The 72089-nt window shown below is 43.0% G+C and overlaps 1 protein-coding gene across 1 annotated transcript; it reads right to left on the bottom strand.

Annotated features, from left to right (window-relative positions):
* Positions 1–7893: 7893 nt before the first annotated feature.
* On the bottom strand, positions 7894–46241 carry VSTM2A (V-set and transmembrane domain containing 2A). Its single transcript, XM_038766416.1, has 5 exons — positions 45947–46241; positions 43034–43185; positions 41548–41598; positions 37181–37517; positions 7894–9264 (listed from the first exon to the last, which is right to left on the bottom strand). Exons 1-5 carry the CDS (start codon positions 46020–46022, stop codon positions 9176–9178), a joined length of 705 nt encoding a protein of 234 aa, XP_038622344.1. The 5' UTR covers positions 46023–46241; the 3' UTR covers positions 7894–9175.
* Positions 46242–72089: the final 25848 nt, after the last annotated feature.

The raw sequence follows: 72089 nt of genomic DNA on the forward strand, positions 1-72089 counted from the left end.
CTCTGCCTCCCAAGCCTGGGCTCTTTCCACTAAGTCATGCTGCTTCTCTATCATGCTCCGTTTAGTCTCCATACCCAAACTACCTTCTCTTGATGACCAAATTGACTCCCTCAACTTCACCCTCTCTACAAAACTCTACTTACTCATTCCCCTATCCCTTCATCGAACTCACACCACTAACCCACACCCCTGGATCACCTCCATAGTCTGCTTCATTCGCTCCTGGTCATGAGCTGCAGAGCACTGCTGGCGGAAATACAGCTATCAGCCCGACCCAATCCACCACATGTTCATCCTTGCATGCTTTAGCTCTGTCCTTTCTCTGCCCGGAAAAATTATTTCTCCACCCTGATTGACACCTCTATACCCATTGTCTTCTCCTCCCTGTCCTCCCCACTTACCCCATTTCTTGCCTTTCATGTCCTGGCCATTTACTTTATTGAGAAAATTGAAACCATCAGATATTATCCCCTAAAATCTCCCTGGATCCTCTCCAGTCCCTCCCTACTCCTGCCCCTTCTTCAACTCTCCCATCTTTCCCAGCAGTATCTCATGAGGAGATTTTCTGCCTTCTCTCAAAATCCATCTCCTCCATCTGAGCCTCCAACCCCATCTCTTTGCACATTATCAAAGCACTTGCCCCCTCCCTTCTTCCCTTCCTGATCACCAGTCTTCAACTGTTTGCTCTCCAATAGCTTCTTCTCCACTGCTTTCAAATATGCCTATGTCTCCCCTATCCTAAAAAAATCCTCCCTTAACCCCACAGCTTCATCCAGTTATTGTGCCATATCCCTCCTACCATCCCTCTCCAAACTCTTTGAGCGAATTGTCTATACACTCTGTCCCAGTTCCTTTCTTTCAATTCTCTCCTTGACCCCCTCCAATCTGGCGTCTGTCCCCTTCACTCCACAGAAACAGTCCTCTCAAAGATCATAAATGAATTCCTTCTTGCCAAATCCAATGGCCTCTACTCCATCCTAATCCTCCTTGACACTGTCGACCACCCCCTTCTCCTGGAAACATCATCTAACTTTGGCTTCACTGACACTGTCCTCTTCTGGTTCTCCGCCTATCTCCCTGGCCCCTCGTTATCATTCTTTTTCAAGGGCTCCTCCTTTGCCTCCCACCCCCTAACTGTGAGAATCCCTCAATGTTCAGCTCTGGTTCTCCTTCTGTTTTCCACCTATAATCACTTCCTTGGAGACCTCATTTGCTCCCAGAGCTTCAACTACCATCTCTATGCAGATGATTTCCAAATCTATGAATCCAGCCCTGATCTCTCTCCTTCTCTGCAGTTTCATATTTCCTCCTGCCTTCAAGATATCTCTACTTGGATGTCCCGACACCTCAAAACTAAGCATGCCCAAAACAGAACCTCTTATCTTCTCACCCATCCTCCCCTCTACTTTCCCATCACTGTAGACAGCATCATTATCCTTCCTGTCTCACACGCCCATAACCTTCGAGTTATCCTTTGCTCATTTCTCTCATTCAACCCACATTTGCAATCCATCACAAAATCCTGTTGGTTTAACCTTCATAACATCACTAAAAGCTTCCCCTTCCTCTCCATCCAAACTGCTACCATGTTAATCTAACCAATTATCCTATCCTGCCTTGATTGCTGTATCAGCCTCCTTGTTGACCTCATTGCCTACTGTCTCCTCCTACTCGAGTTGCCTATCCACCTCTGCATCAAACAGAAACTCCTTACCCTAGGCTTTAAAGGACTCAGTCACCTTGCCCTCTCCTACGTTGCCCCCTGATTTCTCACTACAACTCAGCCTACACACTTTGCCCCTCTAATGCCAATTTATTCACTATACCTCGATCTCACCTATCTCACTGTAAACCTCTCACCCATATCCTGCCTCTGGCCTGGAACACCCTCCCTCTCCATATCCTACAGAAAATTACTCTCCCTACTTTCAAAGCCTTAATGAAGGCACATCTCCTCCAAGACAACTTCCCTGACTAAGTCCTCATTTTCTCTTTTCCCACTCTCTTATAGGCAGCCCTTGCATTTGGATTTGCGCCCTTTATCATCCCTCCCTCAGCCCCACAGCACTTATGTACACACCTATCATTTATTTAATTCATATTAATGTCTGTCTTCCCTCTAAACTGTAAGCCAGGGAACATGTCTACCAACTCCGTTATACTGTACTCTCCCAATTGTTTAGTGTTGCAGTGCTCTGAACACAGTAAGCACTCAATAAGTTTGATTAATTGACTGACTGATGTTTGTTTTTCAGCAATTTCCCAATACATTATATCTCATTATTGGTAGTGGTTACTAGTGAATGATCAAAGGGAAATGTTGCCAAGCAAGATTACCCCAGTCCCAGGACATTCTTGATGAACCAGTTACTCCAAGAAGACCTGCCTCTTCCACTCTTCAGCTTCAGGCTCTCTCAAGGGATGGAATTGTAATATTCACCCTGTAACACTCACCTATGGCAAGCTCTGACTTTCTTTAGCCCCCTCCTTATGAGAGTCTATCAGTCACAGGATTCCTGCAACTGTTCTTTAACCACTCGATGATCTTTCCACTTGTCTTCAAGAAATCTTCTCCAGAGAGCTAGAGTTAATCCTTCTTCAAAGGGGAACCACTTTCTCCCACCCCTAAATCTGAACTTAGTCTCAGGACTTCTGTGTAGGATCAGTCATGGGTCTGAATGCTATCCACTCTCTCATCATCTCTAAACTAAGCTTAAATTATCAATTTCCCCCCAGAAGAACTAAACAATCCTTGGAGTGTTCTATATCCTTTACAATCCTAGGATTAAGAGGAATTGCTGATATTTTGTTGGATTAAACCTACTCACAGGTGATCCTCCTTGTCCCAGACAAATCTGCCTCTTCCCTGAACAATCAACCAGTCAGATTTATAGAGTTCTTACTCTGTCCAGAGAACTGTACTAAGTACTTGGGAAAGTACAGTAGAGTTAGTAGACATGATCCCTGACCTCAAGGAGCTAACAGTTTAGCAAGCAGCTGAAGAGAAGGCCTATGGGGTCTCAGATGAAGATTCAAGGTCCACTCCATGCAGGAGAATGTAGACGTTAGAAGGTCACCACTCAGGTTCTGCTCCTTCCCCTGTAACTAGCTGGTTAGGAGCTAGAATGCTCAAAGGAAAGGCACAATCAATTATGTATTACCGATAGAAATGACAAACTGCAAGCACATCCATAGCAATGATGCTCAATTTGTTGATGAGATCTTTGACCTCTATTGGGTTCTATATTGTTTTACTATGTACTGAAATGATCTCTGAATTCTGACATCATATTGATTTTTCCTCTTTTTAGCTTCTTTCCTACATTGTCGTCATAAGATATAATAATAATATGTTCATTCTGTGAGAATTTCACTGAAAATTTGTAGATAATTTTTCACTGTTTATATTATGCAAAAGCTGTCTTTTCGAGTATACTTGCCAAGAGTCAGTCATACTGTCTCCTCTTTATGGTACCTTTTCACTGGGTTCATCTGAGGCTATTTCTTAGGGGATCTCTGTCATTAGTTTTAGTGAGTTTCGATTTCAAATTTCAAATTATAATTTTCCTGTTTTACCCTAACGATCTCTGAAAGATCTGAGAAAGCTACGTGGCTGGACTCCAAAAACCAGACGGGTTTCAGTGTGAGCAAGTGCAAAGTTATGTACCTTGGAAGTCAGCAATTCCCAGAATGGCAGTAGCCAAAAAGGCCAACCAAAATTTGGGCATCATCAGGAAATGGATGCAATAAAAGAGAAAATCCATAATAATAATAATGATGGTATTTGTTAAATGCTTACCATGTGCAAAGCACTGATCTAAGCACTTGGGGGAAACAAGGTGATCAGGTTGTCCCACATGGGGCTCACAGTCTTAATCCGCATTTTACAGATGAGGTAACAGGCACAGAGAAGTTAAGTGACTTGCTCAAAGTCACCCAGCTGACAAGTGGTGGAGTCGGGATTCATTCATTCATTCAATCATATTTATTGAGTGCTTACTGTGTGCAGAGCACTGTACTAAGAGCTTAGGAAGTACAAGTTGGTAACATATAGAGACGGGATTAGCACCCGTGACCTCTGACTCCCAAACCCGTGCTCTTTCCACTGAGCCACACTGCTTCTCCTAATCACCACTAATCTAAATCACAGTGCCCTTATACTTGGTAAACTGCAATTCTGGTCACCCCATCTTAGAAAGAGCTGACTAGTATTGAGAAGGGCAACGGAATTATTAGGGAGCTAATTAGATTTTCATCTGGCAGGGCTAGGGCTGGTGGGAGGCATGGATCTCTGACTTTCAAACATTTTATATTAACCTCACCCTCAATCCTGCAGCACTTGCATACACACCTATAAATTCTATATTGCAAAATAGTTATTTGTATTTGTATTAAGAGAGAACCAGCATGGCCCAGTGGTAGAGCATAAGGCTGGGAGTAAGGAGGACCTAGGTTCTAATCTCAGCTCTGCCACTTGCCTGTTGTGTGTCCTTGGGCAAATCACTTAACTTCTCTGTACAATGGGGATTAAGACTCTAAGCCACATGTGGGACATTGACTGTGTCCAATTTGATTACCTTGTATCTATCCCAGCCCTTAGGAAAGTGCCTGACACATAGTAAGTGATTAACAAATGCCATAAAAGAAAGTCTGTCTCTCCCTCTTGAGTAGGGGCTCACTGTGGTTAGGAAACATGTCCACTACCTCTGTTGTACTGTCCCAGTATGTTAGTACAGTGTTCTGCACATACTAAGTACTCAATAAATGCGATTGATTGATTGATGATTGAAGTCAGCAAAATCATGATGGGTGTGGACACAGGAATATTAACCACCAAATTCCATACCACCAGCATGAGAGGATATCATTGAAACTCAAAGAGTTTGAAAATGAGCACAAGTTCATACCTTAACTAAGTGGGGGTTGGGTGTATAGAATTTGTTACCAGAAAAAGTGGTCAGGCAAAAAATTTCAACATGTTTCAGAGGTATTTGGATAGGACCCCCAACAAGCTCTGCATGCTGTGGTACTGGAAAGAAAAGAATGCTGGGTGGATAGAAAACAGAGGTTCTATACCAAATGACACCCAGGAAATCCTTTAAACTAGGATTTTTCATAGTCAACACAGAACCTAATGCGGTCCCTGGATTCTGCCAACTAGGCAGGGCATTATCTAATCATGCACTGAGTATCAAGAAGACCTTGACAACAATGGAGTACCAGGCAGATTAGAGGAAACCTAAAAGTGGTGAATGTAGTAGAAAAGGAAACAAGATACACAAATGTATAGTGTGAATGGTACTGTTGGTCATAAATGAATAACTTTTCAGTCAGACTTGTTCACATCAGTAGGATCTCCCTCTCAGAGATCCTAATGTTATCTTTATATTGGAAGGACAGCTCTAGGCACATGGAGCTCTCTGTTTTAATCCAAGTGGAACATTGAAAAGTTTTATTTTTGCCCTACTCATTGCTAGAGCTATCCTAAATCCACAGTTAATGCAAATGTTTCATCACAGTTTAACATTTCATATTTTGCTTCTTATCCATGCAATGTATCTCATCCACAAGTATGTTTTATGATGTTTTATCATCCATTTGAATAGTTAAAAGCATAGGCATTTCTTAAGCTCTCACTATGTGTCAAATACTGTTCTAAACTCTGGGGTAGGTACAAGTTAATTAGGTTAGAGTCTTCCCTGTGCCACCTGGGGCTCACAGTCTAAGTAGGAGGGAGAACAGGCTTCTCTATACTTGACAGAATACAATTTGGCAAGGCTGTATCAGATTTGACTTAGATGCATTGGGAGAAATGGTAGATTTGGGCATGTCTGAAAATAAATGATGCGATGCCCATTAGGGGTTCTCTTCAGAATCCTTGTTCTAAGGCAAACCCAGAACAGAGACATGAATTTACAAGGGGTCTGGTGGGTAAAAATTGTGTGGTTTGTGATAATGAACTACAGGTCTGATTTTTCCTATAACAAATATTGCCACTGACTGTTCAGGGCGCTGGTCTTTCATTCTTTTATACTGGAAAAAATAAACATTTTATTCAATATTAAAGTAAGATTCAGAGTCTCCAAAATTAAGTAAAATATTAATTGCTTTAAGGGCTTGGTGTTTGTAGTAACAGCAGTCAAGAAAACTTCTGCATTAAGGAGTTGGTTTAAAAACAGTTCTGGTTTCCAGGTTTATGAATCCAGACCAAGCTAATCATTCATCCAGTAGAGAATTCAAATCAATATAGATGCATTTAGGTTTGGTCTATGCAGTTGGTATGTATATATTGGGGATTCAACGACTGTTCTCCTTTGTAGACTGGGAGCTCCATGTAGGACAGAGACTGTGTCCAACCTAATTTACCCGTACCTACTCCAGTACTTAAAAAAGTGCTTGACATGTAGTAAGTGCTTAACAAATTCCATTTTTAAAAGTTGTAAAAGTCTCTGGATTTGGAGTCCCTCTTAGCTCAAAAGAAAAACAAGTTTGTTGGTCTATATTCCAGTCACTTAATCCGTCCAAGAGGAGAAGCTGGGTACATGGTATCTCTGCCATCTTTCCTAGTCACCTCAGTGAACAGTGACTGGACATATGACAGCTCCAGAGAGTTAGTGCATTTCAAACCATTCACTTTTCACTGTAAGGTTGGACAACAGTTGGCACTGGCCCATGGCTGAGAATGTCATTCTGTGCAGTCTTTAGTGACATTGCCACAAAGAGTTCAGAGTTCCCTGCCCAGCTTTAGACCCAGAGGGAAATATGATTGAGTGAAGGACTGAATCAAAATGATAGACTTCCTGAAGGCTTCCCTAATCCAGTACTAAGCAAAGATCCTTCTGGGGAAGAATTGGGTCACCTAACCATTGGGAAAGAACTTTTCAACATCCTGGGTGATCCCTACTCAAGATATTTAGCTACTTTCAGGAAACCTTTGCCAGTGACCCAATAATGTTTGTTGGGGCCTTCTCCTGACTAGGATCTTCTCTGGAATGAGCCTTTTAGAAGTAATTCATTGATTTAATCATATTTATTGAGCACTTACTGTGTGTGAAGCACTGTACTAAGGGCTTAGTACTGTACTAAGTAATGAAAGCAGTGGCATGCCAGGTTTTCCTGAGTTTGCCAGTCTGCAGTGTGTTGGCTCAAGGGGCCCAGGTTTCATGAATTTTCCAATCTCAGATAATTTCTGCCTATGTTTCTGTCCCGTCTTGGTGGCACGCTTTCTGGTTTCAGTGGGAGCACTGGGACCATATTCTACACAAACATGAATCACAGAAGAGCTTGATTTTAAGCCTGTTTCTCATAGAGCAGTCAAATAGACTATTCACTAGAAACTGCTTATGTCTGAAAAGCCATCATGGAAATATCCCTGCTTGCCTTATTAGGGTCATCCCAACAATTTTTTCCTATTCTTTTTTTAAAATTTTATAGGACTCCACAGCATGAAGTGATGAAGCAGTTCAAAGTAAATGGACTAAAGTAAGGTGTATGTATCAGGAGATGAATCCATGAAAAGGTTTGCTTCATAGACAAGAAATATCGGGGAGTTTGTCATTTTGCACAGAGACAGAGAAAGGGATGGGAGTGATTACACAATGTTGAGTAAATAGCATGGATTCATCACCTTGGGGGGAAGGTTCAAACACTCCAACTCTCCATCCCATTTTTGGTACCAAATTTACCTGAGTACCTTTTCTCCCTACCTTCTCCTGTCTACCCTTAAATTCTACCCTCCCTTCCATATGCAAGGGATACCCCTACCTTCAGGGGAGGCACTGGATTTTTAAAAGATGAAAGGGTTTGAGTGATCCCAAGGAGTCCCCAGTCCATTGACATAAACAAATGCAAAATCTATTTCTCTGTTTTTAACAGTAATTTGGATTCATCGTATAGGGATCACTTCCAGCCAACAACAAAACTTTAATTGTCACTTCAGAGACATAAAGAAAATTAATTAACAACATGACAGAACAATGCATTATGGAAAACCACCTACAGAAAGGGCAAATAAAGCAACATTTTCAGCCACAGCAGGAAGGGTTCTTGAATGATTTCAGGGAGTAAATACGATAAAATACCTTCCCCAAACTGGGAATTTAAAGCAAACTCTTCTAGCAGCAAATACTTATTTTTGCCCTGCAGAAGCACAGAGCAACAGATTACATTTTTTCAGAATAAAAATCTCATTGATAAACACCATAAAGAGGAGGGCACAGAGCAAACAATCCCCAATACAGCATACGCGAAACTAAAATCATTCATCAAAGATCATTGCAAACTTTAGTGTGCATTTTACGCAAAGAAGCAGAGAGTGATGAACACTATCTGTCTGATCAACCAGGTGAAGCAAAGGTATGATTTACTAAACTATACAATAAAGTATTACAAATTAATCAGGATTATCACATCCAAAAGGAAACAAAAGACCTCTGTGGGTAACACGACATATACATCCAGCTAGAGATAATATTAAAAACTGACTTGCGTAAGGGCCTATTAGGAAGTAATATCACATGGACTGGAAGCAATTTACAGAATTTATGTCAGTTTGCATATGCAGGAGTTGCAAAAATAGATCAAACACATTGAAGTATAGAACACATGACAAAATTTATCTCTATAAATGTCCAGGTAACTAACAGAGACCAGCCTGTGCCAGCACTTGCCATGATTGAACAAGAAATGAAACCAGATAGGAAGAAAATCCCAAGAGGAAAAATAAACCCTAAGTGCTCCGTTCTCGTTGTCTCTCCTTGAAACAGTGTGTCACGGGCTTCCTGCAGAGCCAATATTTGTGTTCCCAAAGTGGATTTTTGCTTGAAGTTTGTGGCTTGTTTCTTTTAGCCTCTATTTACCTCCAGTTGTGAATGGTCTCTCCAGGAAGGGAACCAACATTATCCACAGTGAATATTGATTATCCTGATGCTTTGCAGATCGATCCCCAAGACGCCGACAAATGAGTTTTCATTGTGCCCCAAAAAACAAAAACAAAAAAACAAAAGCGAAAACCAAAACAAAAAAACAGAAACTGATCCTGCGTGTGTGGAGGCATCACTGCAGACTGCAGCTCTTTGAAATAAAAGATCAGTGATTCATCAATGAAAACATTATCAATAAAATGGGTTTTCCTGTCCTTGTGTTCTTCCTGAAGAAGGTACTCCTGCGTGAAGTGTTAGAGTACATTGGGTGCAGAGTGGCGGTTGGAGTTTAGGGCCAATTTTGCTGTCCGCTCCGTAGATTTTACAGGCGATTTGCTCTTTGCTTTAAGAAGAGAAAGTGATATTGGAAAAAGTCAGCACTTTATATTAAAGCAAAGCACCCTTCACAAAGCCACAAACAAGAAGCAGGACAGAAAGTCCATGGCTTGTAGCTATCCTCGCACCTGCGGAAGAAGTTATAAGATATTCGCTCATCTTGCAGATTTCCAAGGCTCCTTATTAGGCTGTTTCAAACACACATACACTCATTTATCTACAAAGCTCGCCAGCTTGGCTTTGGTGCTCATGAGTGTCTTGGCATGCACTGCAAATAATGACATACAAAGGGTTTCAGTCTTGGGAAGGTTTTCATGGCTTCTTTGGTCTTTTTTCAAACATTAATCCAATACATTGACACATATAGGCGAACCCTCCCCCAGAACATTCCATCTGAGTGAGTTCTACCATTCTGAGGTCCTAATATCATTCTGGAAGGACAGTTTCAGCAAGAACCCATAAACCAACAAATGCCACGTGGACTGATGTTAATTTTCAAAAGGTTTGTGATGAAATCAGGTATATAAGAATTGAGCTAATTCAGTGATTAGACTTTTTTTGTTGAGTCAGATACTCTAACAAAATAAACTTGAAATCTAAGATCGTAACACCATATATTCTCTACTCCCTAAAAGAGGAATGCTCTTCCTACTGAAATGATGTGGATTGAACTTTTGCTGATAATATTATGTATGCCTAAACTTCTCAACTGTGCTTTAAATAATTAATTCCAAAAAGGGCATTCCAACCTTAATAAAAGGAAAGAGGTATCTAAATGCAGGCTAAAAGTAATGGTTCAGCACCCTTGTATGGAGAAATTTCAAAAGTGTTTTGGTCTATTATCACTTTAATCTGTACAGGCAATGTTTTGAACCAGATAACTGATACCAGGCAAGAATATTTCTTTTGAGCCATAAATATTTAGTCACCACATATTATTCCTCCAAATGTCCTGTTTCCACTGCATGATTATGAACACTTAGCTGGATTAGGCCACTGGCAGGGCCCATATAGACTTTTCATATCGACTCTGTATAGATTTTTATTTTCACTTGTCTCAATTCTCAATCTTTCTCTGTGTCCAGTGATTTGACTTTTGTGTCGCTTTTAACTGGAGAGTCTGCTATTTGGGTTGCCATAGTTCCCATTCTTGTTTCAGTACATTAACAGAATGCTCTCTGAGGTGCAGGATCGGGGTGTTCTTAGCAGTTTCACTGTATGGGCATGAACGAAGCAGGGCACCAAGTTCCTCTTTGGGAAAATAGTGTGTGGTTGGTCCTCTGAAACCCACAGGAGGCACGGGGTTCTTTTCAAACATCTGAGAGGAAACGTGCCATGGAACCATTCAGAAATGTACAGAAAAGCATCCATTTCTTCTCTCAGCTCTATGGATAGCTAATGGCATCACAATTGAACAATCAAAAACTTGTGTTTCTGTTGCACTGTGTTAAAAATGGCCCATTAAAATGTGAAGGTAGAATGCTACTTATTGTTTTTGCGAAGCAAACACTTTCCTGCCAGGGGCAGGAACTAGAAAGGGGTACAACCACACACCTTACAGTATCCTTTTAACTCATTCATTTTATGAAACAAATTCACATTATTAAGTCTGTTCTCCCATGGTTCAGACTACCTAACATGATTATCTTGCACCCACTCCAGTGTTGAGCACAGTTTTTAGCCTATAGCAACTGCTTTATGCATTATAACTAACTACTCATGGAATATTGGGGGGTTTGCTTATTTTCTGTCATGATATCAAGATGTGCAAGTTAAAGCAGAATCAGAGGAAATAATAACAACAATTTAAAAAAATGCTCAAATGAGCTCCTCTTTAATATGATAGATTGTATTTAGTTATTCTGAATACTTAGAATTCATTTCCACACATATGCAGGAATAATAACAATAACATGCAGTTTTAAGCTCCCAAGGTATGGACAAATAACAAAAAGATGATCCATCTTATTTTATAAGATGTCTAGGCTACAACACAGATTTCTGACTGAAATCAGTGTTGCCACAGAATCACAAGAAAGTCTTTCATATTAGATCCACTTTCTACTGCTTCCATGTGTTACCACAGTGGATGCAGGATGCTGAAAAGAAAAAAATGATGCTACTCAAGTTGCCTTTGAATGCAAACATATTTCAATTTCCTCACTAATTTACTTACCTTTAGATGCAGGGGAGACCTTATTCTATTATGTGCTAAATATGTGCCTGGGAAGGTTTATTGAATCATTAATCTGTAGTCTATAATTAGCACCACTATGGGCAAAAAGATCTGCTAAGGACTTGAGAACTTAGAGATAGGAGACATGATTTCTGCCCTCACAGAACTTACTACTGTGCATCAGGGCATTCACAACCCCACGTAGCACTTTGGTAAGTTTTGACAAACATACCCTATTACTTAAGCATTCACCATTTTCCTACTTCCTCCTTTCTGTAAATTACTTTGTGACTGCCCTGCTAAATGGTAAGATCCTTGAGAATGGGGATAATGTTTCCTATCTGTACTGTACTCTTCCAAGCACTTAGTGCAATATTCCCCAACAGTCTGTGGTAACAGACTAATGGGAGGTGAAAAAGAGAGAGGAGGCAAGAATAGTGCCCAAGTTTGTGGACTTCAGAATTGGGAAGGATGATGGTGTTCTTCCCTGTAACGGGCGAAGAAAAGGATTTGGGAGGGAAGATAGCAATTCCTGAGTACAGCCAGCTTCAGTGATGTTACCGAATACCATGATTCATTTTACCTAGAAAAGTGACTTAGAAGAGTAGACACTGATCAGTAATCATAACACTAATAAAATGTGTGATTTTTTTATTAATATTTAGAATTTTCTCATGCATTTGACCAAAAATACTTGAGAAATTTATGTTTTTATTGTGGGAAGAGTAGAAAACTTTTCATTGGTAAAACTCACTTATGGAATGCATTTTGTAATGAACATTTAAGAAGAAAACCACAGAATAAAGAGAAAATGTTTCAATTGTTTTCAGTTCATTCAACTATAATCCAAGTGTACTAAAATCATTAAATTTGGGGGGCTATAAGCAGTTAGCAATCATGGTGCAAGAAAGCTATTTTCCTTCTAATTGGCTTCAGGAATCCTTCTTGTCTTAAGCCCTGTTTTATAGGCCTGGACTTTCAGGGACCTGCACTTCTTCAGAAAACATGAACGTAAATGAAAAATAAATGCATTTTGGTAGCAGTGGAGAACAACTAGACATCCTAACACAGACTGATCTCAATACAAAGGAAGGACATGGTAAGAAAGACAATCTCACTATTGTTTCCGTAATTTTCCAATAACCTTCCTCCGTGCCACAGTCTGAATTGTTTGCTCTCTTCCAAAAACAAATGCCAGTTTCTCTTGGATTTATTTCCAAACTTTCTTCTGCATGCCTCCCTTTCCTCCCCAGAACATTTCCCAGATAATGTGTTTAGAAATTTATTCCACTGAAGCATAAGATTTTAAGCACCCAGGGGTGGCGGGGATTGTGCATTTTTCTTCTAGTAGGCTGTCAATTAATCAATGGTATTTATTGAGCACTCACTTTGTGCAAGGTATTGTACCAAGCACTTGGGAAAGTACAGTGCAACAGAGTTGGTAGATATGATCCCTGCCCACAAGGAACTCATAATCTATAAGATTTATTTCAGTGCTCCAGACATAGTTTACAGCGTACACATAGTTTAGAGCCTGTATATACCTTACAATTTGCTGCTTAATACAGTGCTCAGCACATAGATGATGCCCATAAATATAGTTGATTATGATGATGGGGATGATAATGGTGGGTGGCGGTAGGAGTGAAGATGACAGTAATTATGATGATGATGAAATTAAAAAAGAAGACGTGCTGGGTGTATTATTTTCTTAAGTGAAGTCTTAGGGCCACTCTTTAGGGTTATACACTTTGGTCTGTTCATTCCAGCTAAACACGTTCAAGGGGAGAACTGACTAAGAAGTGAGAGCAGACCACTGAGCTTGGGCTGTGGCTCTGGACATTTCTTTTATGTTCCTGAGAAATCTGGAATCTGTGGGAAGCAGCATGGCTTGGTGCAAAAAGCACAGCCCTGAGAATCAGAAGACCTGGGCTCTAATCTCAGCTCCACCATTTTTCTGCCATGTGACCTTGGGCAAAGTCACTTAGCTTCTCTGTACCTCAGTTTCCTCATCTGTAAAATGGGGATTAAATCCTACTCCCTCCTACTTAAGATTGTGCACCCCATGTGGGACAGGGATTGTGTTCAACCTGATCATCTTATATTTACTACAGTGCTTGGCACATAGTAAGCACTTAGGAAATATCATTTTGGGGGCTGGTCTGACTAGTCAGTCAATCATATTTATTGAGCACTTTATGCAGAGCACTGTACTAAGTGCTTGGGAGACTACAATAAACAATAAACAGACATATTCCCTGCCCACAACAAGTTTACAGTGTGACCATTCACACCGTTGTGCAGAACTTGAGCTAATTGCCAATGGGAACATTAAATGGTCAAATTTAGAATTATAAAATGTATGAATTTCTCTTTGAGGTAGAAATAGGGCTACCTCTAATAGTCTTGCTTACCAATATCAAATTTAATAGTGTTTTTATGGTATTTTTAAATAGTATTTTTATTTTAAATTCACTCCTTTGAACACAGTACTTTTCTCTTTTAGAAATTTGACTGAGTCTGAACACGAGCTCTCCAGGTTATTTTGAAACAGTTATCTTAGCTACTGTTTGTTATTCTAAGGCAATGACTTTCACACAACACAGCAGTTTTGTCTTTAAGCTTCAGCTTAGGTGAGATGGTATGTGGTTTTAATATTTTCTTTCCCCAGAAGTCTACCATTTGCTGTTCTATATGGGAGCCTTGGTATTTTCATTTTTATGTATATTCCTCAGCTTGAACATTGGCTTCCAACTCATTCTCTTACCCTGAGCTGTGGCCTCATCTTTCTGAATTGGAAATTACCAACTGTGCACTCAGCCAGAAAACTCCCTTTGAATCTCCATTATCTTCTCCCCTTTCAAAGGAAGAATAAGAGTTTGTAGGTTTCTTTTTCAGTCTCTGCTCAGACTAAAGAATTTGTGTTTGTGCCTGACCACTATCCTGGAAAGTGAATGTGTTTCACTTTACTGTCTTCCCCAAAGATGCCCAAACATTTTGGGTTTTTGTGGATCTTTTCCAAATATCCTAAAAGCATAATTGTCAAGGCAGCCTTGGCAATTGTGAAGCCTGTGGTCCCTGACTGCCCATGGTACAAAGAAAATTAAGCCTCTCCTGTAACTGTAGGGTGCCACTTGATGTAAAATAGCCTTTGATCTGTGTTCGTTCCCACTATATTTTCTAGGTCTGTCTGAGATCATTCCGGGAAGAGAAGCAGCATGGTCTAGTGGAAAGAGCATGGGCCTGGGAGTCAGTTCTAATCCCAGCTCTACCAATTATCTTCTGTGTGACCTTGGGCAAGTCATTTTACTTCTCAGTGCCTCAGTTCCCTCATCTGTAAAATGGGGATGAAGACTGTGAGCCCTATTTGGGACACAGTCCAACTCAATTATCCTATATCTACCCAGACCTTAGAACAGTGCCTGGCACATTGAAAGTATTTAACAAATGCCATAATAATAATTATTATTATTATAAGTGGGCCCATCCCTTACCTGACCTTACAGCCTCTGCTACCTGGTGGGAACCTGAAGAAATCTACATCTCCTCCCCTGTTCTCTCTCCCTTCCTCCCTCCAGGCTCCTTTTTCCTCCGCCTTCAGGACATCTCCGCCGCCTAAAACTCAACAGATCTAAGACTGAGCTCCTTATCTTCCCTCCCAAACCCTGTCTTCTCCTTGACTTTCCCATCACTGTGGTTGGCACTACCATCTCTTCTATCGCACAAGCCCGTAACATTGGTGTCATCCTTGACTCCTGTCTCTCATTCACTCCACATATCCAATCCATCACCAAAACCTGCAGGTCTCACCTTCACAACATCGCCAAGATCTGCCCTTTCTTCTCCATCCAAACTGCTTCCTTGTTAGTACAATCATTCATCCTATCCCAACTGGATTACTGCATCAGCATCCCTTCTGATCTCCCATCCCAACCTCCTGTCTCTCCCCGCTTCAGTCTATACTTCACTCTGCTGCCCGGATTATCTCTCTACCGAAATGTTCTGGGCATGTCACCCAGAAAATCCTCCTCAAAAATCTCCAGTGGCTACCTATCAACCTTCTTACGAAGCAGCGTGGCTCAGTGGAAAGAGCACGGGCTTGGGAGTCAGAGGTCATGGGTTCGAATCCCAGCTCCTCTACTTGTCAGCTGTGTGACCTTGGGCAAGCCACTTAACTTCTCTGTGCCTCAGTTACCTCATCTGTAAAATGGGGATTAAGACTGTGAGCCTCACGTGGGACAATCTGATCACCTTGTATCCCTCCCAGCGCTTAGAACAGTGCTTTGCACATAGTAAGCGCTTAACAAATACAATCATTATTATTATATGAAGCAAAAACTCCTCACTATAACAGCTCTCCATAACCTTGCCCCCTTCTACCTCACCTCCCTTCTCTCCTTCTACAGCCCAGCCCGCATACTCTGCTCTTCTGCTGCTAACCTCCTCACTGTGCCTAGTTCTCACCTGTCCCACTGTTGACCCCTGGCCCATGTCCTACCTCTAGCCTGGAATGCCCTCCCTCCTCATATCTGCCATACTAGCTCACTTCCCCTCTTCAAAACCCTACTGAAAGCTCACCTCCTCCAGGAGGCCTTCCCCGACCGAGCCCCTCTTTTCCTCTGCTCCTCCTCCCGTCGCTATTACCCCGACTCCTTCCCTCTGCTCTACCCCCCTCCCCACCCCACAGCTCTTGTGTACGCGTGTACATGTTTATTATTCTATTAATGATGTGTACATATCTATAATTCTATTTATTTATTTTGATGCTATTGATGCCTCTACTTGTTTTGTTTTGTTGTCTGTCTCCCCCTTCTAGACTGTGAGCCCATTTTGGAACAGGGACCATCTCCATATGTTGCCAGTTTGTACTTCCCAAGCGCTTAATACAGTGCTCTGCACACAGTAAGTGCTCTATAAATACGATTGAATGAATGAATGAATGAAATATACTAATTTATCTAGGACTGCAGACCCCTTCTACAAGTGGTGTCAACTGCCTTTCAGAGATGTTGTGAAGGGCTTTATCAATGGCCTTGAAGCATTAGCAGGAAGCAGCGTGGCTCAGTAGAAAGAGCATGGGCTTGGGAGCCAGAGGTCATGGGTTCTAATCCCGGCCCTGCCACTTGTCAGCTGTGTGACTTTGGACAAGTCACTTAACTTCTCTGGGCCTCAGTTACCTCATCTGTAAAATGGGGATTAAGACTGTGAGCCCCACGTGGAACAAACTGATCACCTTGTATCCCCCCAGCGCTTAGGACAGTGCTTCGTACATAGTAAGCGCTTAACAAATGCCATAATCATTATTATTATTACTATTATTATGCAGAATAATGGAATCCACAGTAGCAAAACACATCATCACATAGGAATTCCTTGCAATGAGCAGGTACCTGATTCATTAACAAGTTGTCAGGACAGGGTTTGGGTAAACATAGAAAATTAGGTTTATCAGAAAGGAGTTTGAATGTCTCCTGGCAAGGGATTTAATCACAAAATATTCTTCAAATTTACCAAAATCCGGATACTGGCAAAATCATTTATGGATCTCCTGATGCTCTTGGAGTAAAAGCCCCTTCCCCTCCCAGGGGGAAAAATGACTCAATACTTCCTTCACTGAGAAGCAGTATAGTCCAGTGCATAGACAACAGGGGTGGGAGTCAGGACATCTGGGTTCCCAGTTCCATCACTTGATTGCTGTTTGACATCACTTCTTTGTACCTCAGTTTCCTCATCTGTAAAGTGGGGGTTAAGTACCTGTTCTCCCTCCCATTTATACTGCGAGCCCCACGTGGGAGCAGAACAGTGTCCCACCTCATCATCATCATCATTATCATCTTCATCATCATCATCATCATCATCAATCCATCATCAGAATTTACTGAGCACTTTCGCTGTATAGAGCACTGTACTAAGTGCTTGGGAGAATACAATACAACAGAGTTGGTAGACACTTTCCCTAGCCACAACCAGCTTACAATCTAGATGGGTAGAAAGACATTAATATAAATATAGAATCTATAATACAGAATTTATAAATATATACTTAAGTTCTGTGGGGTGAATATCAAATGCCCAAAGGTCACAGATCTAAGTGTGTAGATGAAGCACAAGGATGGGGGAGCCAAGGAAAGATTATTCTGTATCTACCTTAGCACTTGGAACTTGTGTAATTAACAAACATCACTATTACTATTAATGCAGTCTTTATTGAAGATGTCAAAGAGATTTCCACACCTATCCTTACAGAAGGCCAATGAATCAGTAGACGGGGGTTTACCAATGTAATTCCCTTATATCAGAAGTGTTCCTGAAGTAATTCTGGCAAATGAAGACTATAAATTTCAGTTCTATATTTGGATAATTAGTAGAACCGACCAACAAATTGCTCCTATTATGGGGAAAGAAGAATTTTTGAGTTTTCTTGTTTTTGGGTTTTGTTTTTGTTTGTTTTTTGTGGGGAAATCATGCTTCAGTTTCCAGGATGGAGAAGTATAAATATTGAAGTTCCTCAAAAATCAGTTTTTAAATGGGTTTGTTTAACATCTTCATAAATGATCTGAAAAGGGTAGCATGCTGTGAAGATTGCAAGTTTACAGATGACCGAGGTCGTGGGTTCTAATCCCTGCTCCGCCACTTGTCTGCTGTGTGATCTTGAGCAAGCTATTTAACTTCTTTGTGCCTCAGTTACCTCACCTGTAAAATGGGGATTAAGACTGTGAGCCCCACATAAGACAACCTGATTACCTTGTGTCTACCCCCAGAAGCAACGTGGCTCAGTGGAAAAAGCCCGGACTGGGGAGCCAGAGGTCAGGGGTTCTAATCCCGACTCTGCCACTTGTCAGTTGTGTGACTTTGGGCAAGTCACTTAACTTCTCTGTGCCTCAGTTACCTCATCTGTAAAATGGGGATTAAGACTGTGAGCCCCAAGTGGGACAACCTGATCACCTTGTATCCCTCCCAGCGCTTAGAACAGTGCTTCACACATAGTAAGCGCTTAACAAATGCCATCATCATCACCTGGTAAGTGCTTAACAAATACCATTATTACTGTTATTATTATCAAGTGTCATTAAGGAAGGAAGTACCTTTTAACAGTGAGTGAAAGGGACAAAAAATGGCAGGTAATCTTCAGTATGGTCAATTGTGAAGTAATGCATCTGAGAAAAAATACACTTAAGATCCACTATCTTTTCACTTCATGGCTAGATCACAATAGCAGAATTTCAGAACATTTTTCTGACATGGAAGACTGCATGCACCGTGATGCAGTGTCAGAAGAAATACATGTGTACACCAGAAATAGAGCCAATACAACAAGCAAAGCTGTTTTAATGCAAAATTCTGAATGAATGTAATTTCTGTATTACAGGATACCTTGGCATCATCCAAATGGAACTATAGGGTACTTCAATTAGTTCCCAGGACCTGTGTTTTATCAATGCTGTAGAAGCAGCATGGCCTAATGGATAGAACACAGGTTTGGGAGTCAGAGGGACCTGGTTTCTAATCCTGTCAGCTCTGTGACCTTGGGCAAATCATTTAACTTCTCTGTGCCTCAGTTCCCTCATCTGTAAAAACCATGAGCCACATGTGGGACAGGGGCTGTGTCTAACCTGATTAGCCTGTATCTAGCCCAGTGCTTAGTACAGTGCCCGGAATACAATAAGCACTTAACAAATACAATAAAAAAGAACCCAGCCACTCTTAATTTTTGAGTATTTCCAGTCATCCTCTGCACTTCTCTACTTATGTGGATTCAATGGTATATTCATCTCTGGGTCCCCTTCTATTCTCACTCTACAGTCATTCCTTTGAGTTGCTAGTCCACTTTCACACTTTAACTATATATTTACAAGGATGACACCCAAATCTACCTAATCAGCTCCTACCTCTCTTCTTCTCTGGAATCTCACATTTCCTCCTGCCTAAAGGACATTTCTACTTCAATGTCTTGGAAGCACCTCAAGCTCAACATGACAAAAGATGCACCTCTCATCTTCCCCCCACAAATCCTCTCCTCTACCTAGTTTCCTCATCACTGACAACACCACCATCCTCTCAGCCCCTAAAGTCCAAACCACGGCTCCTTGATTCCTCTCTCTCTCTTTATTTCAACCCCCATTTTCAGTCTGCCATGAAACCCTTGCGGTCCTTTCTTCACAACATTTCCAGAATCCATCACAGTGCCAACAAGTCAGCTGTGTGACTCTGGGCAAGTCATTTAACTTCTCTGGGACTCAGTTACCTCATCTGTAAAATGGGGATTAAGACTGTGAGCCCCCTGTGGGACAACCTAATCACCTTGTAACCTCCCAAGCGCTTAGAACAGTGCTTTGCACATAGTAAGCGATTAATACATGCCATCATTATTATTATTATATAGAGACAGTCCCTACCCAATAGCGGGCTCACGGTCCTCCTCCCCATCACCCCCCGCCCTACCTCCTTCCCCTCCCCACAGCACCTGTATATATTTTTGTACAGATTTATCACTCTATTTTACTTGTACATATTTACTATTCTATTTATTTTGTTAATGATGTGCATTTAGCTTTAATTCTATTTGTTCTGACGACTTGACACCTGTCCACACATTTTGTTTTGTTGTCTGTCTCCCCCTTCTAGACTGTGAGCCTGTTGTTGGGTAGGGACCATCTCTCTCTGTTTCCAACTTGTGCTTCCCAAGCTCTTGGTCCAGTGCTCTGCACACAGTAAGCGCTCAATAAATACGATTGAATGAATGAATGAATTTTCCCCATGAGGGAATTTTACCCTCCTGTGCCTCCTCGGCACAGTGTTCTGCACAAAGTAAACGCTTAAAAATAATTAGGGTATTTTCTAAGCACTGACAATGTTCCAAGCACTCTGTACTAAGTGCTGGGGTAGATATAAGATAATCATGTTCCACATGGGGCTCCCAATTTAAGTAGGACAGAGAGCAGGTATTGAACCTCCATTTTGAAGAGGAGGAAACTGAGGTGCAGAGAAGTAAAGTGACTTGCCCAAAGTCACCCAGCAGAATAGTGGCAGAGCCGGGGTTAGAACCCAGCTCCCCTGAATCCCAGTCCCATGTTCTTTCCAACAGGCCACACCGCTTCCCAATGAATGCTAGACTATAAGTGATGTGGACAGGGAATGTGCCTGTTTATTGTTATATTGTAAATCCTAAACTCTTTGTCTCATCTCGTTTCATGCCGTCAAGTCATTTTCAACCCGTAGTGACTCCGTGGACACCTCTTAGTACATTATTATTAAATGAATGAATACTAGTGATTTCAGTCATTTTTATAAGTACGCTTCTCTTGTTGTTTTGCCCTCTGACATACACCATCACCCTCCTGTTAGCTTGAAAGCTTCTTGAGGTTAGGAATGGTGTTTCTTACTCGATTATACTCACCCAAGTTCTTAGTTCAGTGCTGCATATAGAACTCAAAGAATGCTATGAATTCATTGATCAATATGATGATGGCATTTATTAAGCACTTGCTATGTACTAAACACATAGCAAATCAATATCTGTAATTTATTTTAATGTCTGTCTCCCCCAGTAGAGTATAAGCTCCTCGTGGGCAAATATCATGTCAAACAGCATTATTATATTCTCCCAAGAGTTTAGTACAGTGCTCTGCACACAGTGAGTACTCAATAAATAGCATTGATATATTGCCTGTATATAAAGGATGAGGATGATAGACACAAATATGAACTTTTTCACTGGTTGAAGAGGATTTTCCCTGCTTTCCTCAGGTTTGGGCTCAGCAGCAGAAGTGCTTTCACATTGGAGCCAACACTGGTGCCTTCCCCCTGCTTCTTGCCTGTTGTCATACTCTCCTCCATCCCCTGTCCCCCCACCCCCGGCTCCATGGAGCTCAGCACACAGATCCTCTGCTGCCGCAGGGTGACTCTTTGCTACAGGGGACATTTTTTTCCCCTTCTCTCCCTCCCCCATCCAAACTGTGATCTGAGCTCCGTGGTGCAGAGGAGCTCTGAGCTGCTTCATCAGCTCTGTGGTGCAAAGAGGGAGAGCCACGCTGCATTGTCATCTCTGCAGTCCGGGCCCCTCCCACACCAAGGGCCTGAACAAATGCTGCTACAGACTGCTTTGTGGTACACTGGTGTCCAAAGGCCCAGCAGCCCAGAACCACAAGTCCCTTCCCACACACACATACATGTACATATCCCAGGGCCCAGCTCCACCGTTGGACCAGCTGTGGCAGTTCAGGGCCATCACCTACCTTCTTCCCACACACCCTCTATCACCACAGGCCATGGTGCATCTCCCAGTCCCTGTCCTGTAACCCCGGTGTTATTAATAATAATAATAATAATAATAATAATAATGGCATTTATTAAGTGCTTACTATGTGCAAAGCACTGTTCTAAGCGCTGGGGAGGTTACAAGGTGATCAGATTGTCCCACGGTGGGCTCACAATCTTAATCCCCATTTTACAGGTGAGGGAACTGAGGCCCAGAGAAGTGAAGTGACCTGCCCAGGAGCCAGGATTTGAACCCGTGACCTCTGACTCCAAAGCCCGGGCTCTTTCCACTGAGCCACGTTGCTTCTCTATTTCTCTGCTTCTCTACTACTGCCGCACCTCCAACCCTCACCCTATTGCAGTTCGGGATTGATCCCAACACCTCAATATTTGGGGGAATATCCCCACAGTCCCCCTTCCCTCTGGGCCACATGGCTCCAAGGTGGAGGATCAGGCCACGAGGTGGAGATCAATGGGAGTGTTGGAGAAATGACCAAGAGTGATGAATGGGTACCAAGACTGAGAGTTACCAACTTACTGCTCAACCACCAGTGAGAGGCTCCTGAAACCGACTGACAGTTCAGGGACCAGTGATGGTTTGCACTCGGGGGGCCCATCTTTGGGAGGGTTAAGGGGTGCTAACTAGGTCAGCTATGGGCTGGTTTATGCAAATGAACAAGTGTGTTAAAACCCCACCCATGTAAGTGGCCTGAACTCAGTACCTGGAGTGGTGGCCGTGTGCTGAGGGAGCAGAATTGAAATGTGCCTGACTTGGAGTGAGCTGTTGTCTTTGTGTTCTCTACACTACATCACTCTGAGAGTGGCAGCAACATGGAGGCAGGCTAATTTCATGAATCAATTTTAATCATTTCATTGCAGACCTAAGTCAATTTGGTGATTAATCAATTGTCAATATCTCCATCATTGTTGAAATATTCATAGCTGTCCCCTAGGTTCAAAGATGAGGGTGTGTGTAGGTGTGAGTGAATATTTTCAGATATACAGGCCCTGTCACACTGTCTAAGCATGTCTAAACACCCTTAGTAGGGATTCAAAGATGAGAGTACTGATGTTGAGCTTTATTTGCATAAGGGCAAGAATTATATTTACTGAGCATTCACTGAGGGGGAGGCATTGAACTAAGTGGTTGGTACCACAAATTACAACTTGGATGGCTTTCTCACCTTCCTTCTCTGCTTCTCCAACTATACACTGATCCTCTGGAATTTCAATATCCACTTTGTGATTCCCAGTGACACCCCAGTCACCTGCTTCCTCTGGCTCCTCAGTATCCCAGATCTCCTGCTCCACCCCACTCAACAATCTGAACACAGGCTGCATCTCATCATCAGTTTCTAACTTCACCAATCCTGAAATCCCACACTTTGACTTCAACTTCATAATCTGCCTTCTCACGCCCCCCTAGCCAATCAATCCATCATTGGGATTCATTGAGTAGAGCACTCTGTGTAGAGCACTATACTAATAAGCACTTGGAAAAGTAGAATACAGTTAGTAAACACAATCCCTGTCCTCAAGTTGCTTACAGTCCCCCTAGACTGTAAGCTTCTTAGGACAGATAAAATGTCTATCAATTCTGTTGCATTGCACTCTCCCAAGTTCTTAGTACAGTGTCCTTTATTCATTCATTCAATCGCATTTATTGAGCACTCACTGTGTGCAGAGCACTGTACTAAGCGCTTGGGAAGTACAAGTTGGCAACATATAGAGACAGTCCCTACTCAACAGCGGGCTCACAGTCTAGAAGGAGGAGACAGACAACAAAACAAAGCATATTAACAAAATAAAATAAGTAGAATAAATATGTACAAGTAAAATAATAGAGTAATAAATATGTACAAACATATATACAGGTGCTGTGGGGAGGGGAAGGAGGTAAGGCGTGTGGGATGGGGAGGGGGAGGAAGGGGAGAGAAAGGAGGGGGCTCAGTCTGGGAAGGCCTCCTGGAGGAGGTGAGCTCTCAGTAGGGCTTTGAAGGGAGGAAGAGAGCTAGCTTGGCGGATGTGCGGAGGGAGGGCATTCCAGGCCAGGGGGAGGACGCGGGCTGGGGGTCGACGGTGGGACAGGAGAGAATGAGGCACAGTGAGGAGGTTAGTGGCAGAGGAGCAGAGGGTGCGGGCTGGGCTGTAGAAGGAGAGAAGGGAGGTGAGGTAGGAGGGGGCGAGGTGATGGAGAGCCTTGAAGCCGAGAAAGAGGAGTTTTCACTTGAGTCGTAGGTTGACAGGCAGCCACTGGAGATTTTTGAGGAGAGGAGTAACATGCCCAGAGTGTTTCTGTACAAAGATAATACGGGCAGCAGAATGAAGTATGTACTGAAGTGGGGAGAGACAGGAGGATAGGAGATCAGAGAGGAGGCTGATGCAGTAATCCAGTCGGGATAGGATGAGAGATTGAACGAGCAGGGTGGATGAAGAGGAAAGGACGGATCTTGGCGATGTTGTGGAGGTGAGACCAGCAGGTTTTGATGACGGATTGGATGTGAGGGGTGAACGAGAGAGCAGAGTCAAGGATGACGCCAAGGTTGCGGGCTTGTGAGACGGGAAGGATGGTAGTGCCATCAACAGTGATGGGAAAGTCAGGGAGAGGGCAAGGTTTGGGAGGCAAGATAAGGAGTTCAAAAAATTTGGAACGCTTCAAATTTCCTTCTACAACACAGCACACTCACTTCGCTCCTCTAATCCCAGCCTACTCACTATACTTCAGTCTAGTCTATGTCTCCACCAATGTCTTGCCCACATCCTGCCTCTGGCCTGGAACCCCCTCACCCTTTCTATAGGAGCATTCATGCATTCAATCATATTTATTGAGTGCTTACTGTGTGCAGAGCACTGTAGTAAGCACTTGGAAAGTACAATTCTGCAACAGATATAGTCCCTACCCAACATTGGGCTCACAGTATAGAAGGAGGAGACAGACAACAAAACAAAACAAGTAGACAAGTGTCAATACCATCAAAATAGATAAGTAGAATTATAGATATATACACATCATTTATATAAAACAGAGTAATAAATATCTACAAATATACACAAGTGCTGTGGGGAGGGGAAGGGGGCAGGGCAGAGGGAGGGAGTGGGGGTGATGGGAGGGGAGGAGGAGCAGAGGAAAAGGTGGGGGCTCAGTCTGCGAAGGCCTCCTGGAGGAGGTGAGCTCTCAGTAGGGCTTTGAACGGAGGAAGACAGCTAGTTTGGCGGAAGTGGCATGGCCTAGTGGCAAGAGCACGGGCTTGGGAGTCAGAGATCATGGGTTCTAATCCTGCTCCTCCACTTATCTGCTGTGTGACCTTGGGCTAGTCACTTAACTTCTCTGTGCCTCAGTTACCTTATCTGTAAGAAGGGGATTGAGAGTGTGAGCCCCACATGGGACAACTTGATTACCTTGTATCTTCCCCAGCTCTTAGAACAGTGCTTGGCACATAGTAAGAGCTTAGCAAATATCATTATCATTATTATTATTATTGTTATTATATCTGACAATCACTCTCCTCACCTTGAAAGCTTGTTAAAATCACATCTCCTCTAAGAGGCCTTCTCTGACTAAGCCCACATTTCCTTTTCTCCCACTGCCCTCTGCTTCACCTTTGCATTTGGAGTTGCAACCATTATTCAACCCTCCCACGGCACTTATGTACATATCTGTAATTTAGTTTTATCAATGTCTGGCTCAGTTTTTAGGTACTATAAGCTCCTGTGGTCAGAAAATGCACCCACCAACTCTGCTACACCTTACTTTCCCAAGTACCCAATGTAGTGCTCTGCACCAATAAGTGCTCAATAAATGCTATTGCGTGATTGATTGACTGATTGATTGAATCAATACAAAAGATTATATCTGAAACATTTCCTGTGGCTGTGGTCATGAAACCTCACACCAATCTGCTCCAAAGCCTTTCAACTCTTTTTATTATCCTTGCACCTGCTGGGAGACTAATCCTTCTGGTGACTTTGATCTCCGTATGAATAGGTGATTTCCTGGATTCAGGAGACAAAAGAGAAGCTGGGCTTTAATGACTGCTTTGAAACGGGTAAACCTGCCCATTTGGTGCCTTTCAGTTTCCTGCTATGCATTCCCTACTGAGATGCTTCTTAAAGCGACATTTCATAACAGAATATTTCCAGAATTTTAAAGGATACATGCACAAAGGGGAGGGGATTTTTTTACAAAGCAAATGCTAAGTTGTGGGGTTTTGTCTTGATTTTTGCAAAAGAAAAAGAAAAAATTGTTTCACATTGGAATAGAGAGATCCTACATTAGGTGCCCTGAGGATGGAAATGAAAAGTAATCCGTTCACTTCAGAATTAGTCCTCTTGGCTCCAAAGATGAGCCATTTTCTGAATAATCAATCAATCAATCAATCAATCGTATTTATTGAGCGCTTACTATGTGCAGAGCACTGTACTAAGCGCTTGGGAAGTACAAATTGGCAACACATAGAGACAGTCCCTACCCAACAGTGGGCTCACAGTCTAAAAGGGGGAGACAGAGAACAAAACCAAACATACCAACAAAATAAAATAAATAGGATAGAAATGTACAAGTAAAATAAATAAATAAATAAATAAATAAATAAGTAGAGTAATAAATATGTGCAACCATATATACATATATACAGGTGCTGTGGGGAAGGGAAGGAGGTAAGATGGGGGGATGGAGAGGTGGACGAGGGGGAGAGGAAGGAAGGGGCTCAGTCTGGGAAGGCCTGACTTCCCAGGCCTGGCTGAAAAATCCTGAAAAATCCTGAAAAATCCTGGCTGAAAAAGCAACTAGGATCAATTACAATATTTCGGGGGCTCCTTAGAGTCAGAACAGCTAACTGGCTGGGACCACATTATGTATTCTTTCCAGGACTAAGTCAAAATTGCACCTTTCATTTTAAAATTTTAAAATTTTCATTTTAATCTAAGGTCCCTATCAATATTATGTATTAAAAACAGACCAGAATTTCTTTCCCATTCTTATAAAATAGTTGATCTACCTTCATTAAACGTTGACATAATGTTCTCTGAAAATGCTTTCAGACATTTGGCCATGTTTTCATTTTATTTCACCGGGGAAATTAGTTTTGGTGTTTATTTTCTGATAAGATACATACCACAGAAAGACTTTTTATTTTGCGCATTTTACAATTAGATTGAGAATATGGATTCTTTCCTAATTTTGTTTTTTACAAGTACTTAAGTTCAATTTATGTTCACCAGAATTTAGCTAAAATAGAAAAATTATGTCCCAAGTTTGCTGTCTCTATAAGGTTTGTGCTGAGTTACCAATTTATCACCAGCCATCTGAAGCCTGGGCAAAGATATCCTGTAGGATTGAATGATGAGAAGTGTTTCCCTTTGCAGTTATAATGAATTCCAAAGTTGTAGATGAACTCTATAAATGGAAGTTTTCTTGAGATTGGTTTTATATTTAGTTTCTCTGATTTGAGTGAACGTTTTGGGGCTTGAGAATGTATAATTATTAATCAATCAATGGGATTTACTGAGGGCTTACCGTGTGCAAAGGACTGTGTCAAATGCTTCAGAGAGTAAAATGCAGCAGTGTTTGTAGCCACATTTCCTGCCCACAATGAGCTTACAGTCTAGAGGGGAAAACAGATGCTTCAGAGAGTAAAATGCAGCAGTGTTTGTAGCCACATTCCCTGCCCACAATGAGCTTACAGTCTAGAGGGGGAAACAGACATTAGTATAAATAAATAGTTTATAAGTATGTTTTTAAGTGCTGTGGGGGTTGCTGACTTGTACTTCCCAAGAGCTACAGTGCTCTGCACACAGTAAGTGCTCAATAAATATGATTGAATGAATAATACAATGTCAAAGGTCACAGATAATAATAATAATAATAATGTTGGTATTTATTAAGTGCTTACTATGTGCCAAGCACTGTTCTAAGCACTGGGAGGGCTACAAGGTAATCAAAGTTGTCCCCCCGTGGGGCTCACAGTCTTAATCCCCATTTTACAGATGAGGGAACTGAGGCACAGAGAAGTGAAGTGACTTGCCCAAAGTCACACAGCTAACAAGTGGCAGAGCCAGAATTAGAACCCACGACCTCTGACTCCCAAGCCCGGGCTCTTGCCACTGAGCCATGCTGCTTCTCCAAGATCCAAGAACATAGATGGCACAGAGAGAATGTGAGGGAGCTGTGGAAAAGGGGACTTCATCAGGGAAGGCCTCTCTGAGGAACTATGAACTTAAGGAGGCTTTGAAGGTGGGGAGAGTGGCGGTCTGGTTATATATGGAGGGGGAGAGAGTTCCAGGCAAGAGAGAAGACTTGGGAAAGGGGTCATGGCGAGACAGACAAAATCGAGTCACAGTGAGCAAGCTGGCTTTAGAGGAGTGAAATGGGCTGACAGGACTGTAGGAGTAGAACAGTGAGGTATGGTGATTGAGTGCTTTAAAGACGATGGTAAGGAATTTCTGTTTGATGCAGAGGTGGATGGGCAACCACTATCTAGTCCACATACTCCCTTCATAACTGTTATTCCATTGTTTTCAACAAAGACTACTGAATTCCAACAGAGAAGTTGAAGGGGATTATTTTCATGGCATGGGGTTGGCAGGGCATTTTTGCAATCCACCCCTTTTTCTTAACTCTGTATAGTCATCGTGCTGATCCAAGCACAATTGATAATCCCAGCTTCACTACTATGTCAGTCTCCTCACTACGCTCTTTGCCTCCAGTTTCTCTCTTTTCCAGGCAATACTTCATTGCTGTCTAGATAACTTTCTAAAACAGAATTTTTTGTGCTTCTCCTTACTCCTTAAATACCTTCAATGGTTTCCTATTCCTTTCAACATAAAGCTGACGCTCCTGACCACTGACTTGGAAACACTCAACTCTCTCTTTTGTTCTCTCATATTTGGCCTCTTTTCTCCAACCACACCCAAGCTCTCAATTTTCATTGCTTTTACTCATTCATCTCCCATTTTTGACTCTTCGCTGGATCGCTTCCACATGCCTGGAACTCCTTCCTCCTTTATATCCACCAAATGATGTTGCCCTCCCCAGCTCCCCACCGTATTCAAAGCTCTTCTGAAATCACTTATCCTTCTAGATTCCTTTCCTAATTAGTTTCTTCTCTCTCCACTTTACATCCTCTAACTACCACTTCAGCCCTTTCATGCCACCTAAGCACATACTTTCAACCTCCCATAGCACTTATGTACAAATGCTATATACTCTCCATTACTTTCTCTAAACTGCAAGATCATCGCAGGGAATGTGTCTACCAACTCAATTTGTACTTCCCAAGTGCTCAGTACAGTGCTCTGCACACAGTAAGTGCTCAAGAAATATGATGGAATGAATGAATTAATTGTACTCTCCCAAGTACTTAGTACAGTATTCTGCAAAACAGTACACGCTCAATAAATACAATTGATTGATTTTGTCTGTCTCTCCCTCTAGATTATAGGCTTGAGAGCAGGGAAAATGTATTCTAATGATAGCATGCTCTTTCAAGTGTAATCACAGTGCTCTGCACATATTAGGCCCTCAATAAATGCTATGGATTGATTTTCTTTATTTGGGAACTGAGAACTTTTTTATTACCAATTTTCTGCTCTCATTTCTCAGCAACTTTTGTGCAATTGTTCCATCTTAAGCAAACTTACATCACTTGAAGATTCCAGTCTACAGTTCAGAGATTCACAGACTTTCTGGAAAAAGCTCTGATGATCCTTGCCATGAGTTGGGGCATGCAGCTGAATGGATGCCACAGTGGGCTCATGGCTTTGTCTCTCCCTCCGCAGGTCACACTCCTCCTGGCTCGTTGCAACTTTGGATTTCTAAAGGAAGAGCGGGAGCCTCTTTGCCCAAGTTGCAAGAGACTGGACCAGAAATACCAAGCCCAGTTTCCTTCCTGATACACCAGGGGACAGTCCATCCTGATTACTGCTGGTTCTTTTTAGGGAAAGTAAATTCATGGTTTGAGGTTAAAAACACTTCTACTTCTTTCAAGTGATTCCTAATTTAATTCAATTCAATTCAGTAGTATTTATTGAGTGCTTATTGTGTGCAGAGAACTGTACTGAGTGCTTGGGAAAGGTACAACACAACAATAAACGGTGACATTCCCTGCCCACAACAAGCTTAGGTAACTCCATCTTACATGGAACAAAAATGATTATTAAAGATCTCGGGAGTTAAAATGCATTTCCTCTTTTTTATAAGATAAAAATTCAAAATATAACTGTTGGAGTTTTATATGTCTTTTTTTATATGCACACACACACCACATAAACATACATACGCATATATCCAGCCCTGGAATGCAGACAGCTCATCTGCATTGAGGCAATTCTCAGAGCAAAATTGCTCTGCAGGTGGGACAAATGAAGCAAAAGGATGACAGCAGGATAACCAAGGACCCGCTGTGTGGTGAACTGAAAGTCACTAGCACAGAATAAATGTTTTAAAGACAGTGAAGCCCAGTCTCAAACAATGCGAACAAGCTGTGGACTACGGGCAAGCCACCTCAGCAGACAGACCAGTCTGGTGAAAAGGGTTGTTCTAGAAAAAAGGCTTCACATCGATTAGAATGGGTAGCCTCAAAAACAAAGACAGGCCCTGAATGGGATGATCCCAACAGTATAGAAAAAACCCACATATTCTTATATGTTTACAATGCCCAAGGTAGCTCTGATATTGCAGCTCTTTGTGGGTGGGAACATGGCTACCAACTCTTTTAAACTGTACTCCCCCAAGCATTTAGTACAGTGTTGTGTACCCTGAAAGCACTCAGTAAATATCACTGATTGATTGGTTGGTCTACTCACCCATAGTCATGCTCAATGAAAAGATCTCCCTCTCAGGAGTAATAGCTCCCTAAATCAGCATGAATATCCATATTGTCAGAACAAAATGCAGCCATAATCAGTAATGACTCAAACTGGCAACACCCAGAGAATTTATCAGCAGACCATCCAATCATTTGATCACATTCCATGTTAGCCCTCTGGGATTACATAATGACTTGAAGAAGAGAGAGTTAACATGAGATTTTCTGTACTTCCCAACTCAAATTCTCCACTTCCTAGCTATTTCTGGGGACCATCCCTCACTGTGAAATCTGATTTATGTTAGCGATTCAATGTTGACTCCAGTTCTATTTCATACTTGACAAGTGTCATTCTCCTAATTAGATGAGTATTGTTCTCATCATCATATAACATGATGACTTTCTGAGACACCATCTTCAGTTTTATTCTGTTTGGTATCTCATTTGTGTTTTCACCCCAGATCAATCAGTGCGATTTCCCTTTTATCTACCAGGGATTAGCATAGATCTTATGGCTCTCTTGGCTAGTAAGAGGGCTTGGATGAACGGAAGTGTTCCTCGGGTCCTATAATAATAATAATAACAAAAACAATCAGCCAAACACAGTCCCTGTCCCACACGGGCTCCTGGTCTAATGGAAAGGAAGAACATGTATTAAATTCTCATTTTACAGATGAGGAAACTGTGGCATAGAGAAGTTCAGTGACATGCCCAAAGTCACATAGCAAGCAATTGGCAGAGCATTGCCATTGTTCCCATTGTTGAGTGGCACTCACTTCCCCCATAAAAGCTATTGAGGTTTCTGTGACATGCCATTCAGCATCATTTGATTAATTCACTATTGGAAAGACCAAAAATACTTGAAGTAATGGTAAATTAAGGAAGCTTAGAGATTCTGATGTTAAGAACACCCAAAGTCATTTCTAGCCAGAAAAATGCCTTCCCTGAACTTTCCGTCATCAATCAACACAGCCCAGTTCAAGCCCTGTCTGCCTGCAAAGCAACTACAAACAGGCATGATGCCCTCAAAACCTCCATCTGATCCAAGCGGGGCTTCCCTCAGTTCAAGAATTTGAGAGAATGGCCTCTACAGCGCCAAACAAAGAGGATTTCATATCAAACCCCATATGAAATGTTTAATCTGTTATTGGAAAGCTAAAAAAGTCCTACAGCACATGAACACCTGGAGAGTTTCCAGTACTCTACCAGTCTCGACTATGGGAGGGAGGGTCAAGCAGAGGCATATCCATTCCATTCCTAGCTCGGGCAGTGGCTAACGAGTGGAAGGCAATCTGCTACAAGTCAAAACTCCCTTTTGCTGGGCAGCACCAGCATGGGAGAGTGTCGAGGGTGGACACTCTGGTTTACTGGGAGGAAGGAGGCAATGGTAAACTGCTTCCATATTTTTACCAATAAAACTCTATGGATACACAACTGGAATAACTGCAGATGGAGATAGGGTATTCCAGGAGAGATAATGATAATAATAATAATAATAATAATAATAATAATAATATTTGTTAAGTGCTTACTTTGTGCCAAGCACTGTTCTTAGCACTGAGGAAGATACAAGGTAATTAGGTTGTCCCATGTGGGGCTCACAGTCCTAATCCCCATTTTACAGATGAGGTAACTGAGGCACAATGAAGTTAAGTGACTTGCCCAAAGTCACACAGCTGATAAGTGGTAGAGCCAGGATTAGAAACCATGACCTCTGACTCCCACGCACGAGCTCTTTCCACTAAGCCACGCTGCTTGCCGGACACGACTCAACAGTGTAAGAACAACAACAACGGCACATTAAATTTGCTCAGGGAAAAGAACAGTAACATATCAACTAAAATTGTAAAGACCCTATGAGAAAAGCTAAATTCTCTTACGGGCTTTTTTCTTTTTAAATGACATTTGTAAAGTACTTATTACATGCTGGGCCCTGAACTAAGGCCTTGTACTAAGTAGTGGTGTAGATACAAGATAATCAGTTTCGACATAGTCCCTTTTCCACATAAGGCTCACAGTCTTAATTCCCATTTTAAAGATGAGGTCATTGAGGCCCAGAGAAGTTAAGTGACTTCCTCAAGGTCACACAGCAGAAACGTGGCAGAAACAGTATTGGCATTTCTGACTAGTAGGTCTGTGCTCTTTCCACTAGCCACTCTGCTTCTCCAGTTTACCTACTAAAATTAATGTTACCAGCTTTAAAGTAACTTTCTATTATTTATAATCCTTGTAAAAACATCAGCAATAGTTACAGTTGCAGTAGCAATAGTAGGAGTAATAGAAACAGCAATAGCAGTAAAAGCACTTATTGGGCACCAACTGGGCACACTGAAATATACTAAGTGCTTAGGTAAGCATGAACACAAAGAAGTGGCATATTCTTTACCCACAAGTAGATTACACTCTAATGGGAGAGACAAACATTAAAATAACTACAACTAGAGAAATCAAAATAAATAGAATGAGCAATTGAATAAACACGTGCACAAGTCCTGGAGATGGATGTAAGTAAATATGCAATTGTTGAAAATGATGCATGGATATTGGGCTTTAAACTGGAAAGAATATTTGGAGGACGTGGGATTTTAGAAGGGTTTGGGAGATGGCTAGAGCTGGGTCTGTCTGATGTGGGTAGAGAGAGAGCTCCTGTTGTGGGTAGGGGAAGAGTATGAACAAGGGAAAGGAGGAGAGAGAGTCAAGAGCCAAGGAGAGTTAGAAGGTTATCTTGTGAGGAATGAAGAGAGCAAGTTGGGTGGGAAATAGGGGAAAGCAGATATGTAAGATGTTGGGGGTTGATTGGAGAACCTTGAAATCCATCATGAGGAGTCTTGGCTTGATGCTGAAGGGAAGTGGGAAATTAGCCTTGATTACAGCCTACCTGTAATGCGATGAGAGCTTGGACCAGGTCCATAGAGATCTGGGTAGAGAGAAATGGGTAGATCTGGGAGATGTTATGTGAGAAGCAGTGTGCTCTGGTGGAAAGAGCATGGTCCTAGGAGTTAGAAGGACCTGGGTTTGAATTCCAGCTCCTCCACTTGTCTGCTGTGTGACCTCTGGCAAGTTACTTAACTTCTCTGTGCCTCAGTTTCCTCATCTTTCAAATGGGGATTAAACACTGCCCTGCCTCCCACTTTGACTGTGAGCCCCATATGGAATAGGGATAAATCTTGATAATCTGATCTTGATAAATTGCTTCTAACCCAGAGATTTGTATTCTGCTTAGCATGAAATAAGTGCTCAAAAAAAATAATTATTATCATTACTTGTGGGTGTTATCAACTAAGATGGGAAAGTTAGAAGTAGGGAGGGTTTAGTAGGCTTAGATTTGTTGAATTTGAGGTGCTGGCAGGATAATCAAGTGAAAATTTCCTGATGATAAGAGGAGATGAAGGATTGAATCTTAGCTGAGTGTCAGATGCTGAAGAGATTGATTTGGGAGTCATCTACGTAGAGTGAGAATAGGGAGAGAGTGTAGAGAGAAAGAAGAATAGGGAATACAGGACAGAGCTTTGTGTTCTGTTTTCCAAAAAGATAGGGAATGAGAGGCAGGAGAACGACTAATGAATAAAACTGAGAAGGAACAGGCAGAGACATATGAGAATCAGGAGAGAACAGTGTCAATAAAACTGAGGCCCGATAGTGTTTCAATCAGTCAATCATATTTATTGAGCACTTACTATGAGCAGAGCACTGTACTAAACACTTGGGAGAGTGCAGTATAGCAATACGACAGGCATGTTCCCTGCCCACAGCGAGCTTACAGTCTAGAGGAAAGAAGGAAGGAATGATTTGCAGGCTCAAAGGCAAGAAGAAAGTGAAGGAGGATTAGGAAAGCGAAGAGCCCATTGAAATTAGCTCTGAGAATATAAACTGGGACCTAAAAGAGTCCAAACTTGGAGAAGTAAAAGGATCAAAAACCTGATTGTTGTGGGCAAGACTAGAGATGCCTCCATCTCTATTCTTCATAATAATTGAAGAAGTTTGAATAGGTTAGGGGTATGGAGATGGGCTGATAGCTGAAGAGGCTGCAAGATCCAGAGAAAACAGTATTATCCACAGAAAGGGAAAAGCTAGGAAGGCAAGTGGCTTTAGGATGAAAGATGAGTAGTTTTTGTATGCAGTTTGAGTTTGAGGTGACAGCAGGATGTCCAAGTGAAGATGTCTAATTGGCAAGAGGAGGATGTAGGATTAAAGGTTAGATGAAAGTTCAGGGAGCCATCCAAAGGGTTCAATTAAATCTACTGTCTTCAAATTAAATTTTAAATGTTGTAAATTTAAACCGTAATTCTAACATGCATAATGACTCTGTTAAATTGTGTATGAAGAATACTCTGGAAGAGCAAATGGAAATGAAGCTTTTTATTATATGCTTGAAGGTAGTGCTTTGGTTTATTAACATTAATTCTGGAGATGGTGATGACAGTGATGATAATGATGATGATGATGATGTTGATGATGATGAGCTCTTTTCTGAACAACCCCTGTAGGTACCCTTGAATAATTAGCTGCAGTTGTGGAATCAACACCTATAGCATGGCAGCACAAAAATGATTTTCTTTACATTGACTCATCTAAGCCCTTCTGCTGGGTACATTCTATAGAAAATCTATTCTGCTGCACATTCTATAGAAAATCAATCCCTTCTGTACTGTGGCACTTCCGTCAAATAGTTTGTTTTCTACAAAAATGTGTTTTTGGGATCCAAAGTATAAAAATATGGGGAAGTGATCATATGTGTGATTTTCTAAAGAATTCTTCCCAATTATGGACATACTGTTATTTTAATTCCATTGCTATGTAAGTAAGAAGCAGTGTTGCCTAATGGTTAGAGCACGGGCCTGGGTTCTAACCCTGGCTCTGCCACTTCTCTGCTGTGTGACCTTGGGCAAGTTACTCAATTTCTCTGTGCCTCCGTTATCTCTTCTATAAAATGGGGATTAAGACTGTGACCCCATGTGGGAAATGGACTGTATCCAACCTTATTAGCTTGTAGCTATCCTTTGTTTAGTACAGTGCTTGACATAGGGTAAGTGCTTAATTAAAAAAGTAATCTATCTGTTGAAGTTCATAACTCGAAATTTTAATAAACGACCTATATTTTTTCACCCAACAACTAGTACAACTTTCAACTTTCTATTTTGACATCAAAAGAACCTATATTAAGCAGTTAAAGAGACCTGAGATTATTTTATGCTATATTAGGGAATTATGAAAAAAAGGGTATCGACCTTCCTCTGAATGCTTAAAATTGTACTTTTGTCATTTGGAGTTTTCCATAAACCTGAGTCCTAACATACTGTGACAGTAGTAGTAGTAGTAGTAGTAGTAGTAGTAGTAGTAGTAGTAGTAGTAGTAGTAGTAGTAGTAGTAGTAGTATTGTAGCATTACCAAGCTGTACAGTGCAGAGTCCAAGATCAATCTTATTTTGATCAACTGAAGAGAAAGTTCATGTTTCCCAAAAGATGAAACCATTGAGAAGAAATTACAAGAAACCCAATTCAGCTGCTTAGTGTTCTAGATAGATAGATAGATAGATAGATAGATAGACAGATAGATAGTCACACCTTGGCCCTGTCCTTCATCAAGGAGAAATGCTGAAAAATAGCTTTCATTGACCTGCATGCCTTTAAAGTTATGCAAGGAAAATGGAGGATTACAAATGATCTGTTTTGATGTAAACGGAAAGACAACATCAAAAATGGCCCAAAATGAGATGAAGAGCACTCTTCTTCCTTAGCAAATTGAATAGGAATCATTTGTGGATATATTTTCTATGAAGGTGTGAAATAAGAATTTAAAAGGGAAGAAACTTCCCCTCCCCAAATTGAATAGGAATCATTTGTGGATATATTTTCCATGAAAATGTGAAATAAGAACCTAAAAGGGAAGAAACATCCCCTTATGCGTCCTTGGCACCCTAATACAATAGAATGGAATTAGCTCTTAGGGAAAGAAGAGGAGGTTCCAATAAAGCCTTAACCATTGTCTTAACTGTAAGACATACCTCTAAGAATTTGTTAGATTATTAAATGAGCAAATACCATTTAGAGAAGCTTTAACTTGCACATCTGGCTTGAGTAAAGGTGGTTTCTCAATCCCCATCAACCTGGAATAACTACTCCTAAATGGCTTCCTGTTTGTAGCCTCTGCTGCTTTGTCATCTTCAAATTCCTCTCAGCTAGATAGAGTACAGCACCCTGGGTTCATCGGCTGAAATTTCTAGCTCAGATCCCCAAATCCCTGGGGGACACTATTATTTTCAAGCAAAAGGCTCAGAAAGTGGGCATAGTGTTATCATTCCCCAGTGCCTGCTTTGAAAAGGTATGAAACCTCTAAACTGGGGAATGAGTACTGCAGCAGAATTCAAAGAAAGCAAATATGCACTGGCTAGTGGTGTCCTCTTCCCATTATCTGCTGTTTGTATTTGAGGAAATGCCAGCAGCATTGGCATTCATCTGCTGCATTCCCCCAAGGGTGGCCTTGAAAGGAATTAGTCCGGCAAATCAACACTCGCTGTGAAACTTCACCTGAATTTTAAGGGATGTCTTGTTTCCAATACGGGTTCTGTGAACCTCCAGCCCCCAGTCTTCCCCTAAGTACCACCCTCTGGGTGATTCTGGAGAAACAATCCTCAGGTTGAGAGCTAGTTCGTCACAAAATGAAAGGTTCAAAAGACTTGGTCATACCTGATTGTGGGCCTTGTTTAGGGATTTGGGCTGTGGCTTGCGGGCTGGAGGTGGAGCGCATTTGCTGAAGGGCAGAGTTATGGATGCCACTGGGCGCAGCAGCCGAGACGTTCTTGCGTGGCTTGGGATCTTGCAACCACATTGGGGATGCTTCAAAGGCTTGCATTCTCCGAGAGTGGCTGTGGGCGTTCACTTTCAGATATGCCTGGGCTTTATATTCCTGAAGGTCTCCATAGTTGGCGTCTGTCACCCTGCACTCGTATAAGCCTTCATCCTTTTTCCTCACCTTGGAAATCTGAAGCTTGTGGGAGATGTCATTTCCCTGCACTTTCACTGTCTGCAAGAGGCGTAGGAAAAAAGACTCTTCATCAATCCTCTTTTGGCCGTTCAGTCTGAACGTCTTAGAGACCGAAAATCCTTCATGACAGAGGACCCCTCTTTAAGGAAAACACTCAGAGGGTGGATTCTGTTTCTCAGTTCACTCAAAATGGACATGAGGAACAATGGGATAATTGAATCCCAAATCATCCATTGCAGATTCCATTAGCCCCCATTGTCCTCAATTCCAAACAAGGAAATCTCAATGGAAGAATTTTCAAAATAGAGAACTTTTACTACTGAAATGGTAATAACCCCTCAAATTAAAAATTTAAGAAAGAATTCTCCTTTTAAGCTACATCTTTGACAATTATAACTATTCTTAAAGGGAAAACCCAAGCATATCTTTGGATAAGTCTCTGCTCACAATTCAGGCCTACTCTAGATTTTAAGAGAAGCAGCATGGCTTAGTGGAAAGAGCACGGGTTTAGGAGTCAGAGGACATGGGTTCTAATCCCAGCTCTGCCACTTGTCAGTGTGTGACCTTGGGCAAGCCACTTAACTTCTCTGTGCCTCAGTTGCCTCACCTGTAAAATGGGGATTAAGACTGTGAGCCCCACGTGGGACAACCTGATTATCTTGTACCTATCTACCCCAGCGTTTAGAATAGTGCTTGGCTTAACAAATCATATCATATACCATCATCATTATTATTATTACTATTACTGAATTACTATATTAGAAACAGAGAAAAAGATTGCCAATATTCTCTTTGTAATCCTTTTAAAAATATTCACCATGCAGGCACCATTTGTTTTTCCAAGGATAGCTTTATGTTTTGATGAGCACTCTATTGGCACCTGGCAATAGTCATTTCTCAGTAATGATTCCCAAAGGGTATACTAAAGACCAAATTACCAATTCCACTAGTATTTATAGTGATCTATTTATTTTTCTAAAGGACTAACTGAAACCTTTTGAAGAAATAAAATGATGTCCATGAGGGACAAGTGATTTTTCGCTCCAGGAAAAATTCTTTTGATTATTATTTTCTTTTTAAAGGTATTTGTTAATCACCTACTATGTGTCAAGCACTGTGCTAAGCATGGGGTAGATATAAAATAATCAGATTAGGCACAGTCACTGCCCCACATGGGACTCATAGTCCAAGCATTGAATCCCCATTTTAAAGTTGAGTAAACTGAGGCACAAAGAACTTAAGTGACTTGCCCAAGGTCACACAGCAGACACGGAGGCCTTCCCAGACTGAGTTCCCTCCTTCCTCTCCCCCTCCCCATCCCCCCATCCTACCTCCTTTCCCTCCCCACAGCACCTGTATATATATTTGTACAGATTTATTACTCTATTTTACTTGTACATATTTACTGTTCTATTTATTTTATTTTGTTAATATGTTTTGTTTTGTTGTCTGTCTCCCCCTTCTAGACTGTGAGCCCGCTGTTGGGTAGAGACCATCTCTATATGTTGCCAACTTGTACTTCCCAAGCGCTTAGTACAGTGCTTTGCACACAGTAAGTGCTCAATAAATATGATTGAATGAATGAATGAAAGTGGCAGAGGAAGGATTAGAAGTCAGGTCCCCTGACTCATAGGCCCATGCTTTTTCCACTAGACTGTATTGCTTCTTTGCATAATACTATACTTTGCCCTCTGATTGACATTCCCATACCCTGCCCGGGAAGCAGGATTGCCCCTTCTGCACCTGGGATTTAGTGAATTGATGATCCACGGCAAAGATCAGCTAACTACTTGTGGAAATGACTATCTGAGAGCCTAAGAAAAGAAAGACCTCAAACAAAATTGTGTTTTCAACTAGACCCTTTCCAAGTAATGTATCTTTTTAGCTCATATAGACAGGGTAAGGCACAAACAGCAGACATGGACATATCTTTTCGGATCCTAACTTCCTCCACCCCAACTATTTAATTTGATTTAGGCAGATATCTGTTGCCATTTTAATTGTTCAATAAATTATTTCCAGTAGCTCGACATTCCTAATAACTGATCTTTCAAAGCACATCTTTGAAATTGCTACGTTTTTACTGAACGAGGTGGCTAGGAAATTTATAATATGGAATTATTCATTATTATCACTTATTAACATTTGCAATTTGCAGGCTTTTCTGCAAAGTTTAGAATTCCCACTTGAATTAGAAGATCTGTATCCCATCGATTTGGGATTTTTTTAATGAAAACAGAAATCCAAAAGTCATTAGCTCTAATGTGAACCCCTTCGAGATGCATCACTTTCCAATGCTTCTCTCCTAACTCCAAGGGAAATTGCAGCCTCCATTGTCTGCCTATGGATTTAGGATTAATATTCTTTATGTGGGGAGGGGGTAACAATGCTTCTGATACACTGTTCATTGCGGACATCTAGCCGTGGAGGAAATTAGCCACGTCTTTCAACTGCCCAACAAATCTTCCAATTTCCAAGAGAAAGCATGCTTTTATCTCTTCAGGAAATCATTATATTCAAATCTATAAATATCTTTAAAGACTAAGGCATAGAGTTTCATGGCAATGTAATCTGTTAACCACTTTTTATGGTATTTGTTCAGTGCTTACTATGTGCGAGGCACTGCTAAGCGATGGTGTAGATACAAGCTAATCAGGTTGGAGACAGTCCATGTCCCAAATGAGGCTGACAGTCTTAATCCCTGTTTTGTTGGTGAGGTAACTGAGGCACAGAGAAGTTGAGTGACTAGCCCAAGGTCATGCAGCAGACACCTGGCAGAGCCAGGATTAGAACCCAGGTCCTTCTGATTTCCTGACCAGTGCTGTGTCCACCGGGGCACTCTGCTCACTGTCTGTGCCTCAGTCACTTAACTCCTCTGTGCCTCAGTTTTCTGATTTGTAAAATGGGGAAAAAATGCCAACTCTCTTCACTTAATGCCCCAAATGAGGCAGAAACTGTGTCTGATCCGATTATTTTGAACCTAACTTGATGCTTACTATGGTGCTAGACACATGCAAGCACTAAATAAATTCCACAATTATTAACTGTTGAAAAAAAAATCTAAATTATGTAATTTCCAAATTCAATTTGGGAACATGTTCATAGAATTTATTATAAATTCATAGGCTTGGAATGCGCAGATCCACATTCATAGTTGATTTTTTAAAATTTAACCCTTAACGATTCAAAAGCAGGAACCGTATATGCTTGCTTTAATACAACTATAATTTTAACACAACTGTTGAGACAAGTACTTGCTTATTTTTCCATATGATAAAGCACCTTAATTCTAAAACTGGAAAAAGTGTATGTTCTTTTTTTTTCTAGGATCATCAGTGTCATCTGAAACATCTGTGTCATTTTATCAAATTATTAAATCTAATCAAATTCTTGTTGATGTTCCCTCCAAAATGACTTTTCTCATCTCATCTCATCTCATCTTCAAATGTAATCTTTCTTATCAATTATTTTTGAGTAGTCTTAGTACTTTAATGCCTTCGTATGACCACCAACTTCCCTATGTTTCTTCATTTATAAGTGGCTGCTGGAAAATGTATATGAAACATGCTCTGTCCTTTAGAGCCCAGAAGATGAAAATGTTATTTTAGTTCAGTTTTAGTATTCACATTTGAATTTCAAGTATTCTGGAACGACAAAAAAAACTAAATGTCTAATTGTTTTTAGTAAAGTATTATTTGCTCCAGGATACAAAATATGAAGAATATTAAAATTGGAGGGTAGGAGAGGGAGGATTTTTTGAGCCAACCTGGTGGGACATCTGCACTTGCAACATATTCTAGGCAATCTCTTTCAGTGTTTCTCTTCTTCACCAATACTCTTTATCCTCTCTCCCTTCCACCCTTTCTCTCCTCGCTCTGCTTCCCCACACCCACCTTTTCTGAAAACAGAGAATGTTCAAAAGGGAAGAGAGCAATCATCATTCCGCGCATCTGTCCCATGCTGGGGGAAGGAGGGGTAAGTAGGGGGATAGATGCTAATTAATGCAAATCAAGGGACTGACAATGAATAGAGGTGAATGTCCCTAACCTTTGGAGGGGGGAAAACTTACACTTATCTTTGTCCCATCACTGTCCAGGTCTCTTTCTGGCAACAGTTCCACCTGTGGGAAAACGTTCCTATTTACTGCTAACCGATTCCATGCTGGTGTCAATGACTCACAGTTTCACACTCACACTGCCCAGCCCAGGTCAGGCAAGATCAGGCTGCTGGACTTGGAGAGGCGCCCTGGCACAGATCCCAGCCCTAGACCAACCCTGCATAACCCAACCCCGCTCCCGGTCCTGCCCCAGCCCCTGCCCTGGGCTACACTCAGTAGCTCTCCAGAGCTGTGACAGATTGCCCTCTGGTTGTTTGCAGCCACCTACATGACAGAAAATTCTAGCATCTAATGCTGACATTGTCGGCAGCATTTCCTGCAGAGGAGAAAGGAGAAGCAGAGGCAGTTTCATTCTATATCAAGGCGATCTCTCCCCAACCCTTCCCACAATTTCCCTGACACCTCAAAGGTGCCCAAGTCTGGATAGGGAGAAATTATGAGTTTGGGGAAAATAGAGAGCTGAAAGGGGATGGGGGAGCTAATGGAAGCCTATATCCTGACCCACAGTGGTGTCAAGGTTTCATTCCATGCTTTCTGAAGCATGGTTTCTAAACTGTATATGTGAATTACATAGGGAAGAAAAATAAGGGGCTGAGACAAAAAGAGGCACCTTTCCAAATCTAAACTGTTTTGGGGAAACTTTGCCCACTATCAAGTAGGTTTGCAGAGTTTCTATTTAATGTGCCGCATCTGTGTGTGTGTGTGTGTGTATGCATGTATGCATGCTGCCATAGTGTATGGATGTGTGTGGTGTCCTAGTGTATGTGTGTGTACAACAATATACCTATCTGTGATGTTTTGCAAACCAAAACACTATATGAATCTTTATGTGCTGCAACATTTTACTCATCTTTTACGGAACAAACAGTATTTGTTCTGTAACAGTGAATCCATGCTTGAATGTGCCTATGTGGTGTGTATTCTTTTGAGACAGTGGGGTGGAAGGAGCAGATGTTTTGTGAGAGGGGGGAGAGGATATGTTGTGTGTTGACTCAGTGTTTCCCTGTGAGGAAGAATGAAGAAAAGATGCCATCTCTAGGCCTAGCTTGTGGGGTCCTGGGTATGATGAACGCTGGAAGAGAGCAGGGCTTAGGGAGCACAGATGCCCCCTCTCCCACCGGGGTGGGAAGGGGGGGGGTGTTGGAGGGAACCATTCCCACACTTGGAAGCAGAGGAAACTGGAGGTGGTGTTAGGGGAAGCATTGGTGACCCATTCCAGCTCCATTATACTTCTCCAAGATGAAGAGTGACAGTGAATCAGGCCAGGGCTCTGGGAGATCCCAGAGAAGAGGGGTAAGGGTGGCAGTCTGTCTGGGACACCTCTTTGCAGGCTTGGCCATCGCAGGTAACCCTCTCCAACCCTCCACGCAACTCAGACTTCTAAACTGAAAGGAGGAGATAGAGCAGGGACGGAATGCTGCATCTGCATGCCCATCACCTCTGGTCCAGGCTCCTGGCTCTCAGCTGCCCTCAAGAACCACCACTGGATCTCCAAGTAGACGGAGGTGGAGCCACTCTGGAAGGCGCATGACATCTCCACATTCTGGCCCTCATTTGCAGTAACATTCCGGGGAAACTCAGTGAATTTTTCTGAAAAACAGATAAGACGTGCACATTGTATTGGAATCTTCCTGCTCTCTGCCTTCTCTCCTCCCATATTTGGTTCCTTCTCCCTCTTCTCCATTTTGATGACGCTTTCCTCACATTTCTCTCTTTTGTCTCTCCCTCTTCTCATGTTCTATTTCTTAATTGTTTCATCCGTCTTCCTCTCCTAGGTCCCCCAGACTGCTTAGATAGTCTGCAGAAACCTATGTCAGTTACCTCTAAAAATAGTAGAAGACTATCCAGTTCAACTAATCACTCCTCTGGGTTAGCAAAAAGACATACGTTAGATCCAACTCTCCCTTTGGGAACATGACATGTCATGCCACTCTCTGACGAATTTGGCATGGGGCAATTTGAAATATCAGCCTGGTTGCTTTAATATATTCTACAGGGTTACTTAGAATCTGGGAATCGATATGTTGAACTGAAGTAGACACCGAGTATCTCTAATGGTCCAAAGAGTAGACTATAATCATTTATTAAGATGCACATTCCAGGCACATTCTTTCGAATGAGCCGTTAGTGTCAGCTTGTGCTGCTTCCAAACAAGGTGTGCTGTTTCCAATAACCTGTGTGAATCCCTGCTCTCAGTGAGTGGTATTTATTGAGCACTTACTGTGTTCAGCACCCTGTAGTAAGTGCTTAGGAGAATACAAGAGATTTTGTAGATGTGTTCCCTGACCACAACAGCTTACTGTCTAACCCAAATTAACTTTCAGGTGTGCCTTTAAATACACCATCTGAACTTAAAGAAGTGAGTGGTTTGGGAGAGCCCTGAAACTGAGCATAATACCGGAGACAGGATTATCGTCACCAATCCGGTGCTCAAAGCGTGTCCAGCTCCGTGACTGAAACTGGCATCTTGCTGCATTTGGTCTAGTTTTCAGTAGGGCGAAACTCCCCCACAGAAGGAGGGGACTTGTCTGGATCTGCGGCCCTATCGGGGAATGGGGGTCTCTCCCCAGCCTCAGGAGGTGATGTTCAACATCCCCCTGGGTTGAGGGGAGAGGGTGGGATTGTTACTGCAGGGAAGCGTTGAGGGGGACTGGGGAGGGGGAGCTGACGGTTTTAAAGAGCCATCAGGGAAGAATCATAAACACATCCTGCGCCTTTTCCAATCGGCTCAAAGATTTTCCCGTCGGTGCCAGCGGGGGGCTTGGAATCTGGGACCTCGCTCCATCATTCCATCATCTTTTAGACTGTGAGCCCACTGTTGGGTAGGGACTGTCTCTATATGTTGCCAACTTGTACTTCCCAAGCGCTTAGTACAGTGCTCTGCACACAGTAAGCGCTCAATAAATACGAATGATTGATTGATTCCCCGGGATACGGAGCGGAGCGTTCAGGGAAGGAGGGCGGGGACCTGTCTGCGGTGCTGAAAGGAGATTCGCATCCCTGGTGGCTCCGGGAGCCGGGATTCACTCAGCCCGCGGGAGGAGGATTAATTCATTCATTCAATCGTATTTATTGAGCGCTTACTGTGCGCAGAGCACTGTACTAAGGGCTTTGGGAAGTATAAGTCGGCAACATATAGAGACGGTCCCTACCCAACAACGGGCTAGTCTAGAAGGGGGAGAAAGACAACGAAACAAAACATGTAGACAGGTGTCAAAACTGTTAGAATCGATAGAATTATAGCTATAGGACGATGCTAGGGACGCATCATCATCATCGTAATAATAATAATAATAATAAAGCGCTTACTACGGGCTGAGCACTGGAGAGATATGGTACAATCAGGTTGTTCCTGCCAGTCTAAGAATGGAGAGCAGATATTTAACCCCCACTCTACAGATGAGGAAACCGAGGCCCAGAGAAGTTAAGCGACTTGAGCAAGGTCACGCACAGAAGGGAAGCGGCACCTCCACCGCGGCCAAAGCAGGGTGTTAGGGGAAAGAGGCCCGAAGGGGTGGGGAGGAGGGACAGGTTTCCCGCCGGAGGTGCTGAGGAGGGCCGGACACCCTCGAAGCTCAGGCTCCGGCTCCGTGCGCGATGGCAAACCAGCATAACGACCGTACAGGGAATCCACAAAGTGAGACAGCACGTACCTAGCCATCCACGCAAACAAATAACACACACCATCCCCACCGGGTATCCATGCACACACAAACACACACACACACGAGAATGCACACCTACGCAGATCGGTACACACACGCACAGGAACACACAGACACACACGCATGCATACCCAGGCAGATAGACACAAACACGCACACGGGCACGCAAACACACACGGAGCAGAGCTGAGTTTCCGAGCAAGTTGGTGCCCAGGCGGAGCAGCGATTTTCCTCCTGAGGCTGAGCCTGCGGGGGGACCCTTGGGGGTCCGTCCAGGCTGTCCCTGACCCCTGGGGGTCCGTCCAGGCCGCCCCTGACCCCTGGGGGCCCGTCCAGGCCGCCCCTGAACCTTGGGGGTCCGTCCAGGACGCTCCTGACACCTGGGGATCCGTCCAATCAATCAATCAATCAATCGTATTTATTGAGCGCTTACTGTGTGCAGAGCACTGTACTAAGCGCTTGGGCAGTACAAGTTGGCAACATATAGAGACAGTCCCTACCCAACAGTGGGCTCACAGTCCCTGACCCTCGGGGTCCGTCCAGGCCGCCCCTGACCCCTGGGGGTCCCTGGCCGTCGGGGGTCCCGGGCCGTCGGGGGTCCCGGGCCGTCGGGGGTCCCTGTCCCCCGGGGTCGGCCCCCGTCCGGCCCCGGCCCCGGCCCCGGAGGGTCCCGGGCAAAGCCTTACCTGGCGAGGAGAGTCGGTGCTGGGCGGCCGCCACGGCGCAGAGCACGAGGCCCCACAGAGCCCCGGAGGCCCCCATGGTCCGGGGAAATGGGGGTGGCGGGGGGGGAAGCCCCGGGCCCGGCTCAGCGGGGGGCCGCGCGGGAAGCCACCTGCCGCCCACCGCCCCACACCCGCATCCCGCCGGGACCCCGCCGGCCGGGGGAGGGGACGGGACGGGGGGGGGGGGATCGGGACCGGCCCCGCCCGAGGAGGGACACGGGATGGATGGACGTGGCGATGGACCGGCCGGGGGACACACGGGGATGGGGACCGGCCTCCCTAACGCCCGCCCGCCCGGCTGCTGCGGCTCCCGGAGCCTGCGCCCACGGCAGCCGCCTCCTCCTCCTACTGCTGCTGCTGCTCCTCCTCCCCTTCCTCCCTCCTCTCCTTCCCCCTCCTCCTCCTCCTCCTCCTCCTGCAGCTGCCGCCGCCGCCGCCGCTGCTGCCGGTGGGGACTGCGGGGTCTCCGCCCCCCTGCGCGCCCAGCACGAGCCGGGGGAGGGGCCGCCGGGGGAGGGGGCGCCCGGGGAGGGGGCACGGGGGGCACAGGGGGCACAGGGGGGGAGGCCCCCTTCGCCCCTCCAAATGTTTTGGCGGGGGACTCGGCCAGGCGGGGAGAGGGCAGGGCACGGCAGGGCAGGGCAGGGCAAGGGAGGGGAGAGGAGGGCAGGGGAGAGGGAGAGGGCAGGGGAGGGCGGTGGAGGGGAGGGCAGGGGAGGAGAGGGCAGGGCATGGGGAGGAGAGGGCAGGGCATGGGGAGGAGAGGGCAGGGGAGGAGAGGGGAGGAGAGGAGAGGGCAGGAGAGGGCAGGGGAGGAGAGGGGAGGGCAGGAGAGGGCAGGGGAGGAGAGGGGAGGGCAGGAGAGGAGAGGGCAGGAGAGGAGAGGGCAGGGGAGGAGAGGGGCGGGCAGGGGAGGAGAGGGGAGGGCAGGGGAGGAGAGGCAAGGGCAGTGGAGGAGAGGGGAGGGCAGGGGAGGAGAGGAGAGGGCAGGGGAGGAGATGGGAGGGCAGGGGAGAGAGGAGAGGGCAGGGGAGGAGATGGGAGGGCAGGGGAGGAGAGGAGAGGGCAGGGGAGGAGAGGAGAGGGCAGGGGAGGAGATGGGAGGGCAGGGGAGGAGAGGGGAGGAGAGGGTAGGGCAGGAGAGGGCAGAGGACAGCAAGGCAGAAGAGGGGAGGGGAGGGAAGGGCAGGGGAGAAGAGGAGAGGGCAGGGGAGGAGGGGGAGGGCAGGGGAGGAGAGAGGAGTGCAGGAGAGAGCAGGGGAGGAGAGAGCAGGGGAGGGCAGGCGAAGGGAGGGGAGGACAGGGGAGTGGAGGGGAAAGCAGAGGAGGGGAGGGGAGGGGAGGGGGAGATAAGCCCTCGGGGCCCTCCCCCCTGCTTCCCCCCCGACGGGTAGAGAAGGAAGGGCTGGGGGCTGGTGGTGGTGGGGGGTCCGGGGTCTTCTCTCCGCAGGGGCCCCACCGCGGCCTTCGGGGAAAGGGCACTGCTCCCTGCAGCCCGACGGGCACAGGCCCGGGGAGAAGGGGAGGCTGGGGGGCTGGGGGGCCGAGGTGCAGGGGCTGGGGAATTGGGGAAAAACAAGACTGGGGGATTGGGGACAGCGAGGTAGGGGCTCGGGGGGAGACCGAGGCTGGGACTGAGGTGGGGCAAGGAGGGGGCTGAGCCCCGCAGGCCCGGGGGACCCTGGGTTCCCAAGGGACCATGGACCCTCCACCTCCACCTCGACGGGCAGTCTCACCGCGCCAGCATCAGGATCAGGGTCGGAAATCCCTGATTTCCTGATTAGAGAAGCAGTGTGGCTCAGTGGAAAGAGCGCGGGCTTTGGAGTCAGAGGTCATGGGCTCAAATCCCGGCTCTGCCAACTGTCAGCTGTGTGACTGGGGATTAAGACTGTGAGCCCCACGTGGGACAATCTGATCACCTTGTAAACTCCCCAGAGCTTAGTACAGTGCTTTGCACATAGTAAGCGCTTAATAAATGTCATTAAAAAAAATCCAAGGGGACACACCAGGCCCACAGGGAGGAACTCTCAAAGCCAGCCCACAGCGGGCTCGAATACCTGTTCGGGGTTCATTCATTCAATCGTATTTATTGAGTGCTTACTCTGTGCAGAGCACTGTAGTAAGCGCTTGGGAATTACAAGTCAGCAACGTATAGAGACGTTCGCTACCCAACAACGGGCTCCCAGTCTAGAAGGGGGAGGCGGACAACAAAATAAAACAGCCCATCGGCTCCTCCTCAGTATCTCCAAGAGCGGCATTTAGTGAGCAAAGCCTGCAAGAAAATGGAACAGAAGTACGGAGGTAAAGGGACAGACGTGGCCAAAGTACACACTGGGTAAAAAGTAAGAGCAAATCTACATGTGATAAATACAAAATAAAATAATTAATGTATTTAAATAGTTCTACATCCAGCGCTTAGAAGACTGTCTGGCATCTACTAAGTGCTTAACAAATTCCATCAAAAAGTGCTAAATGAGACCATTTAGGCCTCATTAGGAGGGATTCAAGATGGGAAATTCCTTGAAGCATATCTGATTCCTTAGCCCTGCTGTTGATCCAGGTGAAAGAGCATTGCTCTGGGATTCAGGATACCTGGGTGTATCAATCAATCAGTCAGTCAATCAGTAATATGTACTGAGCACTTACAGTGCATGCAGCACTGTACTAAGCCCTTGGAAGAGTACAATATAACAGAGTCAGTAGTCAAGTTCTTTGCCTACAAAATCTTTACATTGTAGAGGGTGTCCCAATCCCCAGTTCTGCTTGTTGTGAGTCTCAAGGGCTATACCCCTGAATACTAGCCTGCTTGATGCAGTCTGGGCCATGAAGGAAAGAACAGGGCAAGAGAGTGTGATTGACTCCACCTACACCCCTAACACTAAAATTATTTCCTCTTTGCAGGTCCTCCAGTCTTAGGACAGGGGCTTCTCAGTTAAGCTGTAAGCTCCTCGAGAGTAGGGATCATGCCTATGGACTGTATTGTACTCTCCCAAGCAGTTAGTATGGTGCTTTGCAGAATGTAAGTGCTCAGTAAAGACCATTGGTTGACTGACTGATCTTTCTTCCCTGACAGGAGACCCCATCACCTGATGACTTGTGTTCTTGCTGTGAGGAGCTTGGGTGACAGAGGAACTCCCAAACAGCTGCTCTCTGGAAAGCTGAAATACAAAAATTGTAAGAAGGGGAGAGAGAGAGAAGAAATGCTTTAGACACAAGGAAGGAAAGCCACAAATGATGGGATAGCCTGTGGACAGCTGGGAGATGGCAGGAGAAGGCCTATCAGCCTGGCATGCAGCAGTCAGAAACAAGGTGACTGTCTTGGTGAAAAGCCTTTGAAAAGATCATGAAAAAAGGAATTAAAATAGTGCCAGACACTGTGGATAACAATCACAATGGTGCATAGTGCAGTAAGTGGTCATCTTTTTTGACCCGTGAAGCAGAAGGGGCTGCCTGTCGTGCATTCACCTAATCACGTACTGTTAAAAATCACCAGTGATGGAATGTCATAAACAGTCAATCTATTAATCATTCAATAATATTTAGTAGGTATTTTACTTTATGCAGAACACTGTGTTAAGTGCTTGGAAGGGAAAGTTAGGAGACATGGTCCATGCCAATAAATTACTTGTAGGGAAGCAGAATGGCCTAGTGGAAAGAGCCTTGGCCTGGGGGTTAGAAGGACTTGGGTTCTAATCCTGGCTCCACCACTTGTCTGAAGTGTGACCTTAGGCAAGTCTCTTAACTTCTCTGTGCCTCAGTTGCCTCATCTGTCAAAGTGGGATTAAGACCATGAGCCCCATGTGGGGCAGAGGCTGTGTCCAACCCAATTAGCTTGTATCTACACCAGTGCTTAGAACAGTACTTGACACATGTAAGTGCTTAACAAGTACTATAATTGTTTTATTATTGTTATTGTTATTATTATTATTGGGAAAATAATAAGACGTCAAAAGATATACGTGAGTAAAAGTGCTTAGATGATGCAGAAGTGCTGCACTGGCAGGGAGGAGAGAAATAGCATGGGAAATAAACTAGGGATATGAAAGATTAATCAAGGAAGACCACATGGAGGAGATTAAATTTCAGAAGGGATTTGAAGATGGAGAGAGCTGTGGTCTGACAGATGTGAAGGATGAAGAAATTCCAGGCAAAAGAGGGGGTGAGAGCAGGAGGTTCATTCATTCATTCATTCAATCATATTTATTGAGCACTTACTGTGTGCAGAGCACTGTACTAAACACTTGGGAAGTACAAATTGGCAACATATAGAGATGGTCCTACCCAACAACGGGCTCACAGTCTAGAAAGGGGAGACAGACAACAAAACAAAACATGTGGACAGGTGTCAAGTCATCAGAATAAATGGAAATAAAGCTAGATGCACATCATTAACAAAATAAATAGAATAATAAATATGTACAAGTAAAATAAATAGAGTAATAAATCTGTACAAACATAGAAGCAGCATGGCTCAGTGGAAAGAGCACGGGCTTTGAAGTCAGAGGTCAGGGGTTCAAATCCTGGCTCCGCCACCTGTCGGCTGTGTGACTTTGGGCAAGTCACTTAACTTCTCTGGGCCTCAGTTCCCTCATCTGTAAAATAGGGATGAAGACTGTGAGCCCCATGTGGGACAACCTGATCACCTTGTAACCTCCCTAGCGCTTAGAACAGTGCTTTGCACATAGTAAGCCCTTAATAAATGCTGTCATTATTATTATTATTATTATTATTATATATACAGGTGCTGCAGGGAGAGGAAGGAGGTAGGGTTGGGGGGGGTGGAGAGGAGGAGAGGAAAAAGGAGGCTCAGCCTGGGAAGGCCTCCTGAAGGAGGTGAGCTCTCAGTAGGGCTTTGAAGGGAGGAAGAGAGCTAGCTTGGCGGATGTGTGGAGGGAGGGCATTCCAGGCCAGGGGGAGGATGTGGGCTGGAGGTCGAAGGTGGGACAGGCGAGAACGAGGTACAGCAAGGAGGTTAGCGGCAGAGGAGCAGAGGGTGTGGGCTGGGCTGGAGAAGGAGAGAAGGGAGGTGAGGTAGGAGGGGGCGAGGTGATGGAGAGCCTTGAAGCTGAGGGTGAGGAGTTTTTGCTTGATGCGTAGGTTGACTGGTAGCCACTGGAGATTTTTGAGGAGAGGAGTAACACTCCCAGGGCGTTTCTGCACAAAGATGATCCGGGCAGCAGCATGAAGTATAGACTGAAGTGGAGAGATCAGATCTTTAATCTGATGCCAAATTGTACTTTCCAAGTACTTAGTACAGTGTTCTGCACGCAGTATGTGCTCAAAAAATACTATTGGATGAATGAATGAATGAAGGTGAATCAGTTGACCTTTGGCCAAAGTGTGCTTTGCAACCTGGGTTTGGGGGAGGAGCAAGGATAAGTTGGGGGAACAGAGCTGATTGAGTATATAAAGCTAGTGGAGTTCTGTGTGATGTGGAGACAACCAATGCAATTTGGGAGAAATGGGGAGATATGTGCAAAACAATGATGTAGAAAAGTGATCTGGGCAGCAGAGTGCCCTATTGCTTGGGGGAGGGAAAGACTGGGGCAAGGTGATCTGTGAGGAGGCTGATAGAGTAGTAGAGTCAGGATATGACAAACTGCTAAGACAAGCATGGTGGCAGTTTGGATGGAGCACATTTTGGAGTTGTGAAGGAAAAAGAGAACGGGTTTAGTGACAGACTGAATATGGGGGTTGAAAGAGAGAGAGAGAGAGAGAGATGAGCCAAAGATAATATCAGTATTGATGGTTTGAGAGATCAGGAAAGCTAGGTGGAGGATTTAGGAGGGAAGAGGACATCGGATTTGGACATTTTGAGTTGAATGTGTCAGCTTGACATGTTACCCCAGAGAGGCACATGTTAAGGGCTGGAGAGCCCCCAATCACTGTCTGTCCCACCAACTTCCTGAAAACCAATCATCCTCTTGGGATTGTAAATTCCTTGTGGGCAGGGAACATGTCTAACAACTCCATTACATTGTACTCTCCCAAGTGCTTAGTACAGTGTTTGGCACACAGTAAATGTTCAATATATGTGATTGATTGAGTCAACAAAGACCAAAGTCCTTAGGAAATCCTCCTTTGGGAGGGTGGCTGTGGGATCCTTCTGTGTCTACAAACATAGCCTTTTGACAGGCTGTTTGCTACTTGGTATCAAGGATGCTCCAGGAATTTTTCCTACTTGAATTGGAATGATTTTTCTCTCCAATGAGGCAGGTGAGGAGTGGGGCTGAGACCAGAATCTGCATTTGGGCCTACTTTCCCTGGAAACTGCTGGCTTTGGAAGGCTCCATCTCATTTTTCTACTGATATTATCAGGCCTTGCTCAGCGATGTGAGTCTCAGTGCTGCTATGCCAAAGAGAAAACTGCTGCAGTTGATTTCTAGCCCACTGCAAGGGAGCAAAAGAGATTACCCATATTATAGAAGATCCACTCCTGTGCACAAGGCATTCTTTTTGACCCTAAGCTCTCACGACTAATGGGATGTTTTCAGAGTAGGAGAAAGAAGTTGGGAATGTAGGGTTCTGGGTGAAAATACCATGCACTTGTGCCGGAAAGGAAATTTAAGAGTAAATGTGATTTTTGCCCATTTCCATTCAGGGAATTCTCCACCCGCATCTCCCTTATCCACAACTTTTTGAGAAGCAGCATGGCCTAATGGAAAGAGCCTGGGTTCTAATCCCAGATCTGTCACTTAGCTCCTTTATGACTTTGGGCAAGTCACTTAACTTCTCGGTGATTCAGTTCCCTCATATAAAAAATGGAGATTCAACACCCATCCTCCCTCCTACTTAGTCTGTGAACCCCATGTGGGACATGATGATCTTGTAGCTACCCCAGTGTTCAGTACAGTGCTTGGAATGTAGTAAGTGTTTAACAAAAAATATTATCATTATTATCTCCTTTTTTTCCCACTGCAGTGGATGAGAGGGAACAATACATACTCGGGGCAGATGATAAGACGGTGCTTGTGATAAACTCTCGAAACCAGAATCCAAATCGTACATTATTCCCAAATTAAATTTACATGAAAAAACGACTGAAAACACTTTGCTCCTTTGGCACCATAGGACAGTTGTGTGTTTTATTCTCAGAATCACTGCTGTTAGTGGAAAAATTGTCTTAGTTTTGCTGTTTAGTGCCTTTTCCCAAGGAAAGCGAAATGACATGCAAAGCCACACATCTGACTGTTCTATTTTGCTGGTTCAGTTTGATTGAATTTTCCATCCTAATAGCATCCCTAATAAGAGCCAATGAAAAACAAAGAATGTTTCAACCCCTTTAGACTGTAAGTTCATCATAGTCAGGGAATGGGCCTGCCAACTCTGTCATACTGTGCTCTCCCACATGCTTGCTCTGTTCAAAGTAAGCACTTAATAAATACCATTGATGGATTGATCAGAAAAGACTGATTCAATTTCTGCAATACTGACCAAAAAATGTCAACTTTGAACATCAAATACACATAGGCAACGGCTGCAACTGAATGATGTCCATGTAGTTCAAATGTGAATAGCTTTAGCAGTTTTGAGCACCGTCCTTAGTGCCTATTGAGTGCAGAGCACTATACTGAATGATGACTGAATATAAGGTCTCATTCCAAGAACTTGAGAATATACTCACATTCTTCAGTCCTTTGTTTTCTAAGACTATACTACTGACAGTGAAATACTAACCATGGATGGGGAATAGATGAAAAGACCAATGTATTGCTGATGGTATTTGTTAAGTGCTTACTACGTCCCAGGCACTGTTCTAAGCACTGATGTAGATACAAGATAATCAGGTTGAACACAATCCATGCTCCACATAGGGCTCCCAGTCTTAATCCCCATTTTACAGATGAGATAACTGAGGCACAGAGAAGTTAAGTGACTTGTCTAAGGTCACACAGCAGGCAGGTGGTGGAGCTGGGTTTAGAATCCAGGTCCTTCTGGCTCCCAGGCCCATGATCTCTCCACTAGGCCATGTTTTTCCCTTCTCCACAAGGCTCCCTCAGCTCCTCCAAAGTGAACAGCCTTGAAAGTTCTCCTTCCAGGCACCCAGCCCTGAGGCAAAATGCCCCTCACTTTCTGCCCCCAACAGAGTTTCGTACCATTTCGTACCATCTCTTCCTCGGATGGCTCCACGATTTTTTTAATGGCATTTATTAAACGCTTACTATGTGCAAAGCACTGAACTTGTCCTGCTCCCATTATGGCTCCAGGGGCCCAGCTCGCAACATGCCCTGTTCACCACTGGCTCTGTGGATATGTCACTGCAGATCATCCCCCCCATCCCAACCTCTCTCCACCAGATGGCCACAGGACTTTAGCATAATTTCTGCCTTCCCGCCGCAACATCTGGGGCTCTCAGCATTCTCCTCTACCAGACCACCATGCTGTCTCCCCAGATCCTACACTGGCTCTCCTCCACATCATCGAGGAGCCTCCATCCCAACCCACCGCCCACCACCACAGGGGACAGAGGAAAGCAATTATAGCCTGGCACAGCCTCCACAACCTTCACTAAACCTCAGGAAGCTGTGGTAACTGCTGTCATAGTGGTCACTGGCTGAGCTGCGAGAAGCCTGTAATTCTCCTCTAGCCACCAGCACCCTAATGAGCTGTGCTTTGGTCTTTATGTTATGTTAGTGCTTTCTTTCATTTCTCCTTATGTGTATGTCACCAGTCTCCTCACTTCTTTTACATTTTCAGATTGTGAACACTCTGAGGGCCAGGGATCATGTATAATTTCCACCTTTGCATTCTTTCCCAGTGCTTAGCACAGTACTTGTCACACAGTAACTGCTTAATAAATAGCATTACAACTACTTAGCTGTCCTTACATCCTTGACCTACCTTCTGACATGTCTTCCCCATTCAACTCCTTCACCATTTTAGACCCACTGGTGGGCTGGGAGCTGGGAGTATGCAAATTGCATGCTTTCTGCTATTCATCCAGGTAGTCCCTGGATGAACTGGAGACTTGCCATAACTGGAACTCAGTAGGCACTCAGTACAGTTCTCAATGCTGCTGCTGCTACTGAAGTTATTCGTATTTGAACTGCCAGGGCACCATTCAGTTGCAGCTGTTGCTTAGGTGTATTTGTTATTTATCTATGCCTACTATGGAGTAAACGATCACAGTTTACACTTTTTTGTCAGGATCTTATATTCCATACTCATTAACACCTAGATAGGCAGAATATTAGCCCTCAAAAGACTGGCTAGGCTAGCCCAGTCTGCCAACAGTGGACTGTTTGAGATTGTGCCTCACTGTGTCTTAAAATCATTTCTTCTGTTTGCACATGTTGCCTCTCAGTTGAATGTACAGCACCTGCCAGGGTATTCTGCTATCATCCATTGTTCTCACAGCTCCTGCTGGATGAAAGTGTTTTGCCCTAAGCATTGCTTCAGTGCTGGTGGGTTGCCTGCCTTCCAGGATCTCCTTGCTGGGAATTTTGTCCTGCCATTTGAGGTTGTTCATAGGTAGCACTGGTGAAACTGTTCAGGAATCTGGATGTGCCTTCTGAAGCACAATAATAATAATAATAATAATAATAATGGTATTTGTTAAGCACTTATTATGCGTCAAACACTGTTCTAAGCTCTGGGGGAATACAAGGTGATCAGGATGTATCATGTGGGGCTCACAGTCTTAATCCCCATTTTACAGATGAGGTAACTGAAGCACAGAGAAGTTAAGTGACTGGCACAAAGTGATACAGCTGACAAGTCGTGGAACCAGGATTAGAACCCATGACCTCTGACTCCCAAGACCGAGCTTTTTCAACTAAGCCATGCTGCTTCTCTATATGAAAGGGGAGGGCTGGAGGAAGGATGTGGTCAAAGTGTCAATGTGAAAGAAAGGAGAGGGGGTACACGGAGTAGGTTGGTGTTAAGTGTTCAGGATGGATTGTAGTGGAAGATTATGGTAAATTAGGAGAGGGAGAACTTATTGAGTGCCTGACTGGAATAAGAAAACAATTCAGAGATTTTAAAATTCCTTACAGCAAAATAGGATATGCATCAACATCTTACAGCTTTTCACGATCATAACCAAATACAGGGCTACAAAGATCTGTTGCAAGACATGAGTTTCAAGCTAAGAATCATGTGTTGCCAACCAGCAATGGGCTACCACAGTGGAATGGATCCAGTGATATGGTAAGCCCCACCAAACTAAGGACTGGTTTGCTCATCCTGTTGTATCTTTGTTCTTCTTACTGTACCTACTATTTGTAAGTAATTTATGTGTGCCAGTCTCCACTTTTAGTTTGTAAGTCCCCCTGAGGGCAAGAACCATGGTTTTTGTCCTGGTGCAGTCTTGAAACTGTTTAGTAAAGTTTTCTGCACAGTGCAGTTGTTCAAAAAATGCCATTGACTGACCAGTCTATTGACTTACTCAACCTTAAAGATGTGTTATGGCTTCAAACACCATCCACTGCTGAAATGTTCTGATGGAATCATCCTTACCACATTTATTCATTCATTCAATCATATTTATTAAGTGCTTACTATGTGCAAAGCACAATATTAAGTTCTTGGGAAAGTACAATACAACAATAGCAACAGCCACATTCCCTGCTCCCAACGAGCTCACAATCTAGAAGGGGAGAGAGACACTAATATAAATAAATTAATAAATTACAGATATATACATAAATGCTGTGAAGCTGGATTGGAGGATGAATGAAGAGAGCAAGTGAGGGTGAGGCGGAAGGGAGTGGAAGAAGAGGACATGAAAAGTTAGTCAGGGAAGGCTTCTTGGAGGAGATGTGCCTTCACTAAGGCTTTGAAGTGGGGGAGAGCAATTATCTGAAATCAGGAGGGAGGGCATTCATTCATTCAATTGTATTTATTAAGTGCTTACTGTGTGCAGAGCACTGTACTAAGCACTTGAGAAAGTACAATGCAATACATTCCAGGCTAGAGGCAGGATACATTCCAGCTAGAGACTGGTGGTGAGATGGATGAGAATGAGGTACAGAGAGAAGGGTAGCATTAGAAGAACAAAGTGTGAGGGCTGTATTGTAGTAGGTGAGTAGTGAGGTAAGGTAGGAGGAGGAAAGGTGATTGAGTGTTTTAAAGCCAATGGTGAGGAGTTGATGTGGAGATGGATGGGAAGCCACTGGAGTAGTCTGAGGAGTGGGGAAACGTGATCTGAATATTTTTGAAGGAAAATGATCCTGGCAACAGAGTGGAGTATGGACTGGAGTGGGAAAAGACAGGAAGCAGGTAGGTCAGCAAGGAGGCTGATGCAATAATCTAGGTGGGATAGGATAAGAGCTTGTCTTAATGAGGTAGCTGTTTGGACAGAGAGGGAGGGGCAGATTTTAGCAATGTTGTGAAGGTAGAACTGACAGGATTCAGTGATAGCTTGAATAGGTTGAATGGCAAAAAGGAGTCAAGGATAATGCCCAGATTACGGGCTTGTGAAACAGGAAAGATGGTGGTGCTATCAGCAGTGATGGCAAAGTGAACAGGTGGACAGGGTTTGGGTGGGAGGATACGGAGTGCTGTTTTGGACACATTAAGCTGGAGGTGATGGGAGGGCATCCAAGCAGAGATGTCTTGGAGGTAAGAGGAAATGTGAGACTGCAGAGAGAGAGAGAGATCAAGGCTGGAGATGTAGATTTCAGTATCATTCAAGTAGAGGTGGTAGTTGAAGCCTTGGGAGTGAATGAGTTCTCCAAGGGAGTGGGTGAAGATGGAGAATGAAAGGAGACCCTAAACTGAACCTTGAGAGACACCCGCGGTTGAGACATAGGAAGCAGATGAGGAGCTTGAAAAAGAGACTGAGACTGAATGGCCAGAGAGAAAGGAGATGAACCAGGAGAGGACAGTGTCAGTGAAGCCGAGGTTGGATAATGTTTCCAGGAGAAGGGAATAGTCGATAGTGTCAAAGGCAGCTGAGAGGTTGAGGAGGTTTAGGATGGAGTAGAGGCCATTGGATTTGGCAAGAAGGAGATCATCAGTGACCTTTGAGAAGGTGGTTTCTGTGGAGTGAAGGGGACGGAAGCCAGATTGGAGGAGGTCAAGGAGAGAGTTGAAGGAGAGAAACTTGAGATGGAGGGTGTAGACAGCTCGCTCAAGAAGTTGGAGAGGAATTATGGGAGGGAGGTGGGGCAATAACTGGAGGGAGCCATGGGGTCAAAGGAGAGTTTATGTTTGAAAGCAATGGAGAAGAAGCCACTGGAGAGCGAACAGTTGAAGGTGGTGATTAGGGAGGGAAGAAGGGAGAAGGCAAGTGTTTTGGTAAGGTGTAAAGGAATGGGGTCACAGGTGCAGGCGGAGGGGGTAGATTTTGTGAGAAGGCAGGAGATTTCCTCTAGAGTTACTGCTGGAAAAGATGGGAGAGTTGAAGAAGGGGCAGAAGAGGGGAGGGACAGGAGAGGGGCAGGGGAGATTTTTGGGAGATCACACTTGATAGAGTCACAGATATAAGATAAACACTATAATCCTTTCAATGGAATATTTTTAGGGTGTTTTGAGTGCATCATAATAAATTTAGGGATTGAGGGAGTAGACTAGAAATAAAAGTCAAAAGTACTTACAATCTTCTTGACATGCCTTCAACCATTCTGAGGCACAGAGATCAGCCAAAATGTGAAGGTCTTTTTTTACTTCAGCTTCTGAGGAAAAAAATTTCTGTAGTCATAGCCTTGAAAAATAGTAGACAGTTGGATCTGATGGCAATTCTGAAAAAAAATATAAAAAGCCTGGAGATGATTAGATTCCTCAGAGGGCTGGATGAGCTCTTCCTCAACATATGAAACAGTGAATAAATGTCACAAGATTTTAAAGATGACACCATAATGATCATTTTCAAAAGGAAGAGGGAAAGAGCTTTCAGTACTTTCCACTGCTGATAAGATTCCAGCCAGAACCGTTCTGAACAGACTACTGAAAAATAGACATGCTACTCACTACCTGAATTGCAATGTGTCTTCAGACCAAATGCAGCACAGCAGATGTATGAGCTACATGGTAAATACAGAAGTGCAGGGAGCAATACCAAAAGTTACCTTAGGAAAGTCATAACTTGTCTGGGCCTCAGTTTCCTCATCCATAAAACGGAGATTAAATACCTTAGACTATGACCTCCATGTGGGACAGGGACCATATCCAACGTGATTCTCCTGTATCTATGTCAGGGATTATGTTCTTGTTTTATGGACAAATCACATTATTGATTCAAAATAATTCTAGGGGAATTGATTCATAGGGAATTAATGATCTAGGGGATAGATGGTTCAAAATACCCTCATGGTGGACAATTTTTTTACACATTTCTAAGTTATTGTTATGCCCACCACTGGCAAAAGACTTTTCAACCTTGTCACTCATTACTATTTTACTTTATTAAATACTGTCAAGCTGCAAAAACAGAAAGATGCCCACAATACTGTGCGGTACACTATAATCTGGTTGAGGCAGAGGCTGGAGACCAGCAGCATGCTTTAACCAATGTCATGCGAACGAACCCAGTGGTTATTCCCTGTACCGAACCTTCTTGCACAAACCTGTGCTATGCCACAATACACTCACGTTTTGCAAAACACTTTCCACAATTCTTCCATCATACTTTAGCCAAATCATCTAATGAAAACATATGATATAGCAGAAGTGAGTATAGTATTTTAATAGAACTTATAAAAACACCTAATATTCTAATATTCTCACCAAACCTGCATTCTGGCAATTGCTAAGCAAAGCAGGAAATGCATCATCATCATCATCATCATCATCATCATCATCAATGGTACTTAATGAGTGCTTCCTATGTGCACAGCCTTGTAGTAAGCACTTGGGAGAGCACAAAACAGTGAAGTTAGTAAACACATTTCTGGTGCGCAAGGAGCTTACAGTCCAGATGGGAAGACAGACATTAAAATAAATAAATAATTTTTAATAGATAATTTAAAGGTATGTACATAGGGTTGAAGGTATGTACATAGGGTTGAGTGACTATCAAATAGCAGATGCATTAGAAATATGTTGGAGCTCTTCATCATAACAAAACATACTTCAAGAGACTGACACGATAGAATAATTAACTTAGACTAAAAACTAGGACTGACCATTCCTTGCTGACCTCCCTGCTTCCAACCACTCCCTTCTCCAGTTCAGATTTACCCTTTTATAAATGATAATAATTGTCATTGCATTATATCATTATTATTATCATTTATGGTACTTGTAAAGCACTTACTATGTACCAAGCACTGTACAAAGTGCTGTGGTAAATACAAGATAATCAGGTCCCACATGAGGCTTACAGTGTAACTAAGAGGGAGAGCAGGTATTGAATCCCTATTTTACAGATGAGGGAACTGAGGCACGGAGATGTTAAGTGATTTGCCCAAGGTCACACAGCAGATATGTGATGGAGCCAGGTTTAGAACCTAGGTCCTCTGATTCCCAAGCCTGTATTCTTTTCCACTAGGCCATGCTGCTTCTTTTGCTAATCAATCAATCTATCAATCAGTATTTATTGTGTGCAGAGCACTGTACTAAGCACTTGTGAGAGTAAAACATTTTGTTCTTATCAGTTTTCTAAAAACTCATTCTTTGCATGTCTTGCAATTCTGCAAACACTTCTAATGGTTACCCATCCATCCCTGTAACAAGAAGGAACTCCTCACCTTTAGCTTTTAGGCAGTCAATCAGCTCTGCCCCCCTTTACTTGTCTCCACCTCCCTTCCACTACAACCCAGCCCTCATATTTTGCTCCTACAATACTCCTTATTCCTTTCATTTAGTGACTGATAGAACTGCTTTAAAAACAACTGAGTAGCTTTTTGGTGGGGTTTTTTGGTATTTTTTCAAAGAATAACTGCGCAATTCATTTTACAGTATAGTAGGATGTTTTTTGTTTGTTTCAAGCGCTATAATTTAAAATGTAAGTTGTGTTGAAAAAGCAGCCACAAAGATGTATTGTATTTTTTGTTGTAATTAATGATATGATGTAAATCTAATATGTTTGTCATGGTTTTTCAATTTTGCATATTTGCCTTACTTTTATGCTGCTGATCTTTTTTTAACTGACTTTGTACGATTTATCAAAGCAATTATTATGTGGTGGCCCACCCCTACCATGAATTATTTAAGATTTTTCTCAACCCCTTCCTCACACCCTCCTTCCTGCCTGGGACTCACTTCCCCTTCATATGATAATGATGGTATTTGTTAAGTGCTTACTATGTGCCAAGCACTGTTCTCAGCACTGGGGTAGGAACAGGGTAATCAGGTTGTCCCATATGGGGTTTACAGTCTTAATCCCTATTTTACAGATGAGGTAACTGAGGCACAGAGAAGTTAAGTGGCTTGCCCAAGGTTACACACCAACAAGTGGCGAAGCCAGAATTAGAACCCACAACTTCTGACTCCCAAGCCTGTGGTCTTTCCACTAAGCCACGCTGCTTCTCCTATATGATAAGCCATTATTTTCCCCAACTTCAAAGCCCTACTGAATAATAATAATAATAACTGTGGTATTTGTTAAGTGCTTTCTATATGCCAGGAGCTGTACTAAGTGCTGGGATGGACACAAGCAAATTGGGTTGGCCACAGTCTCTGCCTCACATGGGGCTCAAAGCCTCAGTCCCCAATTTGCAGATTAGGTAACTGAGGTACAGAGAAGTTAAGTGACTTGCCCAAGATCACACAGCAGACACGTGGCAGAGCCAGAATTAGAACTCAGGTCCTTTTTACTCCCAGGCCTGTCCTACATCCACTAGGCCATGCTTCTAAAATCAAACCTCTCCCAGAAAGGCTTTCCTGACTCATCTTTCATTTCCCTACCTTGTTTTCCCTCCCTACTGCACTTGAATCCATATTGCCTAAAGCCTTTGATATATTCACCCCTCCCACCAAACCTCACAGTTCTTATATACATATCTTTATACCGTTGTTGTTTTTCCTCTAGCTGTAATTTGTTTTATTGTTTGTTTCTCATGTTAGAAGGCAAAATCCTTGAGGGCAGGGATCATGTCCACTTGCTCCATTGTATTCTCCTAAGCAATTTGTATAGTGCTCTGCACAGAGTAAGTTCTTAATAAATGTCACTAATTTACTGGGACACCAAAGCTGAAGAAATCAGAGGATATGCTGCCCCTCAACTGAGAACTTGGTTATTTTACCATGCTTGAAAGCAGCATGGCCTAATGGATAAAACACAGGCCTGGGAGCCAGAGGGTTCTGGCTGGTTCTAATCTCAGCTATGCCACTTGCCTGCTTACTTATTTTGGTAGGGCTTTGAGGTGGGAATAGTGGTGGTCTGCCATGGTCTCTCCTGCACACTTTACTCCTCTAATTTCAACCTGCTCACTGTACCTTAATCTCCATTATTTTGTCACTGGCCTCCCTTCCTTATATCCTCCTTCTGGCCTGGGACTCCCTTCTGCTTCATATCCAACAGAATACTAACCCCCTCACCATTAAAACGCTTCTAAAATCCCACCTTCCACAGATAAACTTCTTCAGTGGATTCTCAGCACCCTAAACAGCATATCATCATAATCTCATCAAAAACCTCTACTACTTCTGAATTTATTAGCTCACATCCTTAGCACTTTTGCATATAGATTTATTGAATGGAGAAGCAGCATAGAGCACACACCTGGGAGTCAGAAGAACCTCGTCTCTAATCCCAGCTCCACCGGTGTGACTTTGGGCAAGTTACTTTACTTCTCTGTGCCTCAGTTACCTCATCTGTAAAATGGAGATTAAGACTGGGCGTTCCATGAGGGACAGAAATTGTGTCCCACCTGACAACCTGTTTTATGAGAAGCAGCATGGCTTAGTGGAAAGAGCACGGGCTTGGGAGTCAGAGGTCATGGGTTCTAATCCTGGTTCTGCCACTTATCAGCTGTGTGACTTTGAGCAAGCTACTTAACTTCTCTGTGCCTCAGTTACCTTATCTGTAAAATGGAGATTGAGACTGTGAGCCCCAACCTGATCACCTTGTATCCCTCTCAGTGCTTAGAACAGTGCTTGGCACATAATAAGCACCTAACAAATATTATTATTATTATTATTATTATTATTATTATTATTATTATTATTATTATTATCTACCCTTGCACTTAGTACAGTGCCTGGCACATGGTAAATGCTTACCAAATTCAATTAAAACATTGCAAGACAATTATTTTCTTATATTTGTAAACATTGTAATGTCTGTTTTCTTTGTTAGGAAATAAGCTCTTTGTGGGCGGGAAACAAGTCACATCTTGCCCTTTCCAAAGACACCAAAACAAATTGGGCTCTCAATAATACTAATTCCTTCACAATCACACTTAATCAATGTCTGGTTTCCAGCTTCCCAGATTTTTCCTATCTCCTGTTTTTCCCAAATGTCTTAGTTTTCTTCACACACCATCTAGGAAATCAAATTTAGGGAGAAATGAAGCATAATCCACCATAGGAATCTTTGCTACACGGTCTTAATTACCTGTTAAGGAAGTTTATGGAGGGTGACGTCAGCTCTACCATCAAATGAAACATTTCAGGTTACCTATTTTCTTCACTTTCAGTTTAGGGAAATAATTTTGTCCACCCAACACAAAACATTCATGTTCTGAAGAAAGGGAGATTTAACAGGGATGAGATGAGAGATCTTTAAATATTAAATTGGGAAGGGCTAACCCAGCACAAACAGGAACAAAAATCTTTTAAAAAATTGGCCTGGGTAATAATACTAGAGTTTTGCAACCAGGCAGAAAAAAACAATTTAAGAGGAAGCACTGTATATTTTTCTCCATATATCTGACAGGGATCCAGCAGAAGCTCCTGACTGACTTTCCCAAGCCCCCCAGTCCTTTCCCTCTCTCACCTTCTAGCCAGTGGGGTGTTCCAGAAAAATTGAACAAACCCAGAGATTGTTAGTGAAGCATGTGAGCTAGGTCAAATCTCCAGCACTCCCAGGAGTTGGGAGCTGTCCGGCTAAACAGAGTACAAATCTTGAACCCAAGCTCTGGGGAAAAAAAGCACTAATGAGAAGATGGAGAAAAGAAAATAAGTATAGAAAAGGAAAAAGAAAACCCAAGTGCCTAGAATATCTTGAAATTTTTTGTTGAAAGAATTGAACTTTTCCCATGGCATGAAGTCTGCTCTCTTGAACTTTAAAATCATGTGTACAAGTGGATGACAAAAGATTCTATACAAACAGTAGGAAGTGTTAATTCATTTAATAGCCTGTGGAAGAAAATTAGTCTCATCCTAACCTGCTGTCATACATGCACAAACACACACACAAACATGCACACATGTCCACACAAGCAGCTTGTTCTAGTAAAAAGAGCACGAGCCTGAGAGTGAGAGGACCGAGATTCTAATCCTGGCTCCACCTCGTGTCTGCTGTGTGACCTTGTGCAAGTCACTTAACTTCTCTGTGCTTCAGTTTCCTCATCTGTAAAATGGGGATTAAGATTGTGAGCTCCAGATGGGACTGTGTCCAAACTGATTATTTTATATCTATCCCAGTAGTGCCTGGCATGTAGTAGGCACTTTTATATATATAGCATTTATTGAACACTTGCTACATTCTAGGCACTGTACTGAGGCTTAGAAAAGTTAAGTGACTTGTCCAAAGACCCAGAGAGGACAAGTTGTGGAGCCAGGATTAGAACTCGGCCCCTTCTGTCTTCCAGGCCTTTGCTTCATCCGCTTAACAAATATCATTTAAAAAAACCAAAAAAACAAAAGCCCAAAGACATGTAGGGAATAGACCTACCAACTCTGCTATATTGTACTCTCCCAAGCACTTAGTACGGTGCTCTGCATCATCATCATCATCATCATCATCAATCATCATCATCACTCATCGGCTTCAAAGCACTCAATCACTTTGACCCCTCATACCTTACCTCTCTACTCTCCTACCTAACCCACACACTTGGCTCCTCTAATGCCAACCTACTCACCGTACCTCAGTCTCATCTATTTTGTTGGGTCTGGCGTGGAATGCCCTCCCTCTCCATATCTGATGAATAAATATCCTCCTCCCTTCAAAGCCTTATTGAAAGCACATCTCCTCGAAGAGGCCTTGACTAAGTCCTCTTTTCCTTTTCTTCCACTCTCTTCTGCATTACCCTGACTTGCTCCCTTTATTCATCCCCCATCCCAGCCCAACACCACTTATGTACATATCCATAATTATGGTAATAATAATGATAATAATGATAATAATAATAATAATAATAATAATAATAATAATGGTATTTGTTAAGCAATTACTATGTGCCAAGCACTGGCTGCGGGGATACAAGTGGAGCCCCACAGAGGAGCCCCAATTGGAGCCCACAGTCTTAATCCCCATTTTACAGATGAGTAAACTGTGGCAGAGTGGGATTAGAACCCATGACCTCTGACTCCCAAACCCATGCTCTTTCCACTGAGCCATGCTGTTTATTTATTTATATTAGTGTCTGTCTCCCCCTCTGGACTGTAAGCTCATTTTGTTCAGGGAATATGCCTGCTATATTGTTATATTGTACCCTTACAAACCTTTAGTACTGTGCATTGCACACAGTAAGTTTTCAATAAATATGATCAATTGATTGAACGCTTATTATGAGCAAAGCACTGCAAAGACATTTGGGAGAATACAAAACAACAGAATTGGTATATATGTTCCCTGCCCACAACAAGCTTACAATCTTGCACACAAATAAGCACACAATAAATACAACTCATTGGTTGATTGACTGACGGATGTAGGATTTCACACATGCCTGTCCACATGGGTATCTAGTTCTGCTCTTATATGAATACCCATGCTAACAAACTTTCACCCGTGTTCTTCGTCTTGAAGACAATGCTTCTTGCGATCTACATTTAACCAAATTCTGTTTTGGACAGCATGTTCTCTGGTGATTAGGGTCAGAAATAATTTAGTGATATATTTACACAACTAAGAACAAGGTGTGAGGCAATGTGACCTAAAAAAATATCTGTATTCTTGTTCTGACTTTACCCCTGGCTTGCAGTGTTCACTTGGGCAAGTGATTTAAACCTCTCTGGGTGTCAGTTTCCTCATCTTTAAATTGGAGATAAAATAAATTGTAAATTCCATGTAATACAGGGTCTATGTCCAATCTGCTTATCTTGTATCTAGCCTGGCAACTTAGCCCATATTAAGCAATTAATTAATATCCTAATTGTTATTATGAGAAAAGGAGAGGACTTGGTTATGGTTGGAAGAGTAGGTCATTTTGAAACTTCTTTCTCCCTCTCTAGACCAGAAGCTAATAGTGGTCAGGGAATGTATCTACTAATTCTGTTGCATTGTACTCTCCCAAGTGCTTAGTACAGTACTCTGCTCTGTAAGCACTCAGTAAATACCATTGCTTGATTGATAGCTGGAAAGGATATGCGAATGGAGTGGGCAGGAGAATCAATACTTGGAGATTGAATCGAGGGTTATTTTAGTGAAACAGAAGGCTGTTATTGAGAACAAATGCAGTAATGATTTAAATAAGGCATACATTGCCAAATGATGTCTTTGTGAAAGGAAGACATACATCCTTTTATACCTATTATCTATTCTCAGTTCCATCCACTATTATCTTACACAATTTACTGTTCAATTAAGCTTAACAAGTGCAAAACTATTTATCCCTTCCTTTCAGTATTCCTCAGCTATGAAAGGGCATTTATAACATGTTTCATCTCGGCATTTCTTTTATTTTGGAATGTGAGAAATAGTTAATCGCATTCATGGAATAACTACTCCAATTGGTAAACTTATTTGCCTTAAAATGCTGGATGCGATGAGGGTCAGAAATGCTTCCATGTAACTCTAGAGAAATCCTTTGGAACATCAGTGGACTCCTCCACTTAAAAGTCTTAAAAGCCAAGTAAAGTCCAAAGAAAGGAATTCTGTCCTCTGCTTAAGGGCAGTTGCAGATTGTATTTAAATATAGAGCATAAAGGAAAAATTCCCAATTCCCACTGAAGAAACAGGGAAAGAACAGCATTTTCCAAACTCAACAATGCTTCAAAGAGTATGAGTCAGGGAGTCAGAGGACCTGAGTTCTATTTTGGGCTCCATCACTTGTCTGCTGTGTGACCTTGGGCAAGTCACTTCACTTCTTTGAGCCTCAGTTCCCTCATCTGTAAAATGGAAATTAAGACTGGGATCTCAATGGCAGACAGGAACTGTGTCTAACCTGATTATCTTGATTTTACCACAGTGCTTAGCTTACATACCTAACAATTACCATTTTAAAAAAGGCAGTCTACTATTCGAGAGGGGGTGGAGGGGGGGAGAGAGGGGGAGAGAGAGAGAGAGAGAGAGGGAGAGACCTATATTTTATAAATCTTCCTATGAGCTCTACTTTTTAAGGAAAAATTGCTAGAATTTTCAGGATCCCTATAACACCATTAGCCATTTTTAACATTTCATATTTGGATTAGGTGGCAATTTCATTGCAATAAACCCCATAGGAGGGAGGATTCAGAAACACATGATACTTTTATTGTTCATTTTAGCTGATATTTTTGCACATTTGTGTTTCATGGTGATATATTTTTTCAGTGAAGTTAAAAATGATTCATAACTTTGATTTAATATACCACCAAGAACACACATCTTGTTCAACGATAACCATCTTTGCAATTGCAGAAAAGAGATTACAAGTCTGAAAACCAGACAAAGTTATTCAAGAGAATTCTGTTTATTATGTTGCTAAATTTAAGAATGTTTAGTGTAGGTCTGTTTAGTGTAAGAATGTTAGTGTAGGTTTAGTTGGTTATACATTTGCAGGATTCCAATTTATATAGGCAAGATAATTACTAGTGTATAGTCTGTTCAATGCACAAAGTTTTTTTATTTTAATGGATATTTTGTGGATTTTTTTTTCTTAATGTTAAAGTCAAATAAATCACTTTGCCTCTTTTCCAAATGCATTCATTACCTTTCTGCTTCTCTTTCTGAATTGTGCTATTAGGATTACAGAAAATAATCATATGAATATTGAGATGCTACTAATTGAGAACTTAAAATAATTGAAGGGGAGGGTAATATTGGGGTTTTAATAGTACTTAGTGAAAACAGGACTTGCAGTTATTTTTGTACCAGGCACTTTGATAAAATTCAAACTTCTAAACCTGAAGAAAGGAACAAAAAAAATTATGTGAAGGTAAAAACACGTTTTGGAATAAACTTCCCTATTACTGGCAGCAAATGATAATCTAATTGGAAATTATTTTTTTTTTCAAATTGAAAAGGAAAATTGTTATTAGATAGAGTTATTGTAAGATGAGAAACCAAGTATGCTATACTTCCTGCATATATTAAAGAATGGAATCATTTTTAAGGATCATTTTTTAAGAACCTTGCTTCATTGAATTGCTTTAAAAGGGTTAAATTTATAACACTTTCTAATCTGTGCTGATAAGACTTTTGGAGTTAGACTGGAGGAACTCTGGAAGGCATAAACCTTTTGTCTGTCAATTGAATAGCACTGAAGGTTTTATCTAAATCAGTTAGGAACTTTTCTTCCATATCCTGGAGTCAGCATCAAGAATTTTTGTTTCTTGGACAAGTAACAGCTTTAGACTAAAAGATTGCATCTAGAAAGTCAATAGCACATACAATAGGAAATGGTATTGTTTACACTCTTTGTCTAACTTGCTATAGAATTGCATACTTTATTGGCACCAGGGTCTTAGTTTTAATTTTGTGAGTTGAGGCGCTGTGTGTGTGTGTGTGTGTGTGTGTGTGTGTGTGTGTGTGTGTGTGTGTGTGTGTGCGCGCGCCTATGTGTATGTACATACCTCTGTGGAGGCCAGAGGCTACAGGAATGTACCTAAAATACAAATTTCAGTGGGGAAAGACAAGACTTAAAAAAATTCAGACCACATCTCAAAAACCTCCGAGGGATGTTCATCCATCTCCATATAAAGCAGAAACTCCTAACCATTTGGAAGGAACTCAATTAGCTCTCTTCCCCCTCCTCCCTTACCTCATTAGTCTCCCACTACAACACTGCCTACACACTTTACCCTTCTAATGCCAACATACTAACTGAACCTCAATCTCAGGTGTCCCTCCAGAGGCCCCATTCCTCCTCTGTTCTGGAACATCCTCCCTCTTCATTTCCAACACACCACCACTGTCCCCACCTTCAAGCCCAACAAAGCTATCATTTCCCCTACTCGTACCAACTGACAGACCACTGGATCTCCCCATCTTCAAAGCTCTGCTGAAAGCCATATCTTCTCCAAGAGATCTTCCATAATTAACACCTTATTTCCATTCGTTTATTCATTCAACCTATTTATTGAGCACTTTACTGTGTGCAGAGTACTATACTAAGCTCTTGGAAGAGTACAGCAATAAACAGACACATCCCCTGCCCACAACGACCTTACAGTCTAGAGGGGGAGACAGACATTTATATAAATACATGAATTACAGATATGTACATAAGTGCTGTGGGGTTAGGAGGGGGGATGAATACAGGGACCAAGACAGGGTGATGCAGAGGGAGTGGGAGAAGAGGAAAAGGGGGTTTAGTCAGGGAAGGCCTCTTGGAGGAGATGTGCCTTCAATAAGGCTTTGAAAGGTGAGAGAGTAACTGTCAGATTTGAGGAGGGAGGGCATTCCAGGCTAGTGGCAGGACGTGGGCTTTGGGTCGGCAGCAAGACAGATGAGATTGAGGCACAGGGAGAAGGTTAGCATTAGAGGAGCAAGGTGTGTGGACTGGGTTGTAATAGGAGAATAGCAAGGTGAAATCGAAGGGGTCAAAGTGATCAAGTGCTTTGAAGCCAATAGTGAGGAGTTTTTGTTTGATGTGAAAGTGGATGGGCAACCACTGGAGTTTCTTGAGGATTAGGGAATCATGTCCTGAACGTTTTTGTAGAAAAATGATTCAGGCACTAGAGTGTAGTATGAACTGGAATGGGGAGAGATAGGAGGCTAGGAGGTCAGCAAGGAGGTTGATACAATAATCAAGGCTGAATAGGATAAGTGATTGTACTAAATGTAGTTGCAGGTTGGATGGAGAGGAATTTAGCAGATTTTAGCAATGTTGTGAAGGCAGAACTGACAGGATTTAGTGACGATTGAATATGTGGGTTGAATGAGAGAGAGGAGTCAAGGATAATGACAAAGTTATGGACTTGTGAAACAGCAAAGGGAGGATTTTAGCAATGCTGTGAAGGTTGAACCAGGAGGATTTGATGACATGTGAACTCGGGAGGTTAAGAAGAAGATGTAATGAAGGTGGGATAGGATAAATGCTTGGATTAACATTATAGCAGTTTGGATGGAGAGGAAAGGAAAGATTTTAGCAATGCTGTGAAGGTTGAACCAGGACGATTTGGTGACCCATGAACTCCTAATTGAATTTCACTGTCAGTGACATCTTTGAATACAAATGAAAACTCAGCATGGCTCAATGGAAAGAGCAGGGGCTTTGGAGTCAGAGGTCATGGGTTCCTGGGTTCAAATCCCAGCTCTGCATATTGTCAGCTCTGTGACTTTGGGCAAGTCACTTAACTTCACTGTGTCTCAGTGACCTCATCTATAAAATGGGGATTAAGACTGTGAGTCCCCCGTGGGACAACCTGATCATCTTGTAACCTCCCCATTGCTTAGAACAGTGCTTTGCACATAGTAAGCACTTAATAAATGCCATTATTATTATTATTATTATTATTCTTACTCAAGTGAGAACACAAATGGCAAAGATCCTTGTGGGCAGGGATTATATCTCCAACTCTGTTGCATTGTACTCTCTCAAGTGCTGAATACAGTGCTCTGCACACAGTAAAAGCTCAGTAAATACCACTGATTGATTAACTGGCGTGAACAAAAGAGTAACAGTGGGGCTGCACAGCCACTATCACTCTAATTAATTCCTTCATATGGGTTTTTGGTCCTGAAGCCTCAGGACTGAAGGTCACACATTGTTCTCAGCAAGTGACTCTACCACAAAGCAGTTTCTCAGTAAACACTGTTGAAGGAATGAATGAACAGTCCAGTGCTATGCCACAATGTTTGAAACTATGTGACAATATATTTTTAAATATTTATTCTGCGTTTCCTGTTTATAGAGATCCAGTTTCTTTGGATCTTTCTTTAGGTTCATAGTCCTAATGCCAGAGGAGTTGTTTTATGTAAAGCAATAACCAGGGAAGGGAATCTGAATAGTGGCCCAAAGCAAAAGCCAGGAAAAGTGTGTTGAATTATACAATGTACTGTGGCTATACTTTTTTAAATATTTAAAAGGTAATACCACATATTTTTTGTTAAATATGGACATTTGGGGAATATTTTTCTTAATATGCAATGCCCTATTTCTATTTGTCTTGATGATAATTGTTTCTCTTCATATGATTATTAAACAATTATATTCATCTAAATGCAAGTGGATTCGCCTGATTCTGCAGGCAAATTGGATACAAAATATCATTTAGGATTCCTTAATAGAACATTAGAAGCGACATGTTACCTTGGGAAAATGGCAAATTATGCTACAAGTGAAACACTATCTGGCAATGGATTATATAAGAACATTAAAAATATAATTAAAATAGCAGTATTACTTAGGGACTTGCCATGTGCCAAACACTGTAGCTGGCTAGATATCCGATCATCGGATCAGACATAGTCCATGTCTCACCTGGAACTAAGCTCACAGTCTAAATGGGATGTCTGCCCACCATCTAAAACTCAACATGTCCAAGACTGAACTCCTTATCTTCCCTCCCAAACCCTGCCCTCTCCAGGACTTTCCCATCACTGTTGATGGCACTACCATCCTTCCCGTCTCACAAGCCTGCAACCTTGGTGTCATCCTCAACTGCACTCTCTCGTTCACCCCTCACATCCAATCCGTCACCAAAACCTGCCAGTCTGACCTCCACAACATCGCCAAGATCCGCCCTTTCCTTTCCATCCAAACCGCTACCCTGCTCGTTCAATCTCTCATCCTATCCCAACTGGATTACTGCATCAGCCTCCTCTCTGATCTCCCATCTTCGTGTCTCTCCCCACTTCAATCCATACTTCACGCCACTGCCCGGATTGTCTTTGTGCAGAAATGCTCTGGGCATGTTTCTCCCCTCCTCAAAAATCTCCAGTGGCTACCAATCAACGTAAGCATCA

Source organism: Tachyglossus aculeatus, chromosome 25, assembly GCF_015852505.1.
Source record: "Tachyglossus aculeatus isolate mTacAcu1 chromosome 25, mTacAcu1.pri, whole genome shotgun sequence".
NCBI lineage: Eukaryota > Metazoa > Chordata > Mammalia > Monotremata > Tachyglossidae > Tachyglossus > Tachyglossus aculeatus.

Coding starts and splice junctions, on each gene's coding strand:
- VSTM2A (XM_038766416.1), bottom strand. CDS start 46,022: ATGGGGGCCTCCGGGGCTCTGTGGGGCCTCGTGCTCTGCGCCGTGGCG. Junction 43,186..45,946: donor GCACCGACTCTCCTCGCCAG/GTAAGGCTTTGC, acceptor TCTGTTTTTCAG/AAAAATTCACTGAGTTTCCC. Junction 9,265..37,180: donor TAAACAAGGCCCACAATCAG/GTATGACCAAGT, acceptor CTCTTCTTAAAG/CAAAGAGCAAATCGCCTGTA.